This window comes from Pistacia vera, unplaced genomic scaffold (assembly GCF_008641045.1).
Source record: "Pistacia vera cultivar Batoury unplaced genomic scaffold, PisVer_v2 Contig506, whole genome shotgun sequence".
Taxonomy (NCBI): domain Eukaryota; kingdom Viridiplantae; phylum Streptophyta; class Magnoliopsida; order Sapindales; family Anacardiaceae; genus Pistacia; species Pistacia vera.
In genome coordinates, this window is record NW_022196342.1 from 584,111 (window position 1) to 636,157 (window position 52,047).

Here is a 52,047-nt window from a genome sequence, read left to right on the forward strand (position 1 = left end):
GAGAACTCCCAATCCCACCAGGATTGGGAGACTAGACAATCACTATTTAAATAGAGGCTAGCCCTCTCACAAGGTATATTACACTACACCTACAGGCCCCGGAGTTCTAACTTGAGAACTTCACATCATAGCCATAGTCACAGTCCCCGACCAGACTTCTGGTAACCTCTCTACTCCCTAACCCTCACTAAATCAGCATTTTAGCCTTGTTGACTTGAGCGTCGGAGTGCCTACGGCAAACACCAGCCCAGTGTTTTCCATTGCTTCACGTTTGTTTATTTACGTTTGCAGGTACAGCAGATCGCTAGTGGCCTCAACCTCACGGGATCAGACCCTCTTTCTGTACAGGTAGATTTTTACGTCTACAGTAATCTTACTAATATTTTAATTTAATAATTACTAATAATAAGATAATCAATATTTAAATATAAACTTTCAAGAGTAAAATAGAAATATGAAGGTAATATTGGATTCTTTATTCAAATTTCAAATCCAGCAAACAAACAAGGTAATAGAGACTCCAATACCCATTCCGTTATCAAATCTTTAAATCAAACAAGAGTCCTAAGCCCAAAAAACTTGCGCTTAAACACCATCACTCCACCAGTATCCTTAAGCCCAAGCCTAAGTCTAAGCCTAGGCCCAGGCCTTGGCCCAGGATCAAGCTCAAGACAAAATCATTGCCACCATGCCACAAAAGGAAAACAATAATAGTGATTACTTACTCACCCTCTCTGCGCGCCTTCAAAACGGATAAAGTCCCTCCTGTATCACTCTCTTTCTCCGAGCACCAAAGCCACTGAAGAAGAAGAAGAAGAACCAAACGGTCCAAAAATGTTACTGAATCCTAGTGGCCTCCATTCGAGGCGCTACTATCCACACTCTTCTCATTTCTCACTCTCCTCTCGCTGCAAGCTCTCTCTGTCTCCAAGTTGCCCTTGCTTCATCAATTCCAAAAAATCTTCCAAATTCCGCTTCCTATCTCTGCTTTTATCTCCAAGAAACTACACTGGGAGGTTTATTGTTAAAGCTTTGGCGCAAGAACCTCAAGTTTCGGATTCTGAGACGCTCACCGCGGATGCGCCGCCCTCTTTTCCTCAACCGGTGTCTGTCAAAATCCCCTACGGTGACAGACATGTTAGTTTTCTTCTCATTTGTACTTAATATTTATTTTTATTGATTTATTGATTTATTTATTTTTGGTGTTGTATTAGAGATAGACATGCCATTGTACATTCGTATGTATGTATAGCACAATTGATGCTTTCACATATTTTATTGGATTCAAATTTGGTTATAAGGACTTCTGAGCGGTGATAGAGATGATAGGAGAAGAGTAGAGTACATTCTTTATGTGACAAAGCTAATTTCAGAGATTCTTTATGGGCTTTAGTATCTTCTAAGTTCCGGGATGTCACTTCTTTCTTCATTTATTATGGTTGGGAAGGGGCAATTTTTTTATTTACCTTTTTAAATATAGGACCCTCTTATTTGTCCTAGTTTGTTGTTTTTGAGTTTTCTTGACCTTTTTAGTATAGTCTACTTGCAGATAGCGTGTTCACCTTTTTCTAAATCCTTTTTATTAATATATAAATCAGTTTCTTATAATGTAAGGTTCGGAATTTTGGAGAGGGAAAAATATTGTTGATAATTGAACTTTATGGTAGTGATTGAATAAGGAATTAAAAAAAATCAAGAGTTTCTTCACAAATTGCATTGAACAATTTTAATGTGTTAATGTAGAGAGCTTTGCTTTCTAAAGTGTTCTTCCCTTAAAGGCGAGAAATTAAGCTTTGAAATAAAATTTTGGGTTGCAAATTGGGGTTGTTCAATTATCTTTGAAATTGTATAGATTTACTGAATACCGTTATTGCTCCACAAGCAGTTTTTTTGACAGGAAATATTTCCTTGGAAACCCTTGCTTGTAACTAAAAAGAGAACTTTGTTTGATATTAGGTTCCATTCTTTACTAGAAGGTATATTATCATGAAATTTAGGTGTATTAGCTGTGTTTCTTCAACTAGTTTATGGAAGGCATGCCGTATTATGATGCTAAGTAATCTTCTTATGGGCAACACTCTTCTCTGTAAAAGTTTCATGTGAAGGCAAATAGAAGCTCAATAGTCTTTTAACCTTTTGTTTTCTGAATGACACAACCCTTGTAAGAAGATGTGCCAAATAGGCCCTTGACTCTTTTTTTTTTTTTTTTTTTTCCTTTTCTTTGTCTGTCTCTCTTTTTTGTTTTTACTTACAAGAAATGGAGTCTTGGTTTTCAATTCAGTGACTTTTTTCTGCTTTTAGAGAGTGCCATACATGCTTCTATTTTTGGTGAGAGGTGTACTAAAAATTGCTTCTTTGTAATTATGTAATTTTTTTTCTTTGTAGATTTTGGTTGAGACAGGTAATATGGGGAGACAAGCTAGTGCTGCTGTTACAGTGACAGATGGTGAAACTGTAAGTAATCACTTGCTCACAACGATTTACATAGTGTTCATATCTCATTTAAAGTTTTGAATTTTAAGTGCAAGTTTCTTAAACGACCTTTACAATTCATGCTTAAAAAGAATTAATGCTTGTAGATTGTCTTCACTTCTGTTTGTTTGGCGGATATTCCAAGTGAGCCTTCCGATTTTTTTCCTCTCTATGTAAATTATCAAGAGCGTTTTTCTGCAGCTGGTCGGACCAGGTGCATCTTGCTATGTTTGATCGATTTTTTTTTTATTTAAATTTAATCTCATTATTTTCTTGAAAAGGCCTAACTTTTTTTGCTTAATATCTGAAATTGCATCAGTGGAGGCTTTTTTAAACGAGAAGGGAGGACAAAGGATCATGAGGTGCAGGCTACTGCCTATTTCGTTTCTCTGATTTCAACTTGCAGTCAAAAACCGCTGGGTTATTTTGTAAAGCTTGAAGGATTCATTTCCATTTTACCAAGTTTTAATGCTTAAAATAATAATAATAATAATAAAAAAATAATAACTAGAAGAATAAACAACAGTTGTTACTCGAAAAAGGAAAAACAAAAAAGAATAAAAGAAAGAACTTTTCCATTTTATATGAAAACATATTTTTTTTTTTTTTTTTGAAGTTAGTATTGCTGCATCAATCACTTAGAGGTGAGCAATGTCCCATCAAACAGCTATATCTCCACAGTTCCGCATGCACAAGTATAGATAGGCATCATATATTGTTTTATATTCTTGACCTTACCTAGGAAGAATTCAAATATAGCAAACTTTCCAAATTCTGTAAAAACATGTTGTACGTTTAGTATTCAAATCTTTAACATCATTTCATGAGTTCTTATTATTGATAACTGTCAATCAAAACAACTGACGTAGCCTCTTAATATGATTCATCACCCAGAAGTTAGACATAATTTTTTGTGCTCTTATGACAATTATCATTTAGAAGATAACCTGCTGAATTTATAAAATAACCATTATTGAATGTTGATCAAAATGTGTATTGCATTAAACAATTGCACATCGTATGTGTAGACATAGTTTTCTTCTTTTGCATTGAAGTGGCTGCATATGCAGATATATATGGTGTGTTTTTAAGGTATTATGCGGCATTGTTGGCCTCTTTGTTGAGTTCTGTTTCTGCTTTCAAAAGCAAGTGCCACTGGCAATCTCTCTCTTGTTTTTTTATCTTTTGTTGAAAGTACTAGCAGTTCCTCTAGATATTAGTTTCTATTGCTTTCTAATTTTATTTATTTATATTAGTTGGTCATCATTGATGAGGGAGTATTCCTATATTAAATTTTCAAATTGGAATAAGCCTGGCTAGTATCTGTTAAAGTCTACATGCTTCTATGAAAAAGAAAACATTTTAATAATATGTAAAGAAAACTGTTGGATATCATAGTATTTTCAAAAATTAATTATATTTTTCCTTGTTAAATTTTTAGTCACTGGAAACCTTTTTACTTTCTGAAAAGAATGTGTCTTATTCTATTACCTGTGCCATTCTTGAACTAATTTGTTAGATAGGATTGTGCAGCTCAAAATGTGCTATAATGACATGAAAAGAAGTCATCTACCATTTAATTATTTGCAGAAATAAATATGGGTATCTTATTCATTATTTGAACTGAATTATTTGTTTATTTGTTTTTTATTATTGTTTTATTTGCCTTCGAGATTTTGTCATTCTCATCTATCAACTTTTGTAATCCTTTTTTTGTGTTGCATGCAGGTCCTTGTTTGTAGATTGATTGATCGGCCCCTACGCCCAACTATGCTTAAGGGCTTTTACCATGAAACTCAAATACTATCATGGGTATGGTCCTCTTGCATTCCTCTCGCAGAATTGTCACTTATAATTTTCCATTTAGTGGTGTTTTTTTTTTTTGGGTTGGGGGTTGGTTTTGAATCATGATATTTGGTGATATTTCAGTAACTATTACAATGAAAATGAAGGTTTGCTCTAAAATTTAATTTTGTATTTTATTGGTATATCATTGATTTATTTAAGTTGTTAACAAGGTGCAAAATCATATGAAAATGGTACTTTGTATGGTTATTATGGATATTGTGTATTTTAAACTATATATTATTAGTGCTGCCAACATTCAAATAATTGTTTAATTTGTTTAACTAGGATTAGAGATTATATGGTTATTTAGGGTCCATTTGTTTTTTTGGTCATAATATTTTTAATGTTTAGAAACGTGTTTGATATTCAAAATTTGTTTCTCCAGTTAAAAAACTATAGAAACTTGAGAAAAACAGAACTTTTTGCGTTTTATAATTTTATTATAGCTCTTTTGGATTGTATATGAAAACTATTTTTGAGAACGTTGCTACAAAATTGCTTTTTTTGAATTTCTGCTCTTGTTTTTGAAAAGGAAAAAAATCTATCTATGAATTAGTTGTCTACAAATAAATTGTACAAAAATAGCATAATATAGGTTAAAAGAATCAAAGATTCAAAAGCAAGTGATGAGAACATTTAAAAGGGTCTTGGTGGCAAAAAAATATGTATTAAAAAGTCTATGCAGTTACTGCTAACTGCCAACTATGATAGATAACGAGATAAGCCATATCTCGGAATTTAGAAGACATTTAGGTCTAGAATTTAAATTTTCCCCATAAACATTGAGCACTGTTGTCCTAGTTTATGATTCATTGATTGTATGGTGCCAATAGTGCTCTTTTGTTGGTACTTTTTTGGAAATCTTTATGCACTAGTAAGTGTGAGTTATTCTGTCCTTATCTTGTTGTCTGCATGCCTGATTTTGGTTAAAAAAATTTACCTTTATGCTTAACAGGTTTTGAGCTATGATGGTCTGCACTCCCCTGACGCTTTGTCAATTACAGCAGCTGGAGTAGCAGTGTGAGAATGATCAAATTTTTTTTTTTTACCTTATTCTCTAGGCAATTTGTAGAAGATTTATGATAGTATTTCAGGCATCTTTTCTGAATTTGTAATCATTGAAATACCACAGTGCTCTTTCGGAAGTGCCACATTCAAAAATAATCGTAGGAGTTCGAGTTGGTCTAGTTGGTGATAAGTTTGTTGTGAATCCAACAACAAAGGAGATGGATGACTCAGAGTTGGACTTGGTTTTGGCTGGCTCTGATGATGCAATATTGATGATAGAGGTGCGCTTTTAATTCTGAATTAAGCTACTGCAATCTTTTTGAAATTGAATTTCCTACTATAGAACAGTTAGCTGCAGATCTTATGTCTTCACTAATGTTCATAAAATAATTTGAATGGGATTGCATGCAATAGCCATGGAAGCCTTATTACTACAATTGAAGTTCATGGTTAGCTGTATGACTGATGAAAACAAGAGTTAATTATTGCTCCTTCAAGTAAATAGAGAAGTCTCTATTTGTTGTAAAATACATTATTCTTTGTAACATGTGACGAGTGTTAACTAAACTTTTTTTTTGTTCCTTCTAGAAAATGACATTCAATGTCAACAGTATGTTTTCACATCTTCATGATTGATGAATTCATAGATGGGAGTTGATTTTTGTTGAGACAATTGCCCTTTGATGATGCAAGTGGCCTTTGGGCATGCTTTGGTGTGACAGTGCCAATGGTTCTGTAGGGGCTGATGTGGCTTGGCTGTGCCCCATGGTGGCATGCTTACTAGGCACATGTCCTACAGTTTGCTTTTTGGTGTTTGTTTGGGCTTTGGTTACTAATGAATATCAGGATTCTTTTATTCTATTTATGCATGAGAATTGCTATGTTGTATTTTGTAAGTTATTATTACTATTTTAAGAATATAGTTCCTTATAAAAAAAAAAAAAAAAAAAATTGTTACTATTTTAAATTACATTTGCAAGCAGACAAGTCTATTGGAATATAGATTAGTGGAAACAAGGTCAAACCTGCAGGGAATGTTGAATTTCAGTAATCTAACGTAAATCTGAATTAATTTAATTACTTATCTAGTTAACCACAATTAATTGTGAATGGAATAAAATTAACTAACTAAGCTACACTTAAGTTCTATGAATTTAAAAGAAATTTAATCACTAAGAAATTATATTAATTCTTAATTTTCTAGTTATTAACTAATTTTTGAAGTTAACATGACAGTTGAGAATCAATCTACAATATATATATTTTTTAATTTTATTTATTTATTTTTATAAGAAATGAAGAAATGGTATTTTTATTTCTTTTATAAGAAACTATTGCACTATATTAAAGAAGAGATTGAATTAAGTGCATCATTGGACTAGAAATCCAGTAAGAAATAAAAAAAACTTAGAAAATGGGAACAATTTTATACAAAGGCAATGACAAAAATATGCTACCTAACGGAATTTGCTCTCCATAAAATGTGAGAGAAAGGGTGAAGTCATGATTTAATCCTGTTTGGTTGCAATTTATTTATTTATAATTAACAGCAACTATGCTTTGGTAATTTGGCTATTTGATTCATAGATGTGCAAAACTTTCTGGGTGCAGGGTTACTGTAATTTCCTTTCGGAAGAAAAATTGATTCAAGCGGTGAAAGTTGGGCAGGTTGTTTTTTCATCTAAGTATGTTGCTTATCTGCTATTTAATTATATCAGGCCGGTTTCTTTTTTGCTTATTAGAAATGAATTATGTGTGATCTCTGCTTGCTCTGTGATGTTTTCATAAGTATGTTTCATTTTATTGCATGCCAGTTGCGATCTTGTATGTAATCTTCTTTGATTTCCAGTACTTCTCATGACAAACTGTTATTTTAATGTTTATTGGGGATGTGCTCCCTGCTAAATAGGCCTGGGAGAGAAAAGATCGTGACTCTCTTTCTAATTCCTGTTTGTAAAGTTTTGCCTTTTCCGTCAGACTTTTGATTTTGTCATTGAAATCACAGAAATCAAGGTTGACATGCTTGTTGATAAATCTAGACATTTGGTTTTAGAAATGGTGTCAATGACCTAGAGGGTCCTTATGCATAATTTTTCATCATATCATATTGCATTGAAGTTCACTTACATTATGAAGCTGATATATTTAATTGTCTTTTGGTTATTCACTATTGTGAAAGCAGTAGGCAATGCTGAATTACATAGTTGGTTTGGTTTTTCTTCAAAACTGTGACTAGATTAAAGACCATAGATACATATTTGAGCCACTAGTTATAACAGTATACAGAGTTTTAAAGTTTTGTCCTCATTTTACATTGGCCAATATTTGGGGCCTGCGTCACAAAATCAGGACTTCTTTATCTGTTATTTGTTTATGTTATTTCTGCCAACTCTATAAGATCTATTGACTTAACTTTATTGATTTACTTTTAAGAGAAAATTAAAATTTTTTGGCCTTTGTTTAATATTAAATATCTTTATTGTTCTAAATTAAAGAGATATTTCAGTTTCTTCAAGATTGTTTTATGGTATCAAAGAATGTGATAACTTGAAGGCTTTGTGACTTCGAGGTCTCTGAAATGGGGCCTTGTATCATTTTATCTTGGAATCCTTTTACACCTTCTTCTATAAAGAAATTGATGGGCTTGATTGAGGCAATGACGCCATCCATGCCTCTACTTGTAGAAATAATTGTAGGAGGATGCCCCTTCATTATGCAAAACTATGAGTAACCTCTTGAAGGTGCTTACAGATTTTCTTATGAAATTTTCACATAGTTACAATTTATATAATCGTTTACTCTTTAGATTTTTTCTAGAAACAATCTAACTTTATTGCTTCTTCTTACTTCTGGAATTTTAAAGTTCTTGTGTTAAACACTTGTGACAATATCATTGACTTAAAAATAATTAGAAAGACTGAACAAGCTATCCACAAAAGTTAGGATCCATCTAAAGGATCATAAAAAAGAAAAAGAAAAAAAGAAACACCCATACTTGTGTCAGAACAAGATGCTCATGTCTGTGTCTACAAACCATTGATTTTATTGCTTTCAAAAAAGTTTTCTTTTATGCCTTGTTTCTTTCTTTATGTAGCAGTATCACTATTTTTCAGGATCCTTGCATTAGCTCACCAAATAATGCTTTATGGCTTGTGATTAATCTCTTTAAGCAGAAGTTTCACCTTTGCATTTTTTGTTCTTCTTTTAAGGGTTTTCTTGTAAAATTAGAGGTGGTAACCAGGCATTTATTTGATACTTATTCCTGTAATTGCACAATATTTCTTGCTTATTTATTTAAAGATATAATTAAGACTTTCATGGTTTAATTGTCCTCAAATGTATTGAATGTGAGTGCTAGAGCCTTCTTTACATACGTTTTGAGTATTTTGTTAGTCCATGTGGTTAAAGGTAATCATGCAAAGTTGTATTTTTCCAATACTATGCTACCAGCAAGTAAATGCTGATTCTTTGAGATAATAAATTGGGTTATATAGATTGAATGTTTTCTTTTATGGGTTGGTAGACAAAAGATGGGTTTCTTTCCAATTATACTTTTTGAGGGGTGATTCAGTATTTAATCTTTTTCTTTTTCTGTTTTTAATGCTGTCCTTTTATGTTTAGTGATGGAAGATTATGATAGGCCAACTTAGTATTTTGTGGGACAATTATTCTTTTTTCAAATTTTATAGATATGCTTAAACTTTACCTTTTCAATGTTAATACTCACCTTTCTCTTTTTGACTGATACCAGGATGCAGTACGGGCAATTTGTAATGAGGTGGAAGCTCTAGTTAAGAAGTGTGGTAAACCAAAAATGCTTGACACTATCAAATTACCACCTCCAGAGCTATATAAGCACGTTGAAGTAAATATTTTTTTTTTTTCCTCTTTTTATGGGATAAGCAAATGTCTATAAATATTTCCTTTAATGGTTTTAGTCATATTTTTATTGTTTTAGATTTTCCTTTGTTTTTGCTTATGTGTAGCAATTTATGTAAAGCTCTAAAATGGTTGCAGAAGGTAGCATTTAGTTTCTTAACTGATGGCGACATAAAGAAGTATTTGATGTTGGTCATAACGCTGATGGTTCGAGGGATTCAACATAAAACAAGAGAAATCTAAGTATTTTTTTTAATTAAATAAAATAATCTATTAAACATGTGAGACGTACAGAAATTCTGGAGTCGTACTTGAGATTCATATTTGTCATACTAAATTGATTAGTGTCCCCATTAATCTTTTAAAAGTAGGCTAGAAGTGAAATAGTCTTGCTTGTTGAAAATTGTTTAGGAAACCTTTAAAATTGGCACTGTAAGATCTTTGAAGGAGATATCTATCTTACAAATTCATTCTGTAATTTTATGCTCTTTTTCTTATTTTCTTTTTCTTTTTTTAAATCTTTGTCTTGTGAAAAATAATAAGTGGTAATCTATTTATTATTTACCATTTCCAGGAAATTGTTGGTGAGGACTTGGTGAAAGTGCTACAAATCAAGAACAAAATACCACGAAGAAAGGCTCTCACAGCATTGGAAGAAAAAGTTCAAACAATACTTACAGAGAAGGGATATGTCAGTAAAGATGAAACTGTTGGAACTACTGAATTAGTACCAGATTTGTTTGAGGATGAAGATGAGGATGAGGAAGTTGTTCTGGATGGTGAAGTAGATGAAGGTGATGTCCACATAAGGCCAATTCCACGGAAATCCATTCCCTTGGTAAACATGCTTGTCATTTGATTTTGAACCTACCATGTATGATTCATCTTGGCAATAAGCTATGAATTCTAATATTTCGTCCAAGAAATGAACTTTTGCATTCTTTCTTCTATGTTATTGAACTTCTATCAATTTTTATACTGCAGCTCAAGTTTTTAACTATATATTTTATGGTTCTCCTTTTCTAGCTGTATTCTGAGGTAGATGTGAAGCTGGTGTTTAAAGATGTTACATCCAAATTCCTACGGAGACGTATTGTGGAGGTATTTAGTTTGCTTTCAGTCATATCTAAATAAATGCTTCTCCAAGTAGTTTTAGATTTATGAATAACATCTATTAGATCTCTTGTTCCATCAAAACAGTTGACTGAAATTAAAAACTTTATAATATTTCTTTATGAAAATTTAGAATGTTCCAACCTGAATTTTGGAATGTTGAACATTTCAGTTTTTTTCATTGACAGAATCAATGTTTCACCAAACTTTTGAGGATGTGACTTTAGTTTTAAAATTTTTATTTTAAAAAATAGCATCACTGATCGAATTTATTTGATGTATAATGGAAGCTGTCAAGTTCTTACCAAGCGTGATATTCTTTGTTTGATGTTTACCTTGATCATTTGAAAACTACCATATAGCTCCTATCACTTCAGAAATGATGTGCCTTACTAGAAAGTACAGAACATTCTTTGCTCCAGTGGACTGGATCTTTTGTCCAGCAAATTTGTTTACTTCTAAGTGTATGTCTGATATCTATTTTTTTTTTTTCATTGCAACTGTTACAGGGAGGAAAAAGAAGTGATGGACGATATGCAGATGGAATACGCCCAATCAACTCAAGATGTGGATTACTTCCTAGGGCACATGGAAGTGCTCTTTTCACCCGTGGTGAAACACAGGTTTGGAAATACATGCACGTCATTATGTTCATCTATCAAAATTGGATAACAATATCTTTCTATACAGTTTTTTGAGCATGGTGCCTGCTGTTAGAATATTAATCCCAATCCTAATTCTAATGAAAGTTAGGTTTGGGATTTCCTAGTCAAAAGTAGGATTGGAAGTATTATTCTAACACCTACAATTCTGTTCTCACTGCTCCTTTTGTTTGTCTAATACCTTTTCATCCTTTTCAGGCATTGGCTGTGGTTACACTTGGGGATAAACAAATGGCACAAAGGATAGACAATCTTGTGGGCGATGATGATGTGAAGAGTTTCTACCTTCAGGTTTGAGAAGATTTTTGTTTAATTATTTGTATAATTATAAATTTTGGCATCCTTACCAAAACAAAAAGTAGATGCTTTATGTTACTAATGGCTGTGCATTTGCTTTTCATAAAATATTTAGTACACATTCCCTCCATCATCTGTTGGGGAGGTTGGACGGATTGGAGCACCTAGTAGAAGAGAAATTGGTCATGGAACACTCGCTGAGCGAGCTCTTGAACCTATATTGCCTTCTGAAGATAAATTTCCATATACTATACGTGTAGAGAGTACCATCACTGAAGCTGCGCTCCTCAAGGTGGTTTCTTCTTCTTCTTCTTCTTCTTCTTTTTTTTTTTTTTTTTTTCATTTCTTTTTATCATTCTGAAATCAGAAACATGTATATAAATATCTCTTTGTATATTTATTTATATACTACTGCTATGTTTTGAGTATATTCAAATCCTTTGATAACATGTTCCAACTTTTTGCACGAGCAATCAACTTACCCCTTTCCTCCAATCTCCTTTTGTAACTGCACTAGAAGTCATTTTCTGTATTGATCTTTGCATTTAATACTTAACATCTGGCTTCATGGCATAATAGCATGGCCTCTGTTTGTGGAGGTTGCTTGGCATTGCAAGATGCTGGGGTTCCAATAAAGTGCTCTATTGCTGGGATAGCAATGGGTATGGTATTGGACACTGAAGAATTTGGGGGAGATGGAGCACCACTAATTCTCTCTGACATAACTGGATCTGAAGATGCATCTGGAGATATGGATTTTAAGGTCGTATTTACTGGAATTCCTATGTTATTTGTATTATAGTGATTTTGATTAGGGGGTTTTATGATGCTTATAGTTGAAATTTGTAAAAAGTTTTTTCCTCATTTAGAATTGTGATTACAGGTTGCTGGAAATGAAGATGGTGTAACTGCATTTCAGATGGACATAAAGGTTACTTATCATTCAAATTTGAACTCATGTAGCTTATGATTCTTGGAATTTTTCACTTTGTTTGATAAGTGTAAGTTATAGTTAAGACTTGTTTTTAATTACAGGTGGGAGGAATTACTTTACCAGTTATGGAAAAGGCACTTCTACAGGCTAAAGATGGCCGCAGACGTATTCTTGGTGAAGTTCACAAACATGTTCTTTAGAAGTGATGCAATACTGTTTTTGTATAAAATTGATATGTGGAACTTGGAATGTTAACCTTGTGGCCCTAAAACTAGTTAAAAGAATTATCAAGTGTCAAGGTGTTATTTCTACTTGTCTTGACATTGACAGGATTAGTTTTTTGGATAGGATCCAGGTATCCTTTTCCACGTGCTTGACCTTTTTCATCTGCCCTCCAAAATTTTAGTGTTATATACTTTTTTTTATGTGATAGAAATTGTTCTTCAAAGAAACACAAACAAACTTAGAATTCTGGAGCACATGCTTGCATTGGAATATTACTACCGCTGGCATAACATAGCATATACCAACATAGATTTTTTGTTAAAAGAGAAAAAAAATGTAGAAAAGGAAAAATTTGTGATTCCTGGAATCGCATTCTGTGGGAGCTGTCTTCTCTGTAAAAATCTAGAGTGTACAAATTAAGCTTTCTTGAGATTTCCTTGGAATTCTTGTCTTCTTATTTCCTTGGGCTCTTACGTCTATTCGATAATACCACATGTGTCAGTACATGGGATGCATCCATTTTCATTCTTTAACAATTTCATTAAAAGGCAAAAAAGAATGATCACCATCTAACCATTTGCGGCATTTTGAAATATTAAAAGATTTGACTGTCCTAAATACGGTATCTTTTCCTTTTGAGTGTTTTTCAGTGGTTGTCAGTTCAATCTACATAATTTTGTTCATTATTTATTTCTTAGTTGAGTATAGCTAAGGTGACCTAACTAATTTTCTATCTCCTCTGCTAATTCTTTTTTTTGTGCTTCTATTTAATGATTCAGCTGAAATGATAAAGTGCTCACCTCCCCCTACAAATAGGCTTTCTAAGTATGCCCCAGTGATTCACATTATGAAGGTTTGTTTATTTCTAATGGACCAATTAGTTGGATAGTCAGTTGATATGATAATCCTTGGTACATAATTTTCTCCTTGGTTATTGTGATGATGTTTTACAGGTCAGTCCAGAGAAAATTAACCTCATCATTGGATCTGGTGGGAAGAAGGTGAAGAGTATTATTGAAGAAACTGGAGTAGAGGCTATTGAGACTGAAGATGATGGAACAGTAAGATTGGACTTGGGCCTCATCTTTCTTTGAGTCTCTTTTTTTTTCAAGATCTTTTCATTACTGCTGTTTCTAATGTATGAGCTGTTTTCAGGTAAAAATTACTGCAAAGGATTTATCATGTCTAGAGAAATCCAAAGCCATTATTAGTAATCTGACAATGGTCCCAACTGTTGGTGATATTTATAGGTATCTCTTTCTTGGTTATTACTATTATTATTATCTTAAAATTCTTTCAACCTTTCCTTAATCTTTAAACAAGCACTGAAAATAGTTGAAATAGGTGATATCAAGTAACCATTTATCCCAAAAGCATAAGCTGATAGGAAATGCCCAATATAACATTAAAACCAACACTTCCCTCATTTACATAGTCAAATCTAATTTACAGGACTTGTTGTATAGATCCAATACACAAACGCAATTGGATTAAGAACCAGTTCCAACTCACATTGTTATAATTTAATTAATAGACTGGCAACATTCGAAAAGAAAACATCTTGAGTAATTATTTATCCCAAAAGTTTGAGCAAATAAGAAAGACCTTAATAATAGTATTTAAATTTTAACAGCACTTGGTTCCACATTATGTTGTGAAGAAAATGTTTTAAAACCATGCATCAAAGAAAGCGCATGCCAAAGGATTTGCACGCTCAAATTTGTAAAGTGTACCCAAGTCAGTTACCTTTGAGATGTGGGATAGGGAACGCTCTCTTGATTTTTCTATTTATGGAAACTTTATGCTTCCCTTATGTTTTTCTTGGTTGACTATGAAGTGGGAAAGTCTTTGACTCTTTGGATCTTAAATCAGGAATTGTGAGATCAAATCAATTGCACCTTATGGAGTTTTTGTTGAGATAGCCCCTGGGCGCGAGGTATATTTCCTCCCAATTTGTTTGCAGTGCATATATTATTTTTTCTTTCTTTTTTCTTCTTATTCTTTTTTTGGTAAAAATTGGCCATTGTACTGTCCTGTAGCATTTGACAACCATACTTAAACTGATCTGGAGTATTTTTCTATTTGATTATGAAAGTAAAATTCCTAATGTGTCTATTTTGATCCTGCAGGGGCTTTGCCATATTAGTGAGCTGAGTTCAAATTGGCTTCCAAAGGCGGAAGATGTAAGCATATATACTGTGCTCCACTCGTTTTCCTTTTATTTATTTAATTATTTATTATAAGGGAAATTGCTATGTTGCAGACTAATTTTTTGGTCATGTCCAATGTTAAACTTGTAACTGGAACATGACATTGGAATATTAAACATAAACTTATAACGTAATGTGGTGGTACAAGTTGATTTTGATGATAAGTGTGTGTTCCATATTATAAATATGATGTTGTAGACTACAAGAGGTTTCATTTTCATTACCATTCCAGTATTGTAGTATGACCCCTATAATTACTCTTGTGATTGTTATAGTTATTATTGTACTATTACTATCAATATACTTGTTTTGTCGAAGAAATATTTAGATGTCACAGTGAAATGATTGTTGTGCTATTGTATCATTACAGGCTGTTAAAGTTGGAGACCGAATTGATGTTAAGCTTATTGAGGTTTGGCATTTTCTTTTTCTTATACATTAACAAAAGCAGTCAGAAGTTATACAGAAATGTAGCATTATTTTAATGGAAAATAGGTTTTTCCTGTACAGATGAGAAAGGGCTTTTATTGGTACATATCTAATTTTCTTTCAGTTTGAATATTACCCTTGTTTAACCTTAATATTCCAAGAGTTCGACCGCTTGATTTCTTTCCTGATAAACAATATTTATCTTGAAGAAAAGAAAAAGAAAATAAAATATGAGGAGTTAATAGAAAAAAGTTCAATCTTGATTCAAAGCCTAGTTGTTAACCTCTCAAATTTTTTGGATTCCTAAATAGAATGCTTGTATGTCAATGAGAAGATTTATTCAAGCCATTATTTCCATGGTTATGTATAGACATCTATTTTGATGGTATTCACTGGTAATGATAGATTTTACCTATGTTGACTAGTAATAAGTGGGATGGTTGACAATGGACTACATTCCCCTATTGCTGTGATGATTATGTAAATTCATTGATGATTAATTAGTTTTCACTCACATGCCATTTTTAACCTGATTGGTCCAAACTAAACCAGCTTGATTTAAAAAGATTTTGCTTGGTTTCAGTTAGTCATATATATTGGTTGATTTGTGTTACATTTTGACCAACTGACCCATGCACACCCCTTATTGTCCTTGAAGAAGTTTGTTTCTACGACTGTTAGTTACTCAGAAGAATTTCTCTCCCACTACTTGAGCATTTCATAGGTAAATGATAAAGGACAACTTCGCCTTAGCCACAAAGCACTACTTCCAGAAACAAATGCTGAGAATCCTCCTGCAAAGCCAGATACAGGAGATTCCACCAAAGATGTTGCAGCTTCAAGTAAAACTGATAGGAGTATGCCAAAAAAATCTGTGAGTGTATTGAAGGATGGTGCTGCTGAGGAGAAGATACAACATCCAAAGGATACAGTTGGCACTCAAAAGGCTGTGAGCTCCTCGAAAGGCAATACTACAGAGGACACTCTACTCTCACAGAAAAAGGTCAAGGCCATTAAGAGAACTGGAAGCCCTTCAAAAGAGGTCTCCCCTATTAACAAAGAAAGGACAAAGAAGAGCACAGGTAAAGCAGTTAGTAGTATCTCTAAGAAAGACGGAAGCAGCTTAGTTGATGGAGAGGCGAAAGTTGGATAATGAGTATTATTTCCAGTTTCAGTGACAAGATTGGTCCCCTTAGTTTATGGTGATAATGATGATGGAAGAGCCTCCATGCTGACAATAAATTTGGTATGAGCTACTCTCACTCACTCTCTCTCTCTCTCCCTCCTCTATTTGTGTGTGTGTCTGCCTGCGTGCATGTGCGTGTCTCTCTCCTTTCATGCATACATGCATGTGCTTTGTACATTCATACATAAATCCATCCCACAACTCTGTGCAAACAAACGTCCCTCTGAGACTTAAGAGTGTAAAAAAATTGTCACATAATAGTAAAACAATATTACACTCTTTTTCAATTGTTTCCAAGGTTAGGGGCTTCAAGTATAGTTTGACGAAATTTGTTTCTAGTGGAGCTTCAGAACATAGTATAATTGACCCCCTCGCCTATTCTTATTAATTAGTTCTAGCTTTGATTGCTCATGTTGAAGAACCCTAATGTTGTTCTTACTTCCCTGTGTCGATAGGGGTGTGAATGGGCTGCACGATGGTAGTGATCACCTGCCTATCTGAAAGTGCAAATCAGTGCTTTTCAAATATTAAGCAGGAGTGGAACCTAAGGCGATATATAGCTCTGTCATCATATGTTTCTTTGAGAGGTAATGTGTGCTGCAGATGTTCTAAAGAAGTTGATGCATACCATACATTTTATTTTTGGGGAATTGGGGCAAGTAAAAACATCTGCTAGAATACATGGAATTTTGTTGTATCATTAACTGCAACAGCCATTTCTTTCATAATGTTAATCTCCATCTCTTTCTCTTTGGCCTTTTTGTTTATTGTTAACGTCAAAAGAAAAGTTCTAATTTTGGATAATTTATTAAGTTGATTATATTCATTAGCTATATTTATTTTTGTATTTCTCAAAGTTAGGATTACACATGCATTTCTCAAGGTAGTAGCTTGTTACCTTATTTATTTATTTATTTTAATAACCGGGGGTCTCTGGACTAGCTTGTGTGTACTTTAATTAATCTCTTGAGACCTTAGAACTACTGATTGGGTAAGAGCTCCAATGACTACCTCTATTAGGGGCTCCAGGAATTCAAACTCGAGAGACCATGTAAATTTAGATTATCATTTGTTCTTTTACTATTATGTTATCCAATAGTGGTTAGTGGTTTGTTACTTTAACAGATAAAAACTTTTGACCTTCATTTAATAAAGAGCAATTGTCACATGAATGTTTAAATTAAAAAAAAAAAATGAACAGTTTGGCTTTGGGATTTAATTCTGGTACTCCTTATGACTGGTAATATTAATTTTATCAATACGATGGATAATCAAACTATTTCTAAGTTTTATATAACCCAAAGGAAGTGAATAAGGTCTTTAACACTGTTTTAAAACCTAGCTTGAGTAGATCGGTTCGACCAGTTAAACTGCAACTTGGAGGCTGGGTTGGGTTTTGAAAGGCTAAAAACCGGTTAATGCAATTCACCCGGTATGACCCACAGTTGGACTGGGGTTATTGTAGTAGCCAACCGTCGGACCAAGCGATTTTGTCCCAAAACTAGGTCATTGCATATTGTTAATTCCTGATCCCTTTTCTTTCCATTTCAATTTTTGTTGGTATAATCCACGACAGATATTCATTTTCTTGTACACATTTCCAATCAATGAGAGTGGGAGAACAAAAAAACTTGGTCCTATAAAATCAGTTTCGCTTATAAAACATGACAAAGCCACAACACAACCAATCTCGTTATAAAACAAATAACCAGTAGGTAGTGGGTAGGAGTGACTTGGGTTTTTGCAAAACAAGAGATGCTCAAATGCCTTTGTGAAGATGCAAGGTGAAGATCGAAGATGTCATTCTTAATGGTGAAGATACAAGATGCAAGTCGCTTGGATTGAGAGAACCAATGAAGAAGCAATGTGAAGATTGAAGATGTCATTCTTAAAGGTTGTGGGCAGCTACAACACCACGATATGGTAGTCGGCGTAGCCTCTCTGTGGAATCAGGAAGGGCGTAGGTGCGGCCATGCCATACGCTGCCATTTAGAAGGCACCCACACTGGCGGCCAAGAGGATGAGAAAATACCTAAATTTAGGGTTGTAGTGTGTTCAGTTCATTTTATGCCCCTTGAGTCCTGGATGCTTGTGAGGTTTGTTTAAGTCAAAATTGTCTTTTCAATTTATTTATTTATTTTTACATTTTATTGGATCTTCATTTCTTATTAAGGCAAAAAAGATAATAGAATCAGAGAAATAATTTCAATTCTGGTTATTATTTAATGGGACATGTTGATGTAATTTATATTTTTTATTCTTCTCTTGGCATACAAATTTCTAATTAATTAATTATCGTGTTGGCTACTGTAAGCAAATATCCATAATTATGTAGATACTCCTATACTCTAAAGATTAAATGAATTAAAAATAGTAGAACAAAATGATATTACCTGAATACCCTTGTAAATAAATTAAAACAAATCTTTTAAAATCTGCTGAGCAAAACTGTAAAAATGTCGAAAATATATCTAAAACGCAATTTTTATAGTGCTTTATATTACAGAGGCGTAAATTTACAGTAAGCCTTCGTATGGTTCTCCAAATTACTGGACAACTGTTGGTTTGGAAAAAATAGACTGTAGGCTATAATGTATTAAGCTTCGTCAATAAAAATCTGTTAAATTGAGAAATGATCATTTTTTTTTTGTCAAATAAAGTGTAACAAATCAAATATTACATTAAAACTTATCAAGCTTTCACTCAACAATCGTACATAAACTTGAATGAAAACTTATTAACTAATTTCAATTTTTTTCACAAACTTTTTAAATTAGTCAATAATCATCAATCTACTTGACGCTATAGGGGTTATAGGTAAGAGTGTAAACGAGCCGAGCCGAGTTTTAGGCTAATCAAGCTTGGCTTGATTGCTATAGTTTCGAGCTTGAGATTGATGAGTTTGAAAATTTGAGCTCGAGCTCGATGATAAAATTTCGAGTTCGAGCTCGACGTTGAAATTCGAGTTCGAGCTCTAGCTCACAAATAAAAACTCTCAAATTCTCCACTTTTCCGCTATCCCAATCAAGTTTTTCAAGCTCAAGCTTGAGCTTTTCGAGCCAAAATCTGACGAGCTCGAACTCAGCTCGACACTGTAGCCAAGCCAAGCTGAGCTTGAGCTTTTATGCGAGCAGCTCAGCTCGGCTGACACCCCTTGTCATAGGTAAACTAGGAAGCGTGAAAGTTTATAAGAAAAGATTTAATCAATAAGAAATAATTATTAGAAACAATCAATTAATTTAAAAAAAAAATTGCACAAATAATAATATACCTATACCAAAGTATATCAATATCAAAGAGTGAGGTAATGGAATAGATCCGAATGAGAGCAATACAAGACATTGAAGTTGAGATATGAGTAACAGCACGAAATCATATTTAGATGTAATGACATTTCCAATTTCAAGTAGGTCATCTATTGATCATATTTAGGATCACTTCCCTTTTTTGCATTGTCAAACAATTGGGTGTGTAATCAAAATAGCTTATTAGGGGTGCCCGAGTCAACTTATGCACATCTTAACTAATCTTTTGAAACCTTAAAATTGTCGGCCGAATAATTTATGCCTGAGTAGACTCAAACTTAGGAGCTTGTAAAACATTATTTCGCTCTTTTGATATCAGGCCATCCAATAGGGATTTTCTCGTTCTTTTTTTGTTATGCTAAAATAGTATTGACAGACTTAAAATATGAGGAATGACTATAATGTGTAGATAAAATATATTCAAATTTGGATGGACTCGACGTGTACATTTATCTTCACTAAAGGACAACCTCCGAATTTTTAGCTATAAAATTTGGTCTTAACAAGGAAATTTGAAGTTGGACTTGCTAACTCTTTCTACTACTTCAATAACCGCAACTCGTCAAGTTGTCATTATCATTACATGTTGCATAATTATTGAATTCATCTCTAATGAAACCGGCACTTTGATGTTGGAAGGAACTTAATTGTTTGTTTGATGTGTCCTCTCAACCATGCCAAAACAAAGAAAAACAAAATTAAGAATACTACATGAATTGTAAAGTTGAAGTAATATGTTTCCTATTAAATATTTACCTATTTGAGGTGACATTTCCAAAAGAATAATGCTAGCCTTACTTACTTCTCCTACTCACTTTTTTTACTCACTTTTGTTAAGAAAATGAAAAAGTGGATAAGACTAACATTTTAACAAAGGTGAGTAAGAGAAATGAGTAGGAGGAGTGAGTAAGGCCAACATTACTCATTAGCCAATACATTTCTTCAAGGGCAGAGCTACATGAAGGCCAGTGGTCGCCATGACGACCTCAGGTCCTGCAGAATTTTTATAATTTGACATAGAAAAGAATCATTTTCGTCCCTTTATCTTAAGTTTTTACTCTGGCCACCGTAGTTTCTGAAATTCAACTTTGGCCCCCATAATGTATCTTACCAATTCTTTGTAGCCCCTTCATTCATTCAACATAACATTTTGGCCCCCTAGAATAAATATTCTAGGTCCGGCCGCCCTTGATTTCGTTACATATGACATCTACAAAGAAGTTTAGTTGTTTTAAGGAAATCTTTTTTAATCCCATTCATCAAGTTATTTCTTTATCAGTCATAATATCACTAGGCAAAATGTATTCTAAAGTACTCTTCAATTTATGTAATGCCCAAATGTAAGTATCCTCCCACTCAGATTCTAACTAAGCAAAACATATTGAAAATGTTAACTGAATTGCAATGTTTAAAACTCAGCTCGACTGAGGGACCTGGGGCCTTCATTGGGTTGGGTTAGCAATTTTTCTATTTATCGAAAACCCTAGAAATTGGGACAGTGATTGGCGAATAATTAAAGGTCGGGATGTTGGGGTTTTTGAAGAGGAAGGGTCAATAAGTACAATGGTGGCGACGAAGGTGATTTCCAATAAGTGAATCTACTAGAAATCGCAAAACTAAACCCGTTGTTGTCGTCGATTGGCGAGGCAATCAAGGGAGGGGTTATATGGGTTTCGGTCAAGAGACTGAGGAGAGTGTTTTCGTGGTGATGGGGATGTTGTCATTTACGGAAATAGGCCCTAATTGCCCTGGTTTGTCGACGTTAGTGGTGGTGTTTGAGGTGTTTTTGCAAGATTTCAAACATGTAGGGACTTATAATAGTTTTTAGGGGTGTTTTTATTATATTTCAAACTTTTGAACATCAATTTGACCCATCAGTTAAACCGATCAACCTAGGACCCGACCACTTTATCAGGTTTCACCCTGGGTTGGTTATTAAAACGCAACTCAATTGATGTCACACCGACTACTAGTGATAGGAAACAATAACTATTAATCTTATATGTATAGTTTATAATTATTACATGTGGAAATGATTTGTAAGTGTAATCGGCTTCATGTAAACATTTAAATGCAGTAGGAGATATTGATCTAATATTGTGTATGTAAGCGTCAAAATCTAAACATCGATATTGTTTAGCAGCATCCCAAAATAATTGTTCAAGTTTTCTTCTTTTAAATTGGTTGAGCACATTCATCTTCAAATGCCAACAAGAAGTCCTATATATCACCCAAGGAGAACACCATAAATAGTTTTTTCAATGCATTTTATGTCAGTATGATATGAATAACTAGGGGCGGACTTAATGAATGACGAGTGGGGACCACGACCCCACTCAATTTTTTTAAAATTTCAGATTTTCTATTTCTATTTCTATTTATTTAAATATTATCCTTATAAATCTTTGAGATTTTGAGAACGGAATAGCTGGCCCCCACAGTAAGTTTGGATTTTGTTTTTGTAAAATCCCGTTTTTAATTCTAATATATTTATTACATATTCTTTGTGTTTTTTATTTTTATGCAAGGGATCTATTAGTTTTTTAAAATTTTATTGGGGGTGAAAATGAAAGGAATAAGAGTTATTGGGTTTCCACGTAATGGTTTAAATCCTGAACAAAGGGGTGAAGCATGTAATCTATTTAGGGGTGAAAATCAAGTCGAGCCACTCAAACTATATTTGATGTTGGCTTGAACTCGACTTCGCATTAGTTGAGTCGAGTTCGAGTAGTTAATCGAGTAAAACTCGACTCAATATATTCGCAAGTCTTTCCAAGCTCGATGGTTAAGTTGAAAGTTTTTAAAGTAATAGGGGTCATATGTAATTTAAAAATTATAAAATTTGCAAATCCACCCCTGTTAGATGAGCTTGAAATCGAGTTCGAACTTGAACTCGATTAAAACTCGAAAAAGCTCGATTATACAAACTTGAATTCAAACTCGATTTCCAATTTCAAGTACCGAGTTCGAGTTTGAACTTGATTTCTCAAGTTTGATCAGGCTTGAACTCGAACTCGAACTCGATACTATAGAGATCAAGTTGAGTTCGATTTAACAAATACTCGACTTCATTTGATTTCACCCATAAATCTATTAGATGTAATCTATTCCTTTGATTTTGCATTTAGCTTGTATATGATGAAAACTTGAAAAGTATATTGGCAATTACTAATGAGTTGTCACAAGCATTGCAGAGAAAAGATCAAGACATTGTAAATGCGATGACCTTAGTCAAAGTCTCCAAAACAACGGTTACAATTGTTAAGAGATGAAGGATGAAAATCTTTGTTGAGTGAAATTTCTTCATTTTGCCAAAAACATGATATTGCCATTTTGAATATGGATGATATGTTTGCAATTTGAAGGCAGCCACGACGAAGAGTTGAGCACATGAAAAATTTGCATCACTATCGAGTTGAATTGTTTTATACAGTGATAAACACTCGTTTCACTAAGGTTAGTACTGAGCTGCTTCTTTGTATGACATGTTTATATCCAAGTATTTCATTCTCTGCTTTTGACAAGCATAAGTTGATCTGTTTTGCCCAGTTTTATCCAACTGATTTTTTTGCACTTGAGTTGATGGTACTTGAGAACCATAATAGGACTTATGTTATTGACAGATGTTCTTGTGATGAATTTTGCTGAGTTAGAAGGAATTTGTGATTTGGCTAAGATTTTAGTTCAGTTTAAAAAAGACATTTTATATCCGTTGGTGTATAAGCTTGTGAAACTTGCAGTGGTTTTACTAGTTGCGATTGTGATCGTTGAAATGACTTTTTCTACAATGAATCTTGTGAAAAGTTGGTTATACAATCGAATGAGAAATCAATGGATGAATGATTGCTTGGTCACCTATATTCAGAAAGATGTATTTGATACAGTTGATGATGAGATAATTATCCAACGTTTTCAAAATATGAAAATTCATCGAGGACAATTGTAGAAAAATTGTTTTATTTTTACAAAAATTGTGTTTTTTGAAGATATTTATTTGTATTTTGTAACGTTTTGTAGAAGCTCATCATAATGAAAAAAAAAAATATAAATATGATTGGTTTTATTTTTTTTTTTGTTTATTTTTTGCCCCCATCGAGTGAAATTCCCGGATCCGCCACTATGAATAACCAAATCCTCAACGTCACCAATGACGCTACGAATTTTTCTAAAAAATCATTGCTATTTGCTATGCCACTTTCGACATCTTCAACAACAAATGCGAGCAGATATATCTAGTTATTATACCAACCAATCATCTGGCTACAAACGTTTGAAAAAAATTACCTTTCATGAATGTACCTTTAAAAAATGATGGCTTTCCTGGTATGTAAAAGAAAACCTCAAATTGAAACACTCAATGCCATTAAAAAGTACATGAAATGATTTGTAGCATCCATCTTAATGTTAGTTGTGGCACAAAGGATTTTACAATTCTAATTGTTGACAAAACATATAAAGAATGACAGATTCTTTAAATGAACCCCTAGCCTCAATGTACGCAAATTCTTTAACTCTCTATGCTTTACAATAGCCGATGTTAATCTCAAATTTCTTCTACGTGACTACAACTATGTTTTTTAAAGGATATTGTCTATTGACGTCCTCATACTTTGACATGAATTGTTTTCCCACCCAGCAAGTGGTAGTATTTCTATGCTATAGGTAAACCTGAAACATCCTACATGTGTCAATACGTCTCACCTAAAAAAAAAATTAGACTCCAAAATGACATGAACCCACTATTTACATTACTCGTCAAGACATTCAACTTCATATCAACTCTTGGTTGATTTAATTGTCTTGAATTGATACTAATTTTTGACTGCATAGACAGTCAAGGTAGTTTGTAACTCTTGCTTGGTGGCATATATCTAACCTTCACAATCAATACCATAGTTAGTAACAATCCATTTCAGAGAATTCATTTGCAAATAGAAAAAGAAACATTATAGATATACAAATTTAAAATGATCAGAGTCTTGAAAATTACCTCTATACTTGGATGAAATTCTGTTCTTTATGTTTTAGATTTAGAGTTCAACAACGTGTTTGTAAATAGGGTTACGAACGTAGATTGAATTAAAATGATATGGAGTAGGTTTTGAAGATAAACAATCGAGGAGAAGAGAAGGGCAAAGAGATGAGTGAGTGAGTAAAGGTTGGTTTTCTTTAAGAAGGGTAAAATTGTCCACAACTCATGTAGAGGGCTTGATTACAATTCAAACTAAAAGTGGGTTATTTGTTAATTTCAGTTTCAAGACAGGGTCATAAAAGTACTTTTCTTTTTTTTTTGTGAAACTGTTGAAATCTTTATTTTGTATCAGTAGCATTATCATAAAATTAGAGTAAAATTTTCTAGATGTAAATAAGATTTGCTAATTTTAACCCTAAACGACACTATTGTATTTAATATAATATAATTATGAGTAAACAACATGGTCCCACCGAGGTTTAGCAACCCCAATTTCATTTATTCCAATTCCTACCCTTAAAGTAACACCGTTTGCTAAAATGGTCATATATACTATAGTGCGGCGTACATTAGATGCTAAAGTGCATCGACACTTTCTTTGACATGAGGTAGGCTCATGTTGGCAAGAAGCGACTCACATTAGCAATGTGTAGGCCAACAGTTTTTGACTTTTTTCGGTCAATTCCGAAGTCCAAAGTAACTTTTGAGACCACTGTAGTGCGGCGTACATTAGATGCTAAAGTGCATCGACACTTTCTTTGACATGAGGCAGGCTCATGTTGGCAAGAAGCGACTCACATTAGCAATGTGTAGGCCAACAGTTTTTGACTTTTTTCGGTCGATTCCGAAGTCCAAAGTAACTTCTGAGACCACTGCTAGACTCTCCATAACCTCTTCTACAAAACTCATACCTTCACTTGCCGACCCCACTCAAGTTTCCAACCACCTCCATTCTTGCCACCTTCAAGTTTTTTTTTTTTTCGATGAATTTGGGTGCAACTGACCTCTCTAGACTTCACTGTTAGGTTCTTCGCCATCAACTGATTGTTGTGATGCGTTTTTTGGCCGTTGGTGACTCCTCAATCGCCAAAAATCGAAGCCCAAATTAGTGCCTATAACTTACTCGATTAAATTCCTCACCCAACTACAGCCTAGAAGCCAACCCCATCACTACCAATTTAACAGTGTTACTTTAAGGGTAGGAATATGAAATAAATGAAATCAGGGGTATCAACTTGCTATTTCACTATACCTCATGTGGGAACATGTCGTTTACTCTATAATTATTAAAAGAATTGTAATTAATAATTTCTTTTGATAATACTAATAATTGAAAAATGGTTTTCTAAAGTAGTTAAATTTGAAGAAAATATTTAAAATTTAATAATAATAATTTAAGTTTATTGTAAAACAAAATTTTGACAAACTTATAGGATAATATATGATTCATTGATTGAAATTGATCCAATAAACTTGAAAAAGATATTAGAGGTAATTTTTTCGAATTCATTAACTTCTTGCCAATTATATTGTTTATTAATAATAAAAAGTATTGTGTTATAATTTTGCATAAAAAATTTATAATAAGTTTTCAAGTATATGTTCCCACCCGAGGTATAGCAAAATAGTAAGTTGATACCCTTGGTTTCATTTATTCTAGATTTTCTTTTAAAGTAACGTCGTTTCCACCACCAGCTCTACCTCTTCCTCCTAATCAACCACCACCATCAATACCACCTCCAGCCCCACCACCAACACTGACCCCAATTCCAAAGCCTCCACCTTTACTTGAACCACCTCCAACATCTCATTCTCCACCGTAACCAAAGCCTCCATTTCCACATACACCTCCTTCACCACCAACGGCTCCAACCAAATTTCACATTTCCAATGCACAACATCGAGGAAACCCCTTTCTCGATCTTAAAGCAAAATCGAAAGGTTTTTACCAAAAAAAATTAAACTCCGCCTCCTTTTTTTGGCAATCTTCCAATTGGAATTTTGCAAAAAATAAATAAATCACATTCCCAAACAAACAAATCACACTCCAAAATAGAAATCAAATTCAACCAAACTTTGATTCAAACACACAACCAACTCAATCAAACTCGAATTCCATCAAAAACCAAAGCGCGATTAGCACACAATAGGTGGCTGGGTAGCGGGGTTTGACCGGTAGGCTTGATGGTGGTGGTTTGAGATGGCTCAAGGGCTGTTAGGTCATGACATAGGGTTGCATAGAGTAGAGCTGCGCGGTGTGATATAGAGAAGACTTAGGTGTCAGGCAGCAAATGGTGCAACTAGATGGTGTCAAGGTTTTGGTAGGGATGGTGAGGGGAAGCAGCTGGTAGTGTCAGGTGGGGTGGTCAGCGTCGGGGACTAGCTAGGTGGTTGCGTGCTGGCTAGAGGCACCTCGATGACGCCGATGGCTTTCATGCCATGATCGGGCCGTTCAAGCCTTGGTCATCATCCGAGGATGCTCACCTTTGTTCACCAGTGTCGAAAATGGCCAAAGTGGTTTGAGAGGTTGTAGTGACGCGAGGGGGCAGAAACTAGGAAGACGAAGGGTTTACTTTTTTTATTTATTTTCATGGGTTTTATGATTTTTATTAGGGTTTAGGGTAATTCACCTCTAGAATTTGGAATTTTACAATTAAAATATAAGGGCATTATGGTGATTTCATAAATTTATTATGGGTATAAATAATATGTATGGGGGCATTCTCCTTTTTTTTACATGTCTACTCAATTGTTTTTTACTAAATAATCAAAAGTCATAGGTTCAAGGGCAGTTTGGTAATTGCAATCTCTGCATATGTGTCAGAACCCAACAATGGTAAGGGTAGGGGTGGGTGGGTTTAGGTATCGGCCCAAATTCAAAGGAACCATAACCAGAATTGACCGGTTCCTTGGATTTGGAAGCTAGGAACTGGAACCTAAAACATAGGTTCTGGTTCCCGTTCCGGGTAACCAGGTTAGTTTTAATTACTCCATAGTCCATACTTTTAAAAAATGACAAATAAACCCTCTAAAAATTACAATACACCCCAATAGTTTACAAAAATTATAATTCAATCCTTATTCCTACTCGGGTACCCGGATCTCTGCTCTGGTTCCCGGTTCCTACAGGGGTGGAACTGAAACTAGAATCGGAATCGGAACCGATTGGTTCCTGATTTCTAAAATCGGAACCTACCTTGTGAGGGCAGGTTCCTGGTAGGAATTAGAATTGGAACCCCGGGTATCTACTAGTTTTGGTTCTAGCTGGTTTCTTTGCACACTCTCAGCTAACGGTATTACTAATCGGAATAAATGAAACTAGGGGTACCCACTGGGTATTTTGCTGAACCTCAGGTGGGAACATGTTGTTTGCTCATGAACCCGTATACAATAATAAAGCCCTGATTTTCCCGCCACTTTTACTCTCTGCCGTTCCTCAGTTCCTCTTCACTCTCTCTCAAGTTGTAAGCTTTGGGAAAAAGATNACAACATCGAGGAAACCCCTTTCTCGATCTTAAAGCAAAATCGAAAGGTTTTTACCAAAAAAAATTAAACTCCGCCTCCTTTTTTTGGCAATCTTCCAATTGGAATTTTGCAAAAAATAAATAAATCACATTCCCAAACAAACAAATCACACTCCAAAATAGAAATCAAATTCAACCAAACTTTGATTCAAACACACAACCAACTCAATCAAACTCGAATTCCATCAAAAACCAAAGCGCGATTAGCACACAATAGGTGGCTGGGTAGCGGGGTTTGACCGGTAGGCTTGATGGTGGTGGTTTGAGATGGCTCAAGGGCTGTTAGGTCATGACATAGGGTTGCATAGAGTAGAGCTGCGCGGTGTGATATAGAGAAGACTTAGGTGTCAGGCAGCAAATGGTGCAACTAGATGGTGTCAAGGTTTTGGTAGGGATGGTGAGGGGAAGCAGCTGGTAGTGTCAGGTGGGGTGGTCAGCGTCGGGGACTAGCTAGGTGGTTGCGTGCTGGCTAGAGGCACCTCGATGACGCCGATGGCTTTCATGCCATGATCGGGCCGTTCAAGCCTTGGTCATCATCCGAGGATGCTCACCTTTGTTCACCAGTGTCGAAAATGGCCAAAGTGGTTTGAGAGGTTGTAGTGACGCGAGGGGGCAGAAACTAGGAAGACGAAGGGTTTACTTTTTTTATTTATTTTCATGGGTTTTATGATTTTTATTAGGGTTTAGGGTAATTCACCTCTAGAATTTGGAATTTTACAATTAAAATATAAGGGCATTATGGTGATTTCATAAATTTATTATGGGTATAAATAATATGTATGGGGGCATTCTCCTTTTTTTTACATGTCTACTCAATTGTTTTTTACTAAATAATCAAAAGTCATAGGTTCAAGGGCAGTTTGGTAATTGCAATCTCTGCATATGTGTCAGAACCCAACAATGGTAAGGGTAGGGGTGGGTGGGTTTAGGTATCGGCCCAAATTCAAAGGAACCATAACCAGAATTGACCGGTTCCTTGGATTTGGAAGCTAGGAACTGGAACCTAAAACATAGGTTCTGGTTCCCGTTCCGGGTAACCAGGTTAGTTTTAATTACTCCATAGTCCATACTTTTAAAAAATGACAAATAAACCCTCTAAAAATTACAATACACCCCAATAGTTTACAAAAATTATAATTCAATCCTTATTCCTACTCGGGTACCCGGATCTCTGCTCTGGTTCCCGGTTCCTACAGGGGTGGAACTGAAACTAGAATCGGAATCGGAACCGATTGGTTCCTGATTTCTAAAATCGGAACCTACCTTGTGAGGGCAGGTTCCTGGTAGGAATTAGAATTGGAACCCCGGGTATCTACTAGTTTTGGTTCTAGCTGGTTTCTTTGCACACTCTCAGCTAACGGTATTACCAATCGGAATAAATGAAACTAGGGGTACCCACTGGGTATTTTGCTGAACCTCAGGTGGGAACATGTTGTTTGCTCATGAACCCGTATACAATAATAAAGCCCTGATTTTCCCGCCACTTGTACTCTCTGCCGTTCCTCAGTTCCTCTTCACTCTCTCTCAAGTTGTAAGCTTTGGGAAAAAGATGTTGTGGGTTGATAAGTACAGACCCAAAACCCTCGACCAGGCAATCGTCCATCAAGACATTGCTCAGAATCTCAAGAAACTCGTATTTCTCTTCATCTCTCTCTTTTAAAACATATATATTTTTGATATAATCGAATTCTAGGGTTTTGATTTCATTATCTTTAACTGTTTTGTTTTCTTTTTCAAAATCAGGTCACTGAACAAGATTGCCCCCATCTGCTCTTCTATGGCCCATCTGGCTCCGGCAAGAAAACCCTAATCATCGCTTTGCTTCGTCAAGTCTTTGGTCCTGGCGCCGAAAAGGTCTCTCTTTTCCTTTCAATTTTGATGGGTTTGTTTTTTCTCTTATTGTTGTTTTATTTTGTTATAATTTGTTTGAGTAATGAAATTTCTTTACGAAAAATTCTGCGAAAGTTGATAATGTTCAAATTTTGATGATTTTATGTGTGGGTTTTTGTGGTTTTGGTTTTTAAAATAATGTAGTGAAGGAAACAACGACAACAACTTTTTAATGTTGAAATTTAAGTAAGTTTTGCATGTATATGAGCGCAAAAGAAAATAAATTACATTTTAATACTTCTTTTTTGTGAACTTAAATTCAAGTTGACAAAGCTAATGTATGCTACAGGATGATTTGGTAGTGTGGTAATTCTGAGAAATTCATTCAAATTTGATTGCAGGTGAAGGTGGAGAACAGGACTTGGAAAGTGGATGTAAGCTCCATCCTATATTATGTTTTGTTTCGTTAGTTTTACAAAAAGAAATCGACGAGTAATTTCCTTCTGTTGTGAAATTTTGTGCACAATTGTTAGTTAATTGTGGAATGTGTTTTCTGGTTGAGATGATTAAATATGGCCTCAACATTTTATAGAACTTGTAATTGGATTTGTCAATCTCCTTTCCAGAAAAGAAAACTAGATGTTGTAATGTTACAGTTGTTAAAGTTGTTCTCTTTATAATGGGTAAGGTAAAATTTAGAAAGAAATGATAACCTAGAATCATGTAGCTGGTCAAGTTATAGGGAAAATATAATATTACTTTTTTATGTATTTCTTGGAATTTTCTGTTATCAAATGGAGTTTTGGATTCTGATTCTGGTAAAATAATTAAGTCATAACATATAATCGATATAGCCTTTTTTTTTAACTTCTTATGTCTAACATTGTTTTTCTGTCTAAAAGATGTCAATGAATTAGAGCTTTGCACTTTCTTGGAACTTACATAATAACTTGCATTAAGAACGCTAAGTTAGGTTTTATGTGCATGCTGACTTGAACCTAGAGCTGTTCATGTTTGATGCTCTTCACCAGTCATAAATATATCGGCTGTCTGAATTTTTGTACTCTCCTTGTTTGAGAGAGGACATCTATATTTATATGTATGTATATATTTGCTATTATTCTTTTTCAACTTGCTTTTGATTTTGTGTGGTAGAAAGCTAGCAGAACTGTTGGATATCATTTTTTTTTTTTTTTTTTTTTTGCTATTAATTTTTGTCATGTTGTTTTGACCATGTTATTTTATTTAGCTATGATGATTATGTTGCAGGCTGGAAGTAGAACTATTGATCTGGAGCTGACCACATTATCAAGTGCCAACCATGTAGAACTAAGTCCTAGTGATGTAGGCTTTCAGGACAGATATATAGTTCAAGAGATAATTAAAGAGATGGCTAAGAATAGACCTATTGACACTAAAGGAAAAAGAGGGTATAAAGGTAATAAATGATCGATTTATTAGAATCGTATTTATGCTGAGTAAAAGTCTTTGGAGTTCAGAGTCCAGACATTTTTGGATATTTTGTGGAATATGACTTTTTTGTATTGTCATCTACTTATTTGAAGTTCTAAACAGTCCTTCAGAATTGGTCTTAAAGATGCATGGGATCCATGGGATTATGATGCAGTAGAAAATATGACTTAAATTCATGAAATAAAACAACTTGAATGAATGAGTCGAAAGCACAAACTTCAATGAATAAATGGTTAAGAAACAGTCCAATATTAGTAAATTAAAAGAAAAAAACAATGGAAGAAAAACAAAATCATATGAGATGGTAGTAAACAAATAAGACCAGATAGAAATTCCTAAAAGTGTCAGTCTTCCTCTTTTTTCTTGTCAAATTTTAACTCCATATATGTCTCTTTCATACATTAGACTACTTCTGGGTTTTCTTAGACATGGCTTGTTTCAAAGGTTTTACCTAGGCAGAAAATGTCATCTTCATAGTGAGCACTTAAAATAATGATTTTTTACATCTAAAGTCTTAATGCTATACCAAATAGAACAGCCATTGGGTTTTTGTAGGTCTTTAAATGCATCCATATTCTCTTTATAAAAAATGGTTATTTTGGCCTCTATTTGGTAGTAGCCATTTAGGTTTCATTACCTGAGAGCACCAGCCCTATTCTTCGTTGAAAGAAAAAGTGTAAATGATTAAATTGGTTGCCCAGTAAGTAATCTTATAATATTTCATGACTTAAACTTTCGTTACTCCTCCTGAAAATTAAGTAAAATATAAATGTCTTATTTGATTTTTCCCCTATTTGGGTTCACTTTAGTTGACATTCTGCAAAGCTTTATAGCACATCTGCACACTTAGCTTTAAAGTTTTTTAATTTAGATTGTTTTGAGTATTTCTTATCTTCGGATATCCTCTATCAATTTAATCAATCTCTTAATTTCTCAGTGAGTTTCATGTTGTTTTTGTTTTTAAATTTTCCATTGTTCTGCCAAGCAGACAGTTTTTTTTTTTTTTTAATTTTTTTTCACTATATTTATTTTTTATTTTTTTGTCGTTCCTTAAGGACAAGATTGAATTGATTAATTAGGGTTGCAAGTTTCAGCCTGGCTGCTTAATTAAGCAATCAATTTAGTTACAGCAATCAATCAGTCATCCTTCTGAAGTTGCTTTATCTACAAGTTTGTGTTGTTGATTTTAAATTCTTGTGCAATGTTAGTGTTGGTGCTCAATGAGGTTGACAAGCTTTCAAGAGAAGCCCAGCATTCTCTCCGAAGAACAATGGAGAAATATAGTACTTCTTGTCGTCTAATTTTATGCTGTAACAGCTCTTCAAAAGTTACTGAAGCGATTCGGTCTCGTTGCTTGAATGTGCGAATAAATGCACCAACTGAGGAAGAGGTATTCAATTTCGTTGTCTGTTTTGATTTTTCATGGAACGATCCTTCTTCTGGATCCTTTCATTGATTGTCAAGGACCATACATGCAAGTAATACCACATTTCTTTCTTAAGGCCACATCAAGCATGTTTATTTCGTTCTGCATGGCATTGGGGTTGGTTTTCTTAGGTGAATGGGAGGTCTTGATGGATGGATTTCGCATAAAATAGTTGAAAACTTTTCAATGGTTGACATTCTGCTAGTCTCAATCTCTCTGAAAATGAGCTGGTTGTCTTTAACAGCTTGCTTGATTTTTTTTTTTTTTTTTTTTTTTTTTTGGTTTGGTTTTGTCATATATTATTGTCATCTAAGCTTTTACATGGACTATTTTACATTATCATAGGTTGTATTTTCGAATTTTTAGTAGATGAATGTTTATAAAGATAAGTCAAGTTTACAGATCACTTCTTTCAAGTTTCAACTGATATTTAAACGGATCAGTGTTTCCCTATGGATTAGTTTTTCGCTCTCAAAGAGTGTTTAATAATAATGTATTTATTCTTTGAAAATTATTTGCCAGCCTCGCCAAACTTGTATATTTCATGAAAAATGAACAATTGAAAATTAAATTAAATTCTGAGTTCTCACTTATATAGTAGCTTTGAAAACATGAGGTTGGACCACTGTTCATCTTGCAGCAACATACTGTAAAGTAAACTGCTCTTTAACTGTTAACTTGCTGATATTTCTTTGTTTTTTTAATTTTCTAAAATCCAAAATCATCATTTCGCTGGACATGATTAGCTTTTTGGGATTGGGCATGGAAAATTTTGGAGAGCTAGGACATGTCAGGATAAGCATAAAAGTCTTATTGTAAAACCTATTGAGAGAGATTACTCTGATTTGGATGGCCTTGTAACCTTCAGAAGAGAATGAGAAAGTGCCAAGTTGATTTTTTTATGGAGAAATAATATTCCCTTAAATTTTCAGATAAACTTGGTCTTTTTCTTTTGATTTTTATGGATTCTGATTTGTAGAACATATCATTTTAGATGACTAGTTGACTTGGTGTATGTCATACAACTATTATGCTCATTTAATGTATTTGTTTATATTTGTGCTAGATTGTAAAAGTACTGGAGTTTATTGGAAAGAAAGAAGGGCTGCAACTTCCATCTGGGTTTGCTGCTCGTATAGCAGAAAAATCAAATCGGAGTTTGAGGAGAGCTATATTGTCATTTGAAACTTGCCGTGTTCAACAGTTAATATCTATAATGACTCTTTAAATTAGCAGCAGTTGCGAGCCCTTCACTTTTCTCTTTGGTGCACTGTTTGATAATTAGCATCCCATTGCTACTGATATCTGTGCACCTTGCTGCTATGGTTACAGGTATCCTTTTACAAGTAACCAAGTGATTCCCCCTATGGACTGGGAGGAATATGTCGCTGAAATAGCATCTGACATAATGAAGGAGCAGAGCCCAAAAAGGTTCAGTTTCCATCTTTTTTGCATGAAGATTCTGATAGTAAAATTAATGATTGACTTCTTTAATCTTAATTTTTTTTTTTATTACTTTTAAATTGTTTATTTTCATTATCAGTACTCTTTTTGATTATGCTTTACTTAGGAGAATATATATATATATATATATAATAGTTTCTTGGTGATAATTTTAAATAGGAAGTTTAATTAGGACTTCCAGCTTTCAAGGGACTGCAATATAAATTGGATGCCTACACCGTTTCAGTAGAAGGTGTGGGGTTGCATATAAAATATTTGATAGCTGCTACATTGTAGATTTTTAATCCATTTTCCACAACAACAACCAGCGTGATAAACAGACATTTTCAAGTTCTGATGCACTATTTGTTTGTATTTCAGTGATCATACAATGATTCTGTATGGAGGCTTAAGATCATCCTATAACTTGCACCCCTTTGGTGCCCATTGTAACATTTAGGGAAAAAAGAAAATTTAAATAAATAAAAGAAGACACTCATAAAGCACACAGAGTGGTGCTACAGTTGTAATTCTGTAACCAGAGGTTTCAATTGAAAATTTTATCTGTGTAATGTAATGTTTCTAGAGAAAACAGTAATTACTGTATTCTAGTCATGAATTTTTATTGGAAAGATGTACAAGGTTGTATGAAATAAAATGTTTGCAAGTCAGAGAAACTAGGTGGGGAATGAGAAGAATTATAAAGATTATAGGATCACAAAAGGCAATATTGACGTCTTTGTAAATAAAAATATTCATGTGCTCAGAAATGTTTTATTTCCTTGCAGTGAAGCACCAGATCTGACTGGATGTGAATGCAGTTTAATCATATTCTTCCTTTATATAATCTATTCCTCTGCAGTAGGTACATTAGTTAGCATGATGCGGGAAGTATTGTACCATAGCCATATTCTGTATTTGAGCAGATTAAAACCTCTGATTAGTATATTCTTTACCACTAAGATTATAGAGTTACCAAAATGAACAAATGCTGATCTGTGATTCTGATTTGATGAATGTTTTTCAGTAATACAAATGGGTTACATTGGTTTTTATGTTCATCATTCTTCATATTTTCTAATTAAACATCTTTCTATGTGCGTTAGGTTGTTCCAGGTTCGAGGCAAGTTGTATGAACTGCTAATTAATTGTATTCCTCCTGAGATTGTATTGAAGGTACAGGTTGTTTTGAGTTTTTTTTTTTTTTTCTCTTTGCCTCCCCTCCCTTAGCTTTAAGTATGAATCATTTATTTGTTTTTATTGCAGAGGTTGCTCTATGAATTATTGAAGAGGTTAGATGTGGAATTAAAGCATGAGATCTGCCATTGGGCTGCATATTATGTAAGTCTCAATTGCCATCATATTCATTGTTACTCTCTTGGTTTCTCTTTTTCCTTGTTCAAGCTCTGTGCATTGTCTTTCCTTGATCTTTTTCAACTGTCACGCTATTGTGATGCATTATTAATAATAAATACGAATTAAATATGAATTAAGAATCAGTATTGTATTGATCTTTATTATGCTATAATTCCTGAATCTTAAGTTGCTTCTTATTCTTCATGCAAACTTTTCATCATTTGGCTTCACATTAGGTTGCTTGCATGAAGAGTTAGAAGCAATCAATTATGTAGACTTGTTTTAGGATATAATACTATGTCACCAGATTGCTTATGCTTAACTTTCTTAGGCGGTAGCTCTACTGCTTGCTAAAGGATTGAAAATCTGCTGTTGTATAATAATCAGCATAGGTATTAGCAATTGTTGTGACTTAATTAGAATGTTAATTTTGAATTTTCATATGCCTGTTATACTAAAATTGTTAAGGAATTTAATGGTTTTTCCTTTTGAAAATTAACTCTAGTGACTCTTCTGTTGGGCTTGCTTCGGATTGCATTTTCAACAATGAAATTTGTTATGTTCCTGCAGGAACATAGAATGCGTCTTGGACAGAAAGCCATATTTCACCTTGAAGGTACTTCCATCTATCTGGAAACTATATATATTCTGCTGGCAGCTAGTAAGCATATGATATGCGATCATCAATAGTAACATATTGATTGAACTTCACCAAGTTTGAATTTTCCTTGCAGATTTCTAGCAATAAATTATTCTTCTTTAATTGATTGGAACTTTCAAAAATATATAAACAATTAATCTGATGATGATCTTTAGTTGAACAAACATAGTTTCTCATGCCAGATAGCAACTACCATCAAATATCCTGAACTAGTCGTATTCTGAATTGCTTCTAAAGCTCAATCTTAAAATGCCATTAATAACTTTTCAAACATAAATACTTGCTTGTGTCAGTAAACATTACCTTTCATGTTCCTGTAATACTGTACTTGAACGTTGATGAGTTTGATGCTTGATTTGCTCATACTAAAATTTGACCAGTTGTAACACGAGAAAAAATAATGCGTTGCTTTTTTTAAGTCGACCAACTAGCTTTATAGTACTTACATTGATGATTTTTGCAGCATTTGTGGCAAAGTTCATGAGCATTTACAAGGGTTTCCTCATCATGACATTTGGATGAAGATTAGACAGGCACCAGAGATGCCTTGATGTTGAATGCAATGCAAATAAATTTTGTCAACTCTGTTCCAGTGCTAGCTGAAGATGTTCTTATATCGCCCTGTGAAAAGTTTCTTGCCTCTGTGTTTCTACACTATTTTTGTTCTCTAAAGTGTTCATTACTTTCACAACTTTCTTTTTCAAGTGTTCAATTAAAGGACATCTAATAGTTATTTGTTGTTAACATTAAGGTTGCGTTTGGTTTGGGGTGATATAAGATTAATCATTTAATCTTTGTTTAATTTTCAAGATTCTCTCGTTTGGTTGTCAAAGAATAAAATATTACGTAATCTTTTATTGTAAATAGTATTTACTGTTGGTAATATTAGGAGTAATCAGATTGTCTTTTCAAATGGTGTTAATATAAGATTACTAAGGTAATCTTAATTTTGGCTATATTTTGCCTTTAATCTTTTATTATTTCAAACATATTTGTCCTCACATGTTTATCAAATAACAATTAGCCTAGACCTTTTACATTTGAGAATATAGCTAAAATACCTTAGTCACAAAAAAGTTTAAAAATTAACAAAATACCTCTAGTCATCCAAGATCATTATCGACCGTTAGTCATCACTGTTGGTCGTCAACGAAAGTTGTCATATTAGTGCAAGACCGATAGGATTTTGTCGGCGTGTGTCGATGAGGACTTTTTCGACCATGGATTTGTGATCCCTGGTCGGAAATGACTAGATATGGCTGTTTCACGACCAATGATGTGGTCGTGAAACGCCATAGATCTGACCTTGAAAAGGTCAGATCTTTGGCTGTGAAATGGTTGTTGTTTCACGGCAAAAGATCTGGCCGTGAAAAGGCTAGATCTTTGGCTGTGAAATGGCCATCGCTTCATAGTCAAAGATCTGGCATTCTCATGGCCAAATTTGTGGCTGTTTCATGGCCACATCTTTGGTTGTGAAACATCCATATTCACGGCTAGATCTAGCCGTTTTTGGCTATGGATCACCAAATTAGACCTTATCGACGCATGATTAGCCAGATCCGATCACTCGTGCACCATTACAGTGGTTGTCGGCAGTGGTGGCTGGCTGTCAACAGTGGATTGGGGTGGGTGGGGTGATTTTGCTATAAATTAAAGTTTTATATGACTGGGGTATTTTAACAAAATTTCAAATATAAGGGGTTAAAAGAATAGTTTAAAAAATAATAGAATAAAATAATAATAAAAATAATATTATATTATTATTTAAAAAAGAAGACAATTTAATAATTTATATAACATATCTACTCCTTTATCCTCCCAACCAAACATATTATTATAACATACATATCAATTTATTTCAACCAATCAAACACATTTATTTAAAGATTCCTTGGTAATCTATCTTTCCAGTAATATAACATTTCTCAGTAATATAGTATTCTCTGAACCAAACGCATCCTAACGGAAATGACAACATGACTTAAATTTATTTGTTATTTTATTTTAAGTGAATTTGGTTCTTAAAATCTAAATTTTAAAGATTTAAAAAAACCGAAAAATACTATAACTTTCTTTTAAAGGAAGTCGAAGAATCAAAAGAATTTAACAAATTTATAAATTAAAATCTAAAAGAAATAAAAAAGAATTCTTTTATTTTGTAAATAAAATGATTTAAATTGTTTCATACGTCTTTACTCTTATATAAATCTAAATCTAATTCTAGTAAACTTTTCATCGTTCCTTAATATAAATCTAAATTCGCATCTTAATTAATAATAGAGTAATATTATTGGCTCTTCAAATTTTTTTTTTTTTAATTTAATCCTACATCTAAAAAAAAACCCATTAAAACTTTTGAAATTACTTAAATATCTAAATAAACCTCATATATTTTCAAAACAACCATTTTTTACAAAAAAATTATTAATTACTTATTTCATACTTTGTTAATATTTTTTGTCTGGATTTAAATAACAATCAATTATATTTTGTTTTATAAAATCTTGTTATGAAAGGTAACCTTTTTTGAAAGGTAAATTTAAATCAATAAAAAATTAGTAAAGAACAAAAATATAATTATAAATAAACCTTTTGTTATTATTCCAAGATTTCTATTCTTCATTTTCATATCATGTATCTTTATGTTGACTGACTATGCCGTTTTCCCCTTATTCATTTTGCTTGACTGAATAATCAAATTAAACAATTTAAAAAGCTCTCAGGCATAAGCTTTAATTCTTAGCAAAAACATAAATTAGAAATCAAATAATAAATGTGTATGTGATTTCATTTGAGGGGAAAAAACAAAAGAACGAAGAATTGAGTTTTTATAACAGTAAACAAATGAATTAAGTAAAGTTCTGATAAGAAGATTTTTTATTATAATTATTCAAAAAGGGAAATACATGAGGTTTATTTAGACATTTAAATATGTTTAAAAATGTTTAAGCATGTCTAAGGTCTGCTTGTTTTCACTTCTAAAGACTTAGAAAAAGTGAATACTATTTTATATTTAGATATTTATTAGTTGTTTCGTTTTAACCAATTTAAATTCAGAATCAGAACCACTCATATTCCTCCTAATGAAAAAAAAACAAAAAAAATTGGCTTTTAACTTTAAGACAAACATTTTTGTTTGCTTAAATGACTTTAGAATCAACATTATACAATTATCAGAAAAGTTACCAAACGCCACCTAAGATGATTTTTAGTAGCACCACTCAAATTTATTAGTTAAATATATAGTTTACCATAAAACTCTCCATATGGAAATTAGCAGTTGCATGTCTACTCTCAAAAACACTGTTATGCCTAAAATAAGGGCTGCATATTAACGTTAGCAAGCATCAATCAGAGTTTATGAAGACTTTTTACTGTCCAGAACTTGCCACTCTCTAAAGACAAAGAATAACTGTCAACAATCCAGCTGACTCAAGTATTTCTATGAATGAATTGGTTCGCACACCTGTCAAAGCCCCATTTAATTTAAGGATATTTTTGAGTTCTCAACGAATGAAGAGCAAGAGAGATCTGCACGACACCAACCCACTTGTAAAATGTATCATTAGCTTGAGTTCAGCGTTATAAATAGGCAACTCCCCCTCACAAAATCATAATCAGACACTCTTGAATTCAACAAAGAAAATAGCAAAATCACACAACTAGAAAGAGACTGGTTTGACATTCTCTAAGAACACTTATAACACCAACACTTGTAATACCTATCACAGTTCATGACCTCTCGTAATCTTGGTTACACCAGAAACACCTCTATATAAAGAAAACAGTGGATGTAGTAAAACCCCTCCTAGCCGGGTATTTCCTAAGTATCCCTTGGCCATTGAGAACCTAAAAACGCACGCCTAGGAAGAAGTTTGTTTTAAAATCCTATTTAAAGATAAACTTGTAGTTTAAAACTATATATAGATATATGTGTTTATTTTTTTCTTAACTATAATAAGTTCATTGTATAATCAAAAAAATAAATTTCCTCTTGGAGTAATATGAAATCCATAGTAATACTTACTAGAACTACACCACTTTTATAAAATTTACTAGCAATTTGATTTCCTTTGTTAACACACAACTTTACTCCATTATAGAACATGCATAATTACTACATTATGAGATATGAACATAATTACATACTAAATATTAGCAAAACCATTCAATAGTCATCATTAAAGCATCCCCTCATGCTCATAGCGTCCCTTGGAATTTCCTCCCAGCTTCATGCCTTAATCCGTACCTGCAAAACATTTTAAACACTTTCGTGGGGTGAGCGCTAATCGCTCAGTGGAATATGGCCATTTATAAACAATTAAGGTTCATTATACAAGTAAATTACTTAGGACTTTACCTACCTACAAATATGACCTTCATTCTTTAACATAACAAGTTCATAAAACATATCATACACTTTGACTTTTCTCATAAACATAAGTCATAACATAATTTGCTAATATAACATAGAACATAATGACTTATAATATTCATGTACAGGCATGCTTATTTCTTTTGTCTTTATACTTGATGGTTTCATTAGTCTTTGTTATCCGATCGGATTCATTTAAACCATTACCTTGTTCTTGGTCGTCACCTCAAAGGACTCATGGTTTCCATAAGAATTCCATTCCTCTGATCTTGGTTTATACCTCAAGAGACTCATGGAATTCATTCTTTAACATTTCATAAATTTTTCATAAGACAACTAAATAAGCTATATGCATTCCATTATGAATGCAAACATATGGACTAACATATTCCATGCTCAATCATACTATATTCTCCTACTAAACTTCTTAACTTAATTCATTTAATTTCTCATACATACAAAGAATTTCAGTAGTAATTATTCAGGGGTTTACTAGAATTAGAAACAAATGGGATTTCCATTAAGAAGGTGGATGCCATACAGTTCGTTACTTTCAAGCAATTTTCCATTATCTTCTAATTCGAATTTAGTTTTGGCCAAAACATAACGTTTTAGTCTGTTTCTAAACTTTTAAACACTTCAAGAATCAACTCAATCAGACTTCTATAACTTCAGTTATGACTGATTCAGTGAAGCATGTACAGTATAAGTCTTAAAAACACCAAATCCGAATTCTATACATTTTAACCATGTCCCCTTCTTTGCACATTCATATTATTTGCCATATCATTCTAAGTAAAAGGCCATAAAACCCCCCTTTTTACAGAACCAAAAAGCCAAAACATCGTCCACTACAAATCTCTTAATTGGCATAATCATCCTCCATATGCACGCATACACCAATCAACACACCCATTTAAACAACTCATAACCAAACTTCAGATCACACTCATATATAATAATACATGTAAGTTTCATAAACCCTAGGTGTTATTGTAGTCATAAGGGAGATTTTTTCCTTACCTTAGTATTCAAAGCACAAAGATACTCCTCCTTGGCTCCAAAATTTCACCTTTCTACCTTACAACACAACCATTATGAATTTCTCTTTTAACCAAAAAATTCAGAAAAACTAGGGTTTTGAAACTCACCTTTAACCCTGAAATTGAAGTTCTTTAAGGGTAGATGGTGATCTCCTTTAAAAATCAACTGAAATCCTAAGAAAATTTGAGAATAAAATCTGGATTAGTGGCTTTTTGGTGTTTGAGATATGAAGAGAGATATATATTTGAGGTCTCCAAGGCCGACTACTCCTCTTTAACCTTGTAAATATCATTACATTGATACTCAAATATGATGGTCAATAAAAGTTAGATATAAGGTCATTTGGCATAAATTTTTCATATAGGGCGTTTTGGTCATTTCTACCTCAACATAAAGTAAGTACTCATTTAATGCCATTTGACTTCTTAAAACACTTAACCATTAAGTAATTCTACTAGGTAAATGACTAATTTACCCTTGGTGCACTTGTATAGTACTTAAATCATATGGTTTTGTATGAAAAACCTTATACCCTTGGTTACCGTTTATGCCATTTAACCTTATCAATCAACTTATAACCTTCTACCCTCATTTCTCTTCAATGACATCATCCTTTACACTTTATAATGGCCACATCTTGAAATACATGTAAATTGACCATTTTACCCTTCCATTCAAAAAAAGAAATTACTTGAAAAGTAAATTTCATACCTTAAGGCATTGGAATAATAACGCGGGGTTTACAATCATCCCCCCTTAGAATTTTCGTCCTCGAAATTCAGTTGAAGAGGTTCTGGATATCTTTCCTTCATATCTTGCTCAACCTCCCATGTCGCTTCTTCTACATTATGATTCCTCCACAGTATTTTAACAAGCGGTACTTTCTTATTTCGGAGCTCTTTTATTCGTCTATCCAGAACTGAACTGGACGTTCTCATAAATTAGTTCTCTTTTAACCTCCACTTCATTTGCTTGTAATAATGCGAAGGATCACTAACATACTTTCGCATAGGGAAACATGGAAAACATTATGGATCCGGTCCATACTAGCTGGTAAGGCAAGTCTATAAGCACTTTGCCCACTTCTCTAATACCTCATATGGACCTATATTCTAGGGGCAGCTTCCCTTTTCTTCCAAACCTCCACCCTTTTATAAGAGAGATTTTCACAAACACCTTGTCTCCTATTTGGAATTCTATATCCTTTCTTTTTGGGTCTGCATAGCTCTTCTGTCTGTCTTGGGCCTGCTTCATTCTCTCTCGAATTAACTTTACATCTTCTATCATTTTTTTGGTCATTTCTGGACCAAGAGCTTGAGTCAATGCATTCTTTTCTCCTATCTCGTCCCATGTAATGGAGATCTACATTTCCTTCCATACAAAGCTTCATAGTTGCCATTTAATGGTTGCTTGATAACTATTGTTATAAGCAAATTCAACTAGAGGGAGAATGTCACACCAATTCAACTTATGGTCAATACAGCATGCCCTAACAATCCTCCAATATTGATTCGTTCTTTCTGTCTGTCCATCTGTCTGAGGATGATAGGCTGTGCTGAAATTAAGCCTAGTACCCAATGCCTTCTGCATGCTACTCCAGAATCGACATAATTTCACATCCCTGTCTGAAACAATACTATTAGTACTCCATGTACTTACTATTTCTTTAACATATAATCGCCTAGCTGATCAGAGGAGATCTTGTCTTATACTGGAATGAAATGAGCAGATTTAGTCAATCTATCTACAATCACCCAAATGGCATTATAACCCTTTTGCACTTTAGGAAGACCTAAATGAAATCCATAGAAATATCTTCCCATTTCCACGAAGAATACTAAGGGGCTGCAACAACCAGATGGCGTTGATGTTCTGCTTTAACCTGTTGGCACACCAAGCATCTGGTAACATACTCAGCTACATCTTTCTTTAACCTTGGCCACAATAGCTCTTCCTCAAATCCTGATACATCTTTACACTCCCTGGATAGCACGTAAAGAGTACTATGTCTTCCTCTAAAATCTTCTTTCTTAATTCAATATCCTGAGGAACATACACTCTACTCTAAATGTCAAGATTCCATTCACCCATTTGAATTCTGATTCTCTACCTCTTTCAACTGCTGCTCAATTCTTACTAAACCCTCATTCACTTGTTTTCTCTAATTTCCTCCAACAACTTAGACCGAACTCAATTTTGGACAATTTCCCAACTCCAACTCCATCCCCTCCTTCATTATCTCTTGTTTCAGGTGCTTCTGAAAAGTTAATTGAGCTAAGGAGACTTTCCTGCGGAGGATCTGCAACTACGTTAGCTTTCCCTGGCTGATACATAATATCACTTCATATTCCTTCACCAACTCAAGCCATCTTCTTTGCCTCATATTCAATTCTTTCTGGGTGAAAAAGTATTTAGACTTTGTGGTCTGTGTAAATATTACATTTCACCCCAAAGAGATAATGTCTCCAAATCTTCAAAGCAAAACGACAGCGCTAATTCAAGATCAGAGTGGGATACCTCTTTTCATAGTCTTTCAATTGACGAGAGGCATAAGCAATCACCTTGCCTTTTTGCATCAATACTGCCCCCACCGTTATGAGAAGCATCAGTATAAATATCATAATCTACTCCATCCTCGGAAGTGTTAAAATAGGAGCAGTAGTTAATCTGCTTTTCAATTCTTGGAAACTCTTCTCACAGGTTTCAGTCCATCTGAACGGGGCTTCCTTTTTGGTCAGAGCTGTAGTGAGAAGCTAATTTAGCAAAGCCTTCCACAAATTTCCTGTAATATCCTGCTAAACAAGAAAACTTCTAACTTCTTTTACAGTCTTTGGTCTGGCCATTCAATCACTGCTTCAATCTTACTAGGGTCCACTGAATACCCTTTTGTGAAACAACATGTCCCAAGATGTTACTTGATCCAACCAAACTCACATTGTGAGAACTTAGCATATAACTTTTTCTCCCTTAGTCTTTGTAACACAGATCTCAATGCTCTTCATGATCTTCCTTTGTTTTGGAATAGACCAGGATATCATCTATAAAAATTACTAGAAATTTATCTAGACAATCATGGAAATCCTATTCATCAATCCTGAATACCGCTGGTGCATTAGTCAATCCAAATGGATCACTATAATTCATAATGCCCATATCTGGTTCGAAATGCAGTCTTGGGAATATCTTTGTCAGCGACCCTCACTTGATGGTAGCCTGACCGAATCAATCTTGGAAAACACTGAAGTTCCCTTTAACTGATCAAACAAATCATCATTCTTGGTAATGGATACTTGTTTTTCACCGTCACCTTATTGAGCTCCCTGTAATCAATACACATTCTCATCGAACCATCTTTTTTCTTCACAAATAAAATAGGAGCCCCCATGAATGACTAGGTCGAATGAAACCTTTATCTACACACTCCTGAAGCTGCTTCTTTAACTCTTGTAACTCTGCTGGAGCCTTCTATACGGGGCTTTAGATATGGTGCCGTACCAGAGCTAATTCTATACAAAATTCCACTTCCCTTTCTGGAGGAAGTCCTGGCAAATCTTCTGGGAATACATCTTCAATTCTCGTACTATGGGTACATCCCGGACACTGAAATCTGGAAACTTTTCTTTATTCCCACATTAGCTATGTACCCACACACCCTTCCTTATCATCTTCATTGCCTTCACTGCACTTATCATCAGGCTGTGTAGATGACCTTCCCCAAAGGTGAACTGTCTCCAGCATCTAAGTTAAACCTGGCCTTCTTCTTCCGACAATCTTAATACCCATATTTGCTCAGAGTCCATTCCCAAAATCATATCAAAATCAGGCATATCAAAAACAATCAATCAACATTCAACTCATGCCCATCAATCACTATAGTTTCCCCATTAACAACTTATCACACAAAATAATTCTCCCATTAGGCATCTCGATTTAACAGCATGTTCCACTTTACAAGGCTCTAAACCTAGTCTTTTTAATAAACATAGGAGATAAAAGAATGGGTAGCCCCAGAATCAATCATACTATAAAGAGGTAGAGTGGAATGTAACTGACCAGTAACTACAGATGGATTGGCTCAGCTTCTTTCTGAGCTACTGAGTAAACTCTGGCAGTCGAACCTCCAACAGTCTGAAGAAGTAGCTTGAGTAACTTTACAGTCCTTTGCCATGTGTCCCGGTTGTTTACATTTGAACACACATTGTTCCTAATAGACAATTCCCTTTAGTGCCTCCCACATTTTTGACAATGGGAGAGTAGTCCTTCTTTGTTGTTGCTGAAGAGTCCTCTTATTCTTGCTACCCTTCTTTTGAAATCCTTGTTGAAACTTTCTTTTACCTTTGTCCTCTGAGGCCTGAGTGGAATTCCCCACTTCAACTTTCTGAACTGCTGTCTGGCCTGACTAGATTACAATCACCAACTTGGGGTTCTCCATCCGCCTCCCTTATTCACATAAATCTCTGCCCTCAATGCCCTTCCAGCCTCACTATAAGTCTGAGGAGGTTGACCACCCGCTATAACAATCTGGGCATTTTTTGGTGTAGTCCATTATAAATCTCTCTAACCCGCACTGTGAGTATCACCCCATAGTAGGACAAAACGGGCTAAGGAATTGACCATTGTAGCATACTCTCTAACAGTCATATTACCCTGCTTCAATTCCGTGAACTCTTGAGTCTTCACGGATAACATGTCTGCCGACCGATATTCTGCTTCAAATAGCCTTTTAAATTCATCCAGGAAAGATTACTCGTCACATAGGTATGCTCCATTAGCTTCCACATACCCGACACTCCTCTCAACAAATAGAAGCATAGCGACTTTTTCCTGATCATCTGGGAAACAAGGCCATTGCCCGTTCACAGTCTCTAGCCACTCCTCTGTTACCGCCGGATCGTTTGAACCTGAACTCTGGGTTGGTGCTTTGAGAAAGATTATAGATTGGTTCCACTTGTCCAGAAGGTGTACACCCATCGGCATAACTGGTCCAGTTACTGGAGTGGAACTGGTATTTGGAGCTGTGGCTGAACTACGGAGCTGAGGGATTGTGTTCACTTGGTTACTTATACCCTCCGGAATCACCCTCCTAAAGGCCTCAGTAATGGCTGTCTATCATCCTGTTGATTGCAGCCTCATCCAAAACAGAAGCATTTTGGCACGACTAGCTGGTCCACTATTAGGGGCAAACTGCAGTCGGTGCTACTGGCTCACTAGTGCCTGCCTCATTAATATTCTCCTCGCCCCTCCTATTAACCTTTCGTGGACGCCTCGTGCCATACCCTTTACTCACACAAATTTCAATCAACATTAGCTAAGTCTATTCACTAAACATAAAGAATCCTTACGCATCGCTGGAAGAGTATCTGGGGACGCATGAGAACGATACTTCCATTCTTATAAACACCATTTCCAGCATCAATTAAATAAAATCCTATAACAATTAAACAAAACATCATTTCAAACGCCCAAAATCACGCTCTGATACCAAATGTAAAACCCCTCCAGCCGGTATTTCCTAAGTATCCCTTGGCCATGAGAACCTAGAAAACGCACGCCTAGGAAGAAGTTTGTTTTAAAATCCTATTTAAAGAATAAACTTGTAGTTTAAACAATATATAGATTATGTGTTTAATTTTTTCTTAACTAATAATAGTTTCATTGTAAATCAAAAAATATATTTCCTTTCTTGGAGTAAATTATGAAATCCATAGTAAAACTTACTAGAACATACACACTTTTATAAATTTACTAGCAATTTGATTTCCTTGTTAACACAACCATATTAACTCCATTATAACATGGCATAATTACTACATTATGAGATATGAACATAATTACTATAAACAATATTAGCAAAACCATTCAATAGTCATCATTAAAGCATCCCCTCTGCTCATAGCGTCCCTTGGATTCTCTCCCAGCTTCATGCCTTAATCCGTACCTGCAAAACATTTTAAAACATTTCGTGGGGTGAGCGCTAATCGCTCAGTAAGGAATATGGCCATTTATAAACAATTAAGGTTCATTATACAAGTAAATTACTTAGGACTTTACCTACCTACAAAATATGACCTTCATTCTTTAACATAACAAGTTTCATAAAACTATCATAACACTTTGGACTTTTCTCATAAACATAATTCATAACATAATATTCATAATATAACATAGAACATATATGACTTATGAATATTCATGTACATGGCATGCTTATTTCTTTTGTCTTTATACTTGATGGTTTCATTGTCTTGTTATCCGATCGGATTCATTTAACCCATTACCTTGTTCTTGGTCGTCACCTCAAAGGACCATGGTTTCCATAAAATTCCATTCCTCTGATCTTGGTTTATTACCTCAAGAGACTCATGGAATTCATTCTTTAACATTCATAAATTTTTCATAAGACACTAAATAAGCTATATGCATTCCCATTATGAATGCAACATATGGACTAACATATTCCATGCTCATCATACTATATTCTCCTACTAAACTTCTTAACTTAATTCATTTATTTCTCATCACAATACAAAGAATTTCAGTAGTAAGATTATTCAGGGGTTTACTAGAATTAGAAACAAATGGGAATTTCCATTAGAAGGTGGATCCATACAGTTCGTTACTTTCAGCAATTTTTCCATTATCTTCTAATTCGAATTTAGTTTTGGCCAAAACATAACTTTTAGGTCTGTTTCTAAACTTTTAACACTTCAAGAATCAACTCAATCAGACTTCTATAACTTCAGTTATGACGATTCAGTGAAGCATGTACAGTATAAGTCTTAACAGCCAATCCGAATTCTATACATTTAACCATGTCCCCTTCATTTGCACATTCATTTATTTGCCAATCATTCTAAGTATAAAAGGCCAAAAACCTCCCTTTTTACAGAACCAAAAGGTGCCAAAACATCGTCCAACTACAAATCTCTTAATTGCATAATCATCCTCCATATGCACGCATACACCATCACCACCCATTTAAACAACTCAATACCAAAAACTTAGCATCAACTCTATTAAACATAAATACATGTAAGTTTCATATAACCCTAGTGTTATCAATTGTAGTCATAAGGGAGATTTTTTTCCTTACCTTAGTATTCAAAGCACAAAGATACTCCTCCTTGGCTCCAAAATTTCACCTTTCTACCTTACACACACAACCACTTATGATTTCTTTTTAACCAAAAAATTCAGAAAACTAGGGTTTTGAAACTCACCTTAACCCTGAAATTGAATTCTTTAAGGGTAGATGGGATCCCTTTAAAATTCAACTTGAAATCCTAAGAAAATTTGAGAATAAAGCTTGGATTAGTGGCTTTTATGGTGGATTTGAGATATTAAGAAGAAGATGATATATTTGAGGTCTCCAAGGCCGACTACTCCTCTTAAACCTTGTAAATATTCATTACTTGATACTCAAATATGATTGTCAATAAAAGTTAGATATAAAGGTCATTTGGAAAATTTTTCATATAGGCGTTTGGTCATTTCTCCCTCAACATAAAGATAAGTACTCATTAATGCCATTGACTTCTTTAAACACTTAACCATTAAGTATTCTACTAGGTAAATGACTAATTTACCCTTGGTGCACTTGTATGGATACTTAAATCATATGGTTTTGTATGAAAAGACCATTATACCCTTGGTTACCGTTTATGCCATTTAACCTTATCAATCAACTTTATAACCATTCTACCCTCATTTCTCTTCAATGACATCATCCTTTACACTTTATAATGGCCACATCTTGAAATACATGTAAATTGACCATTTTACCCTTCCATTCAAAAAAAGAAAATTACTTGAAAAGTAAATTTCATACCTTAAGGCATTGGAATAATAACGCGGGGTTTACAATGTAGAATTCGCTTTAAGCATCTGAACCACTATAAAAATCTTATTGTCTCCTTTACTATTTACGTCTTTGCATGCCACCGTGTAAACAATAATTCACTCATTTACTATAACAGTGGCGGATCCAGAAATTTCACTCTATGGGGATAAAGAATAAAAAAAAAAAAAAAAAAAATTAAACCAATCATAACTATATTTTTTTTCATTATGATGAGCTTCAACAAAAAGTTATAAAATACAAATAAATATCTTCAAAAAACACAATTTTTGTTAAAATAAAACAATTTTTCTACAATTGTTCTCAACAAGTTTTCATATTTTGAAAACGTTGGATAATCATCTAATCGTTAGTTGTATCAAATACATCTTTCTCAATATAGGTGACCAAACAATCATTCATCCATTAATCTCTCATTTGATTGCGTAACCGGCTTTTCACAAGATTCATTGTAGAAAAAGCCCTTTCAACGGTCATAGTCGCAACTGGTAGAACTAATGCAACTTTCACAAGCTTATACACCAACGGATACAAAATGTCTTTTCTTAAACCAAACTAAATTCTTAGCGAAATCACCAATTCCTTGTAACTCAGCAAATTCATCACAAGAACGCATGTCAATAACATAAGTCTCAGCCTGGTTCTTAAATACCATCAACTCAAGTGTAGAAAAATCAAATGGATAAAACGGGCCAAACCCATTCTTCCCTCTCTTCTCTTTTTCTTTTTCTGTTGCTTCCTCTTCCTTTCTTCTTTATGGGTTCTTCATTTTGGGCAACAACCCAGTTTATATATAAAACGACTTCTTTGAATTATGAATCTGCCCCAAAAATTCTCTTATTCTCACCATGGTCCTGCCACATCAGCTTTCTGCTGTAAAAATGCCTAGATTTCTCCCCTCATTTACGTGCAAACCCAATAGCTCTTATTCATTTCATTTTCACTCCTAATAAAACTTTTAAAAACTAATAGATCCCCCTACATAAAAATAAAAATCACAAAAAATATGAAATATACATATATATTAGGATTAAAAACGAGATTTTACAAAAACAAAATCCAAACTTAACGTGGGGGCTTCCGTTCCCAAAATCTCAAAGTTCTATAAGGGCAAAATTTAAATAAATATAAAATCTGAATTTTTTTAAAAATTGAGTGGGGACCGTGGTCCCTACTTGTCATTCATTAGATCTGCCACTGTATTATAATCATCTCACGTGTGATCTCTTAGCGTTTTGCATGTGGAAGTCATTTGTGTCAAAATCACGTACAACAAACACCAATAAATAGAATTGATAAAAATTATCATAATATCCTTTTAGTTAGTCTTTATTTAATGATCTAATCTCTTAAATACTTTGGGCTAAATATACTATCCAAGTTCATGAAAACTTTTAAGCTAGTATTCTTATCTCCTTAAGGAATTATAAATTTCATATATGTGAAAAAGAGTCCTCAATGACCGTAGAACATATTTTCCCCTCTTGTCAAGATACTGACCGTTACTGCATGGACTCGCCCTCTATTCAAATAAAATAAAAGAGCATATGTAGACATGTCCTTAATTGTTAGGATGTGAAATTTACATTTCATTACAATATTTACACTAAACTATATGTTTCACATGGTCTTATTTAGTGCGTGAGTAATACTACGCCCACAATCTCTTCTCACATACTTTCTCTCACAACCCCGACGTAATAGGTCGCGATTGGTTAACTTGTAAATGGGTTTCGCCTGCTCTTTTGCAAGCTAACCAATCGCGAGATACCATGTCAAAGTTGTGAGAGAAAGTTTGTGAGAAGAGGTTATAAACATAATATTTTTGTTAATGCATTGTGAGATGTCAAACGAGATTACGGTGTTGTTTGCATAATAATCTCATTTCAAAACTCCGAAAAACAATTGGTGTTAGGGTAGGTGTCATATTCCAACACCATTTATCATGCTGAGAAAAAGGATGTCTGAATACATATATTTTAGTAGTGATAATGCACAACTGTCTTTTGCCCAAAATCTACATTTTGATCACTTGATATTGTAAGAAACTTTTAATAATATAATACCAACATAATCAAACTAACACAACACAAGAGGGAAGAAGAAAACTTCTTGTCACATTATTTTCTTCTGACATATAAACTATTCAAACACACTTCTTTATATAGGGGCTAAACCCTTATTCTAATCAAACAAGGAATCCTAACATTAAACAATTAAATAAAAAATTAACACTATTTATTTATCTAGATAACTTTTGTCTAGATTAAAATAGACTAACAACAAAAAGACTTTTAATAGAACTGATATGCTTGATTTAATTTCCAACATTGCCTCCTTTAGATCAAGCCCTAAGATTTAAGCTCGTGGACCTGCCACCCAAACTTTTTCTTGACTATTGTGTCAATTTTGCTTGATTAGTTGTGCTTGATCCGTTGTACGCTTGATCCATCGGCACTACACATCCTGATTTACTGATCTATTGGCACTATATATCAATCCTGAAGTCTTTTTATT

The 52,047-nt window shown here is 34.0% G+C and overlaps 2 protein-coding genes across 2 annotated transcripts; both read left to right on the forward strand.

The window, feature by feature from the left end:
* The first annotated feature begins 720 nt into the window (after positions 1-720).
* Positions 721-17,015, forward strand: LOC116105851 (polyribonucleotide nucleotidyltransferase 1, chloroplastic). Its single transcript, XM_031392246.1, has 26 exons — positions 721-1,137; positions 2,386-2,454; positions 2,580-2,686; positions 2,792-2,834; positions 4,201-4,284; positions 5,276-5,340; positions 5,453-5,609; positions 6,940-6,996; positions 9,080-9,193; positions 9,782-10,045; positions 10,234-10,308; positions 10,830-10,943; positions 11,181-11,273; positions 11,395-11,555; positions 11,841-12,042; positions 12,163-12,210; positions 12,315-12,387; positions 13,218-13,291; positions 13,392-13,499; positions 13,594-13,688; positions 14,311-14,374; positions 14,568-14,621; positions 15,019-15,060; positions 15,802-16,159; positions 16,247-16,323; positions 16,719-17,015. The coding sequence occupies exons 1-26, from the start codon at positions 835-837 to the stop codon at positions 16,743-16,745; spliced, it is 2,928 nt and encodes a 975-aa protein (XP_031248106.1). The 5' UTR covers positions 721-834; the 3' UTR covers positions 16,746-17,015.
* A 12,548-nt stretch (positions 17,016-29,563) lies between these two features.
* Positions 29,564-37,064, forward strand: LOC116105859 (replication factor C subunit 3). Its single transcript, XM_031392253.1, has 11 exons — positions 29,564-29,697; positions 29,808-29,918; positions 30,296-30,328; positions 31,164-31,332; positions 32,576-32,757; positions 33,860-33,996; positions 34,126-34,224; positions 35,343-35,412; positions 35,503-35,577; positions 36,163-36,208; positions 36,717-37,064. The coding sequence occupies exons 1-11, from the start codon at positions 29,614-29,616 to the stop codon at positions 36,773-36,775; spliced, it is 1,065 nt and encodes a 354-aa protein (XP_031248113.1). The 5' UTR covers positions 29,564-29,613; the 3' UTR covers positions 36,776-37,064.
* The last annotated feature ends 14,983 nt before the right edge of the window (positions 37,065-52,047 follow it).

Bases quoted from the DNA above. Each gene is read 5' to 3' on its own strand.
- LOC116105851 (XM_031392246.1), top strand. From the start codon at position 835: ATGTTACTGAATCCTAGTGGCCTCCATTCGAGGCGCTACTATCCACAC. The intron at 6,997-9,079 runs GTTGTTTTTTCA...GACTGATACCAG, and splicing joins AAGCGGTGAAAGTTGGGCAG to GATGCAGTACGGGCAATTTG. The intron at 12,388-13,217 runs GTGAAGTTCACA...TTAATGATTCAG, and splicing joins TGGCCGCAGACGTATTCTTG to CTGAAATGATAAAGTGCTCA.
- LOC116105859 (XM_031392253.1), top strand. From the start codon at position 29,614: ATGTTGTGGGTTGATAAGTACAGACCCAAAACCCTCGACCAGGCAATC. The intron at 33,997-34,125 runs GTTAATATCTAT...CTATGGTTACAG, and splicing joins GAAACTTGCCGTGTTCAACA to GTATCCTTTTACAAGTAACC. The intron at 35,413-35,502 runs GTACAGGTTGTT...TTTTTATTGCAG, and splicing joins CTCCTGAGATTGTATTGAAG to AGGTTGCTCTATGAATTATT.